Raw genomic sequence first — 64,604 nt, forward strand, 5'->3', positions numbered from 1 at the left:
GTAAAGAAGGAGCTGAGCCAAGAGGCGAAGCTCTCGATTTACCGGTCAATCTACGTTCCTACCCTCACCTATGGTCATGAGCTTTGGGTCATGACCGAAAGGACAAGATCCCGGATACAAGCGGTCGAAATGAGTTTCCTCCGCAGGGTGGCTGGGCGCACCCTTAGGGATAGGGTGAGGAGCTCAGTCACCAGGGAGGAGCTCGGAGTAGAACCGCTGCTCCTCCGCGTCGAGAGGGGCCAGTCGAGGTGGCTCGGGCATCTGTTTCGGATGCCTCCTGGACGCCTCCCTGGGAAGGTGTTCCGGGCATGTCCCACCGGGAGGAGACCTCGGGGAAGACCCAGGATACGTTGGAGAGACTATGTCTCTGGGCTGGCCTGGGAATGCCTCGGGGTCCCCCCGGAAGAGCCGGAGGAGGTGTCTGGGGAGAGGGAAGTCTGGCCATCCATGCTTAGACTGTTGCCCCCGCGACCCGGCCCCGGATAAGTGGAAGAAAATGGATGGATGGATTAATGACAGGGGGAAGTAACATATGAGAAAGCACCTACATGAATAAATGTTAAGTTTAACTATGTGTGAATAAAGTCTGAAACCCATTATTTACATTCAGGTTTTTTTTTTTTTTTTGGTTTTGTCAGAGTTTATCCTACAAGCATGAACTCAATCAAAATAACACTATTTTTATTTTCATGTGCTGCATCAGCTGATAGTTTACATTATTGCTCTGTTAGCTTAGCTCTGTGTTTAGACGGAAAACAGCCACAGTAAAACCACCAATCACATCCATTTTCTGTGCAGTTTGTGTTGTTAATAAAGATCAGTTTGGAATCATAGTTTAAAGGGGTCATATTTTGCTAAACCCTCTTTTATTAGTCTATGGTACATTTATTTGTGTATTTGGACCCTAATACATCCAAAAGTTTGAATTTGAACCCTCCAGGTGCTGCAAAACTATTTTCGTATTAATTTTGGCAAAAATCAAGTGGATTTCTACAACCTGTTTGAATTCCTGCTTAATTTGGTACATTTTATAACTAGTTATGACACAACATTTGCACATATTAGATCAAGACTTCCAACAAACATTTCTCAGAGTACGCCATAATTGTTTATAGGCAGCAGCAGTTGTAGTCCATACTGAAAATATGTCCAAATTTTGAGCCAATTGCCTAAAATGTTCAGTTGTTGGTTGAACGGGACAGAGCCAAAAACCTGGAGGGGGTGGGGCATGAAGTGGCTCATGTGTATTTAAAGGGCCAGCACTCAAAACGACCCTTCAGGTGTCATTACTCAGAAATAGGGTTGAAGATGGACCTGTGGAGTTGAATTAATGAAGAATTCTGATCCATTTACAGTTTATGTAGACCACAGGGAAATGTTTTAAAATGCATAATTCCATTTAAAAAAAAAAACAAAATATCACCACATATTAACAAAGGATGAACTTAGCTCTAGACCTTCTTAAACTTTGTAATCAAACTCAGTGATGTAGAAGAAACACTGTAATTTCAGTATCAAACTCCTTTGTTTTACTTTAAACCTGTCTTCATTGAAAACAAGGTAATACTTCTGTTTTTTTTTACCACCGTCATCGACTGAAAGTTATTTCTTACTGGTTGTCATTCACTGGCAGAGTGAATCACTACTCCCTCTAGTGGACAAACACCTTAACAACGACATGTTGGCCCATGGTGGTGAATAAATTCAGTTCATATCTCTGCAATCCAGAAGAGAGACATCTTTGACGTAACACCAGAAAAAGAAGTAGCACTCAAAGAAAAAAAGAGAACAAACCAAAAAAATCATCCACTATAAGAAAAAATAAGACAACAACTCAAAACATTATCCACTATATATTTTTAAAATAACTTTATTTTTAGTGCGCCAACCTCCACTTCCGGTTGGTTACTTCCTTAGCATTAGCCACATTAGCTCCAGGCCTTAAAAAATTTCAGCCTATGCTTTTATTTTTTGTGGTGTCTTTAATTTTAAAGCAAGAGAACTTTTGGGTAAACAGTGCCCCCGTAACTGAAAAGGTGGATGATGTTTTTTTTTCTTACAGTGGATAATTTTTTTGGGCTGTTGCACCTCTGAGCCACCGCAGTTTTAGAACCATTCAGACATTTTTATACTGTATTTGCATTTGTACGTGGTAGAGCACTGTTTGTTCCAAATTCCCATCATGCAATTCTTCACCTGACCTGAAAAGAACATAAATGATAGAACTAAAGCATCAGAGTTGAACTAAATGATGCATTGATTTACTTTATGCAGACGTCATGGATTAAAGTTATCATCCATCATTTTAGGTTTCACACCATTGTCAGAGTCTGGATAGCTCAGTTAGTAGAGCATCACACTTTTAATCTGAGGGTCCAGGGTTTAAGTCCTTGTTCAGGCAATGGAAACTTAAAGCTATTTCAGGAAGAAGAGACTTTAATTTCTAGAGGTTTCATCAGATCGATAATCTTCTATTGAATCTAACGTTATTAAGAAGAAATACAATCACCACTATTACCAAAATAACAGGATTTTAAGCAGTTTAGTTCAGCCTGTGTTAACTCCATAAAACATCCACACTTAACATATGACAAACACCAGACTGTACATGCTGTAATATCCTCTTTAATTGTGTCTTCCGCATGAATAAGAACACCAAACTTTTTCAGTGAACTGTTCCTTGACACTGTTAATGTTATTGGATGTTACTGACCAGCTGTTGGTGGACAGGTGCATCTCTGAATCATAAAGACAGTAGACGTTTACTTGGCTGACGATTGAGCGGAACAAAAAAAAATAAAGTAATAAAGAAAATAAAACACCTGGTGGAGACTGTCTTGAGTTAAGCATCTGTCTTTTTCTGTAACTACCCATATTAATCCACGGTAATTATGCGTGTCTTTCAGTCCCTTCATAAATAGGAAAAATGGGCTGTTTTGGACTAGCTCTCACTTATTGTCTGTCATCGCTGGGCTGGAGACAAAGAACACGGAGCGGAGTCCAAAACTATTACATGTCTTTTGGATGGAAAGATATAGTAATATTACATGTGGTTTAAACCAGTTTAGCAGATTTTTGTGACTGGTAACAGCTTATATGGAGACAGAGGATGCTCTAAAGTTACCACACCATCTCTTTTCTCTGGAAGCAAGAAGACGAGGGATAAATGTACTAAGGTACGTGAAGAAGGGAATTGCTGGTGAGATTTCCGAGAAGAGGTGTCAGTAGGAGTCAGATCCTGTCTCTGTGCAGGCCTGGTTGATTTTTGCACAACGTGTTCATCCCTCCCTTCCACTGGAATCTGATGACAAACTAAGCTTAACCTCCCTGTTATGAGGACGTGGGTTCAGCTTCTTATTGCTCCATATGGAGGAGGCACTCATTTGATGAATTCTACTGGTAGGTTATGATTCAGGACAGATGTTCCCTCCAGGACAGTGTGATTTGAGTCACCTTTAGGGACAGATTTATGGTGCTGCATTTGAAAATGTGGTCACAGTGAAGAAACAACGTGATTTCAGGATTCTCATGCTGTTATGACCGACAATGACTGCATTTATGAGACTGAAACAAAAGAGTAAAACTGCAGGTTGTAAAACAAAAGCAATAAAGGTTTGGGGAACTATACAGTCACTGTTAATATTATATGTGGCCATTTGGTCCATAGTCGATATGAAAATATACACAAAGGAAAACAATTGGTCACTTTTATCAATACAGTTGCAAGATTTGGATGTTAATTACACACAAATTGGACTGAAAGGTGATCAAACAAGCAGGATTTGTAATTAAACAATAATAATGGTCAAATACAATGGAGTCAAAATATAAATAGTTCATAATTTTATATATTTTTTAATCATTTTGAATAAACATGTCCTTCTTTCCTGTGAGATGCATATGTCTATGTTTGTCCAGATAATAGATCAGCCTATTAAAGCTGCAATGCTTGACAGTTTTTTTGCGTCACTGGGCAAATACTCTACTATTACCTTGTTGTCGGTGAGGAAAAGAGAGGACATCAACTCTTTGAATATTTTTGGAGTTGTAGAAGATCTACCCCCTGACGCCTCGATTTTGGATAATTAAGTGTTTTTGAGAAGGGAAGGGGAAGTTAAATATGTGATTAATTGTTGTAATTACTAATCCCTGATCAGATTCTACTGTTTTACCTGATGTTTCAACACAGGAGTACAGAAAAATGGTGTTACATTTCCATAACAGCCTTAAATCATGTCAGGTCACTGATATATCCAGTATACTTGATATTAACTGAGAGGAGACAGGCTGGTCTTTCTGTGGTGTTAATGTACTCTGATAGTGACATTTTCCATAAAATGGTGTACGGTCAAGAATAAGTCGCCAGATTTAACCCACAAAAACCCAAACATCCATGGTCTACCAAAACCGTCTACTGTTTAATACCTGTTGATCTACTAATCTTATCAATTCATGTAAATAATTGGTGTAAAATACAGTTTGTCATCTTTTCATGGTCTTCAGATATGACCCATTTGAACGTTCAGAGGCTCCGTAGTAAACATGGAAACACCGCCATCTTCTACAACATTGATTCACCAGTAAAACCTGTGGATTTTAATAAATGACAGTGGATGGAGACACTTGGTTTATGTTCAGTTAATGATATATTTTGCTGAAAATGTCATTTTTCCTCAAATTTTTTTCTTTTTTTTTTTTTGATATAATAAGTATAATAAGCCTCAACTTTATTCTGAGCTTTTATGAACATCTACATGATCAATAAATTGTAGGAAATGTAGGAAAATACCTGATTTTCACTGGAAAAAAAAACACAAAATACAGAGGATAAAATTAAAATAAATGATGATAAATCACTTACGGAGAAAAATTCCTTTGGGAACTGATACAAAAGTAATACTGGGTCCTTAAACTTGGGCATTATTTGAAACATGATTTAATGTAAGAATAAAAGTCAACTAAATATATAAATTGTTGCCAATGAAGGGGGAATAAAATATTTTTACCTCCTCTCATGTGATTGTGAGCAATGTTATTTATTCTTGATAGATAAAGTGCAACTGGGTAATCATTGCACCTGGTCAAAGGTGAGTATAAATAGGAATAAAATCTTTATTGCCAAAAGTGTAGTATAAGCCTAGCTGTTTTTAGTTATTTTAATGTGTAAATGTTTCATATTATACCTTTAATGCTATTAAACCTTTAACTGCTGGTAGTACTATACAGTGCTGCTTACAGTGCGGTGTATTTTTGTAAAAACCTCTTGCTTGTTGGTGAGATCTCAGTGAGTCTGGCCAGTGTGCATGGTTTAAATATAGTCTTTAGAGGAGATAAAATGTGGTGAAAGTGTAATTATCTGTACTTCAAAGCGGCCAAATTGTCAATACCTCCCCCTGGCATTTCAAGTTGTTCCAGTTCTTTCATCTCTGCCCGTGGTCCTTGAGGACCAGGCACTTAGATGGAGTCAGGAAGTCATTGGTACCGCTTGGCATTCTGGGATCAGAGAGGGCTATGCCACCACTGTATAGAATATAGAAACAGAATTTTTCTAAGAGCAATTATTTAGACAAACCTTTATTTTGTACCTTATAATGTTACTTAATTTATTTTAAAATGTCCTTGTATCTGAACAGCAGAATTTTTTCACCTACACAGTAAAAAATGCAGTGTTAATATTTCAGAGTCCAGCTATTTTAACCTTGATAGAGTTTTTATAGCTCTATGGTGAGTAACCCAGCTCTAACAGTAGAGTTAAAAGTAAGTGTAAAGTTCTGCACAGATGCAGTGTAAACTTCAACTCTATAGAGGGATGATTACTGCCAGTGTGCTGCATAGCATTGTGGGTACTGGACATTCTACTCGTGTTTTATTTTATATGCAGGGGTTCAAGGGGGATTTACGTTAATGTTTATTTAGGTTAATATGTCTGTTTTACAATGTTTATTGGCCTTTTTATGTTTATTTTTTTAATTATTGTAACACCATTTGTCAAACTTGTGGGCAGAACAATCCCTTACCTGATTGTCTCTGTAAGGCCAGTACTGAATTTCAGTTGAGGAAGGCATAGTCTTCTCAAAGAAAATAACTTGTTAGGGTCATTGAAATATGTAAAGCAATCTTATGCCCTTCATGATCCCCACTCTGGGAACTCCAGCAACTCCACATTGTTCCAACATTAGCAAGGAGTACAAATTTATGAAGAAAATAACACTGCAGAGAAATAAATGACGAAATTTTATAGAGTCAGTTTTAAACTAAATTTGGAGTAAAATTAGCTTTATAAAGAGTGATCATATTATTCTTAACAGTGTAAAAACTCCACAGTGTTAAATATTTTTACACATTTCATTGTTAATTTTGACTCTGAATTGAGTAGAATTAACTCTGAAAATCTGACACTGGCCATAGAGTAAATTTTACTCTAATTTTGAGTGGGACCAAATGTTATCTGAAACAGAGTTAAATTCAACTTTCTAAGACTTAAATTCACACTGTTTTTTTTTTTTTTTTTTTTTACCTGTGTGATTGCTATAAAATAATATGAATTATTTGATAATATATGAAGGAGATCTGGGTGAAACAGACACTCATTGTATTCGGTCAAAAGTGATCACTGATGTGTATAAATGAAAACATAGAGGTGAATGTGTCTGAAAACAAAACTATTCCATCTGTATGGGCAACAGTGTATAATATCACAGTATGTACATATTCCAGTCAGTCAGGATACTGTTTTGACACTTATTCAGTTTTAATTACTGCAGATAATGCATTCAGAAAATGATCACTCAGGTCTGTGTTTCCTGTTTTCAGGCCATGCCACTCCATTTCACTATACTTGTTTTTTGGATGTTACACTCAGTAGACCTCATTTGCATAAAATTATACATAAAATTCCAATAAGCAGAACTGCGGCTGGACTCTCTTGACCAGTGAAGTGGTGCTGGTGGTCCAGTTGGTCTGTGATGGATCAGTTTTGACCCAGAAGGCTGGTGGACATGGAGCAGCACAAAAGGTTAAAGGTTCGATATGTATGGAAGATTTGTGCATGCTTGGATGCTTCCATGATCTATGTATTAGAGCCTCTGTTATTCTGCTGATGTTATTTTACTACTGAACCATTTCCAAGTTAATATGAGCTAGTGCTGTACACTGTTGCAGCTGTAGAGAAGCACTGAAGAACTCAGGAAAGAACCTAAAGGGAGTTCTTTGCACAAAAATCAGCATGCAGGGTGTCATTATAGTTGTCTAACAGTAACTTATAAATGGAGAAAACAAACCACTGGCTCCCAGCAAAAACCTTAATGTAAGCCCATGAGCACACACACAAATCCTACATTTTACAGCTTTAACGGTGTCTTTTTATCCCTAGTAGACTTCACTTCATTAATGACTAAGTGCATGAATTGTTATTACTGCAGTGCAACTCCTAACTCTGTGAAAACATAAACAGTTTTCTTTTATAGTCACTACCTGGTGCCGCCAGCTTCACTTTCACATGACAAACCATTCACGTTTCCAGCCTAGGTGTTTCCTCTGAAGTCATTTAATGCACAAAAGAAACCGAAAAGTGCTGATGTAGCATGAAGGATGGTGTTTTCATAAGTGGTTTGGCGTCTCTGCCACACACCACTATCCATTATCTTTCTGTGGGACATAGGAAGTTAACTTGGGGACCTATTGTGTGCTGGAGTGTGCATGTTGCAGACATTTCTTTCTGTGCACACAGGAGGTGTCAGGGTGTCCAGAGCTCCAGTCTCAGATCCCAGAGGAAAGTCCTGGCTCCAGGGGGCCTGTGCTCCCCTCTGGCCCCTGCTGTGCTGGTGGGGAAGCCAGGCATGGAGACAGTAGGATGGGAAGGGGAGGGGAGGAGGGGGGTAAATGAGCAGAGGCGGTGCAGGGCCGGCTCTTGCCCTCTCTCTGACAGGATCTGGTCAATGTCCTGCCGCCGAGGGTCGCGGCCCAGCTTACGCACACAAACTTATCTCCAGTGCATCTGCCGGGCCGCCTGCGCAGTCAGGCTGTCTCCATTGCGGGCCACGAGCGTTTTCCTGCTGGGGGGTGAGAGGACGATGGTGGGAGGATAGAGGGAGGAAGGGAGAGGGTGGGGAGATGCAGGCGGGGAAAGAGGAGGGTGAGGGAGGAGGGGTGGAGGGGAGGGGGGGGCAGGGGGACCTCAATGTGAAACTGGCCCTGCAGAGGTCTGCCAAGTCGCTGAGCTATATGGAAAACACGAGCCGCCTCCAGGGTAACAGGACCACTTCTGAATTTCTACAAACAAAATAGCTCTGATGTCTGGCTACGACCTCTCTGTTCTCTGGCCCTCGTCGCTCTTTGCGTGTCTGTCACATGGAATTCCCACACGAAGACTCAGCTCATGTTCGAACCCAAACAGCCCAGAGTGCTTCATTTTACTGTTGAACAAAAAGAGAAAAAAAAAAATGCAATAATTGTGTGGAGTAGAGTCGGGTGTATTTATCATTCTTTCTCTCCTCTTCTGTGGATGGAGGTGACCTCTTGGTGACCAATTGTGTGGAACTCAATCGAGGTCCCTTTGGTGAGCCATTTCATCATTTAAACAGCATGGGCTCCAATTCTCATGACCTAATGCGTTGTAGAATGCCTGAAATCTGCTGCTCATGTTTTCTCTTCTCTCCCTCAACCCTTTCTCATCAGCAGCAGCAGGGATCCATAACAGGAAGAAGTGGTTGACAATTCAGAACTGTTGTGACAAGGTGGTGAACAAGCAGTTACATTTGTCAAAAAAGGACTGAATAAATCAAACACTCAGCTGCTGTCATCTGTAGAATATCTGTATCGTAAAGGATTATTGCAGTTTGTTTTAAATGTTGATCACTGGAAATCTGGCCTGTGCAGTCAGATACTTAGGTGAGGCAAGTCACATGATCTCAACCAGGGGTGTCAAACTCATGTTAGTTCAGGGGCCACATAGAGCCCAATATGACCTACAGCGGGCCGGTGATGATTAAAATAATAACACAATAATACATAAATAATATCAATTCCAAAATTTGTTTGTCTAATTTCTATGTTTTAGAGTGAAAAAAGTAAAATTACTGTATACTATCAAATTTTTTACACCTACAAACTATCCTTTTAAAAAATGTGGAAAAACATGAACAACCATGACCAAAATGAAATTTATTAAGAAAAAAAGTGCAATTTTTTTCACAATTTATGCCATTATTTGGCCTCAGCTTCTCATTTTCACATGTTCACTACAACTTACAGATCACAGTGGATCTACAAATATACAAAACATTTAATAACAGACAGAATATTGGTACAATTACACTTAATTATCTTAAGACATTTCAAATTGTTCATATTTGTTCAGGTTTTTCACATTTTTTATAAAAGGCTAGTCTGTAAATGTTAACATTTGTGTAATTTTACTTTTTTTTTTACACTAAAACAAAGAAAAAAAAATGTAGTTTTCATTATTTATAGTTTATTATTATTATTATTATTTAGTACAGTATTTTACTGGTCTGACCCACTTCAGATGAAATTGACCTAAAATTATTTTAACATCCTTTGATATTGTTAATATCTTCAGTGTAATTTTTGCATTTCACTAATTCATCCCACGGGCCAGATTGGAAACTTTGGCGGGCCGGTTTTGGCCCCCAGGCCACATGTTTGACACCCCTGATCTAAACCATAGTTTCCAGAGGGCGCAAAGATGTCCACAAAATCATTTTTCATGAATTAAAGACTGCAATGTGCTACAAGAGTACACACAGTTTGGAACTCTTTGTGTCAAAGGAACAAACATGTTGTGCCCATTCCTCCCACCCACATTAGCTTTGGCCCAATAGAAACTCTGATATGATTGTGAGACACAACATCAGTCTGTTAACGCTGTTACGATAACTTTTGTTTTCATTTCTTCACAGCTTTCTGCCATTTAATGCTGAAGCACTTACTGAGAGGATTTTAAGGCTATGCCAATATTATCACTGTTCACTTTCTTCAAGGATCAACTATTTACATGAATATGTCTTAGAATACAAATAGTTCACATCATATCTGAAAGTCAAACGTGTGATAACTATATGTTTATAGAGAATACAAAGATACAGAGAAATTTTTTATCAAGTTAATACACATTTGTACGATGTTTTTGAACTATGTCATCCAGTTTTTGTTTTTTTTTTAATTTTTTTTTATTGTTGGCCTCTGCATGTCCTCCATTATGCACATGGAATGTCTAATAGGGTTTGTGTGGATGCAGCCCCAGCAGAAGCCCAAGGAAAAATGTCATTGTGAGACAATACAGTGAATCTGTAATCCTTTGCTTAATCAATGCTACAGTTATGAAGGAGTCCCTGGGACATTTTTGCTCCTGCAATGGATCCCTGGTTCCAAAAACCAGCCTGAATCACTTTATATAGAAGTAAAAAAAAGATAAATGAATAAAAGGGCATTCGCCTAAAATATTAATAATGGTTAAATTGGAAAATCATTATACTACATTATGACTCAACCATTTCAAGGGATGATCTTGCAGATGGCCTTTTTTCTCTTCCTAGTAAATTTGACTAATCTGCAGGATTATTTAAAACTAACCCCTGTCACCAGAGTCCTACACCGGATGAATCAGTACAGTCCTGTACAGTGAATGCACTCAAAACTGACCTTTTGAGGATTTCTTGACTATACATTTTTTCTTGGCCTGTGGTTCAGTTACCTTTAAGGGTAATGTTACACATTTTGGCTATAAAACACAGAGTTTTATACCTCTTATACTAATCCAGAAGTCCCAGGACCTGCAATACATCCTCTAAGTCCTACATGACAGCACACCTGACACTGACACATGCACACCTATAAACCTTACGAGCACAACTCCCCTCATCTGCTACGCATTGGGTCCACTGTTAAAACAGGACCTTTAACACAAAGGTAAAACCCTGCGATGGGTGTTTACAAGGCAAAGTTTATCCATGTGACCTCCAACGCTAAAGCTGTTTGAAAGTGATTGAAGGAGGAAAGGGAGCAGCTGGGCGAGGGCTTGGTTATGGTGTAGCGCTCTTCAACCTTTAAACGCTTTTGATGTCAGGAAAGAAACATAAGAGTAGAGCTGAAGCTATGTGACTTCAGCATCACACACTTAAGCAAACAGGAAATAACATAAATGAGGAAGTGCTGAATTTAACCTTCAGTTGTGTATCTATAGAGACTTTTTTTTTTTTCCCAACTTTGCCGTTTTGTTAGCAAAGACGAAATGAAGAGGAGACGAGGGGAGGAGAGACGACCTCCTTAATGTACATTCTGTTCTGCTTTGGCTGTGATTCCCAAGGTTGCCTGTGCATGTGTGTGTGTGTGTGTGTGTGTGTGTGTGTGTGGTTGTGTGTGTGTGTCGGTGCCAGGCACAGTGTCTCTTCTGGCTCACTCACTGTTGACCCTGCCCTGTACTCTCCTCCTACTATGGGCGAGGCTTGGGTGTGCAGCACGTAGCAGCGCTGTGCTAATACTGTTATGTGCATACACAGATAGGCGTGGACACTCACAAGCCAACACACAGACAGAAACACACGCCTACACACACTCACTCAGAATAATCCCTGTCATATTTACTCATTACATATTTCAGTTTTGGGAATTTGAAGAGATTTTTCTTTTATGATCCTCACTACCTGTTTCTGCAACTTCACAGCAAAACACTTTTAAGTAGACAAATAAAATGCCCGTGTGTATTTTTATTAATTAATTCTAGCAGCTCTGAGATATTTCCTGACCTATTGTTACGTGTTGTGCAAAATATGACAAATGGATCATGCAGTTTAAAGGAATCATCATGCATTACCTTCATATGACCTTAACATATTTGATATAAAAAGAAAGAAATTCAAACTGGATTAAAAAAAAAAAAAAAGATTCAGTCTGAAAAAATGCATTTAGATGCTTTTGATCTCCATGTGACATCAAATGACTTCTTCTATATTACATTAGGAGACATATTTTTACTCTAGAGGCCGAGAAATACACTTACTAAACGGTAAAATAAAGTCAATTCAGCAATAATAAAGTGTGTCATTATGAAATCTTTCATTAGAAGCTGTAATTCATCTTTTTTATTCCGCTATGCTATAGTTTATTTTTTTGGAAAATCTGTGCTTTGATATCACTAAATACATTTCCACGCTAGCGATTCATCAGCAAGTTTCTGCTCCATACACATTGAAGTGACCTTCAACTGCTGAGAATCCAACCGTTCAGACACAATCTAAAGTTTGCCTCACTCATAAATGTTTTTTTTTTAAAAATGGAATGTTTTCTAAGATAAGCTACTCCAAACTAGTCTCTGATGCCCTCTCCATTCTAATATGGATCTTTCTGCGTGTTTGGGCCTCTAATCCACACTTAAACTGCATTTGAGGTCACAAAAATGGAAATTTTTTAATTTGCTTCCAAAGTAACGTTTTTTTTATTTTTTTATTCCAGTTTGTGTGTATCCATATGGACAAGCAAACAGACAAATTAGAATAGAATGATGCCAAACTGCATTTTGCAAGTCTATTATTTCTTTGCATAATAAACATACACCTGAAACATCAAATCCAGGAGTAGAAATCAGTGTATGACCTCCAGTAGATCGAGTTCAGCATGAAAACTGTTGGGAGATGGACCTGGACTGGTGTCATGGACAAATCCACATCGTGTAAAGAAGACACTTTGACAGCCTGAACTAAAAAAAATGTGGCGTAAGTTTCAAACTTACTTGTCGTTCCTGCTCATCTTCATGATATGATGATTAAAGCATTAATACATTCAGTCCAAATTAAACATTTGTTTGTCTGAGCATTTGTATTTGTAGTATATTTTTGCATTGTCAAAATGACTACTTTGGGGCAGAAATACCGGTTCAGAAAAGCCTGTGTTAGTGTGAACTGGGAATAAAGCACGGGATTCCTAAATATTATCAACTCGAGACTTAAAGCAGACATTTATAGTCTCTTTATAACAATATGAACTTCTATAACATCTATGTTGTTTACTGACTCTTACACTGTCAAAACTATGTTGAATAAATGCGCTTGTCTGGGATGATGTCTATTACAGGAAGCAAGAAAACAAAAGCAATGCATATAATCGAGAGTGAATGAAAAACAGAAGTCACATTAACCCATAAAGGCCCAGTGTTATTTTTGTGGCAGTTCCCAAAAGATTTTTCCTCTCTTTTCAACCTATCTTTGAGCGATTTATCACCATTTATCATAATATCACACTCTGTACTTTACCTTTTTTCAGTGAAAGTCATGTATTTTCCTATATCTAATTCATTAATCATATCGATGTTCATAAAAGCTCAGATTAAAGTAGAGGGTTATTATAAAAAAAAAACCCAGAAAACTGAAGAAAGAGTGACTTTTTCATCAAAATATAACATAAAACAAATGTGTCCATCCACTGTCATTTATCAAACTCCATGGGTTTTACTGGTGAATCGGTGTTGTAGAAGATGACGGTGTTCCCACATTCACTGCGGAGCCTCTGAACGTCCAAATGGGTCATATCTGATAACCATGAAAAGATGACAAACTGCATTTTACGCCAATTATTTATACTTATTAATAGATTTAGTGGCTCAGAAGTCATCAAACAGTTTAGCTCAGTAGATGCTTTTGGTTACCAGTGGCTGTCTGGGTTTTTATGGGTTAAGCATAGAAAATAAATTTACATATCATGGGATTATGATGTATTTTATGACAACAAATGGTGACAAAATAACCCATTTTAGATCCTGACTCTAAGTTAGGAAGAGGTCACAGTAGAGTCTGTCCTCATACATAAGGCTGTCTATAAACTGGCTAAAAGTGGCCATATTAATAGGTATAAAGGTCAGCAGAGGTTACATTTCTCTTCTCCTTTCTAGTAATTATGAATTGTCTGCTTTAACAGCGCAGACAAATTCAAAAGTAGTCTTTTCTTCCCCTTCATCTCACTCCTCCATTAACATCAGCCAACACTCTCAACCACAGATTTTATAAGTGAGACAAATATTCCCATGTGAAATGTATTACAAAGTATGTGACGGTACATTCCTGCAAATGTTTTACAGTGATTTAAAGCTCTCTTGTCCAAGGCTGTGTCGTTTAAAAACCTCTACGTTCATGTGTGAGAGCCCACGTCTTCCCATTTAGCTCGTTACAGCACCCGATCGTATCTTGCCACCAATCCACTTTATGTCTCTCACCCACTCAATTCCAAATGAATATAAATGAGTGTTTTCTTTGCGAGACAGAACGAAAACAGCAAAGTATGGTACCATAAACACTGGCTAATACTCTTAAAGGGAGCAAACTCGTCAAAAAGAAAAACAAAAGTAGGAAATTCTTGAAAAAAAAAAAGTTGCAGCCAAATTGTTTTTCATGTCTGCATTTGGCTATAGTGCAAATAAATCTGAGGACTTCCAACAGCAAAAGAAACACGGGGAAGAACATTTTGAGTAAAACGACACACAAAATTAATGATAAATTTTTTTGCAGGAAAGATGAAATTCTATACATTTGGCATATTTTTGTTGGCATTTAGCTGGTAAGTATCAGAAGAAACTGAAAACAAATGAAATACTGAAACGAGCCTACATTCCTAGACTAAAACATTGCCAAATGACTAATAGGAATGAGTGCAAAGGTCAAAGCAACAGGAACACGTCTGTGGATGTGACTTGAATTTGCACAAAAGCAGTTCAGACTTTCACTTACATGATTAACTATAGATCCCAGCTTACTATTTAAAAGGAAATATGAAACATAACAGAGCTAACGTTTCTCAAAAACTGATTGTGTCATTTCTGTGGAATCCTAAAAGATGCCAGGAACATGTCAGATATATAAAGGAGGTTTTGAGTAGCTTCTACCCTGCTTGCATCACAGTCTGTTACGGCTTTTGATGAACATCTGACATATAAATAATCTACTATGAAATCATTTTTATGGATAATTGGTGCGATGGTAGACGGTTGTGGATTTATTTGCTCTCTGCTTACAGTCACAGAGCCTGAACTGTCTTCTCTGGGGTCTTCTTACTCTCTGAAGGTTGCCTCTGTGTAAATCTCTCAGGTCCAGGACCTGTGCTGACCCTCAGAGTTAGCCTTTGTTTGGCAGACGCCTTGGCCCCCTTTAATCTTGTGAAGAGATAAATCCTTTGATGGACCTGGTCTGACTCAGTTGAAAGTGCTGCCCGGCCATCTCCATAGATCAACATAATACGGCATGTTTGATGTCGGGGGGGCTGTGGCACGCGGGTGGGCTCGTTCTCTCTCTCGGTCTGTAACAGAGTCATCAATCCCAATCCACAACCGCAGATCTTTTCCACGCCTCCTCCTCTTCTTCCTCCTCCTCCTCTTCCTCACCTCCTGTCCGTGTAGCTGACCACAACCGGCCCTGCCCTCTTGACCGCAGAGGACCAACGCTGAACCAGGATCAGCACATCTGTCTGTCAGGCACAAATACCAGACACACAGACGACAAGCATTCCACACAAAAACACACACATATAATCTACAACTCTAAAACTATCCAATATTTTTTGTTTTTGATGAACCTATAAATCTGCTATATTAGATCAACCAATTTATTATTTTGTCGTCATGTCTTTTGTTAGTGTGTATAAAATAAAATACAGACTGATGGATTTATGGTCTAATCTACAGAATGGGCGATATGGCCAAAATCTACCACATCTACAGGGTGTCCCATAAGTCTCCATACATAGGAAAAATAAAAGTTTCTTGACATAAACCATTATTATTTATATAATATGCTCTATATGACTGCCATTTTGTCTGGAACACATTTCAATGCTTGTCCTCCACTGCTGAAGAACTATAAAGAAGAAATGTAAAGAAATACAAGTTAGAACCATATATGTATGGAATGTATTATGTCTCCTATGTATGGAGACTTATGGGACACCCTGTACACATACATACACATATACATATACACAAACATATACATATACATATACACATACACATACATATACATATACACATATATATATATACATATACACACACACACACACACACACACACACACACACACACACACACACATATATATATATATATATATATATATATATATATATATATATATATATATATATATATATATATATATATATATATATACACACACATACATATACATATGCATATACACATACATATACACATACACATACACATACATATACATATACACATACATATACACATACTCATACACATACATAATCATATACATATACACATATATATACATATACACATATATATATATATATACACATACATATACATATGCATATACACATACACATACATATACACATACACATACACATACACATACATATACATATACACATACATATGCATATACATATACACATACATATACACATACTCATACACATACATAATCATATACATATACACATACATATGCATATACATATACACATACATGTACACGTACACATACATATACGTATACACATACACACACTTACATATACACATACATATACATATACACATACACATACATAAACATATACACATACACACACATATATATACACATACATACACACATATAGATATACACACATACTCACACATATAAATATACATACACACATAAACATACGCATTTATTGTATTTAACTTTTATTTTTTCTGTCTGAAATCATCATATTCACTGTCACATTCACCCTCATCCCAGTTTCTTTCTTTCCATGATATTGTTCTTATATGGACCAAATTATTACCACATAGTAAATTCAGGTGTTTCATTGCTAACGGGGGGGGGGGGCCGAGCTGCAAAACCATAATAACAAATGTAACAATATAATTTCATATTATGATTAACATCATTGCAATGAACATTTTTATTTCATCTCTATGGTTCATTGTGTTTACATTTTCATCTAAAACACTTACAAAATGCTTGTTTCTTTTTCCCTTTATTTAATTAATGCTAATTTGTTTCCTAATCATTATAATTGTTTTAAATGTTCTGTGCCTAGATTTCTCAAATATTTGCCATGTTCTGACCATAAATTGTTTTAAACCACTAGAAACTGTCTGGTTTCTCCAACTGTCACCCAAGTAGAAAGATAAACCTTCAAACTAAAAAGAAACATTGATTTGGCGTTATCGTTATAACTTATTGATCGCAAAAGAAATGTAAATTTTTATTATAATGGTCATATTTCAAATCAGTGGGAATGGGAAGTCCTACAAGCTGTACATGTGATGTGTCTTATTATTTTAGTCTTTAGTCTTTATGACAAATAATTTGTCATAAATACAGCAATTTGAGTGACGGTATAAACTACTGAACCAAGAAAACAATGAGAACAATAGATATTTTTTCTCTCCCCACAAGATATGCAATCATGTACTACAACTTTAAACTGTTTACAAAATTAGTTTAATTTTCCCATGAGTCCTATTCAGAAAATGATTCAGTTTATTATCATGTACAGCGAGAAAAACATCAAATTATCACATTTAAACAGACATTTAATTGTCCATTAGTTTGCTTTTATTTACTGATTAATTACAACTACCTCAGTAATAGTATCTGCACTTTTAACCATCAGTGCAGATATCTGTTCCTACTGCATCACTGCATGACTACACAAAAATATCATTATTTCTTTATCTACATGTCAGGGAATTTCAGTCATGTGAAAGTGAACGTTTTCCGCCCATGCGTACATCACTGGGCTATATATGTGTCATCTAAAAGCCTGCGATTAAACTGAGGTGAACTTCAGGGAGCTCTTTAGATTCCTTTAAGATAACCCCCGGTCCCATTAAGTGTCGAGCCGTCCCTGTGCGAGAGCTCAGCACTGGCCTCACGCGCCCGCTCTTATCTAAATACTTCATCAACACACACCTAATCTGACCTAATCTGCTGATGTTGATAGATTTAATTCTTCTTGGGGGAATAGAGAAAAACTTAGATCAGAAGTCAAATACTTAACTGTTATGATCCCAGTTTAGATATGATTAAATGGTCCAGAATTAGATGTATTTCCTACTGTAATTATAGAGTAATGTTTCTGGCTTGGGAGCAGAGGTGATGCTGTCCTGGAAGTGTGAGTCTGTGACGTATCATATGCATGTAAAGAGAGTGTCCCAGCACGACCAACTAAGGCAAGCAGAGACATTAGCGCCACTGAAATAGCATGGCAGGCATTTTAATTGCTTTATCCTGCAATGGTTCAAAATACTATAAAGGGTGAAACCTTTCCCAGGCGTAGGATTACCAAAACACTTATCATATGTCACTGACAGGGAGTTTCTCTGAGTGAGAGCTAAATTCCATGATTAGAATTGAACAATAAATACCTGGATGACTAACTTTTATTTCCCTGCCGCTGTCTCTGATCTTTGCCCTGTTGCTTCCATATTCTGTCCTCTCACCTTAATCTCATTTGTCTTTCAAACCTTTCCTTCCATTATCAGGGCCATTATTCCCCAACTACTGCACAATACTAATATCCATTAAGAGACTACCGTATTATGCTTTACCTCAACACGGCAGTAAGGGAAAAAATTTATGACGCTAGCTTGTTTGTCTTTAATCATTGGGAAAGTAATAGCAGAGTCATGTGTAGCAGCCTTACAATGAGGTGCTGAAGTACTTCATGAGTAGGAAACTTCACACAAACACAGGAAGCTGAGTGTTTCTTACTGAGGCCAGGAGTCTCTGCTGCGGCACTGCAGGGACTGATGGACTGCTCAGATTAAGTGCAGCCAACAGAACCTACAGTTCCTACACTTTATTGTTATCCAGGCTGTCTACAGAAAAGCAGCAGAGCATAGCAACCCTAAGTAAAAGCAGATAATAGTGTATATAGATTTACAGACCTGAATGACGGCAACATGTATTTTGTTAAGACCTTTTGCAGAGCGGTGATAAATATAAAAACAATACATATACATATAATTACAATAAAAAAAAGGGTCTCACAGACAAATTATGCATGTTAAATGATAATTATTCCATGAACTGTGCTGCCTGAAGAATGCTATTCATCAAGTTATTAACCCTTTCATGCATGAATTATGAGAACCTTAATCAAGATTTTTTTTTTCTTGAGTGATTTTATTCCTCTTTAGGCGTTAAAAAAATGGGACTGAAATTTTTTTATAAAGCTTTTTTTCATGGAGTTGCAAAAATGAAGAAAAAAAAAGCTGGACAGCATGCATTTAATTTTTGAAGCAAAGAAACATGTATTTACAGACCTACTGTGTGAAAACGATGAAATAAAAACATTTTAATGCTCCTAACCTGATGTTTTGCCACATTTTAACATACTCTAATACTAGTTATTACTCACTTTATGGAGATAATATGCAAACAACAACAACAACAACAACAACAACAACAACAACACATTTTTGTTGTTAATTACAGTCTAGTAACAATAACAAGCAATTGATTTACACTCAAACATGTTAGATCAGGTTTATCTAGAACAGCAAAGTTACAGTAATGTTGTCAGTTGCAGTGTATGGGATGATGCATGAGTGTCCACTGTGTTGGCTGATATGGAACTAAAACAACAAAATGCATGAATATATAAGAGAACAGCTGTAGAATAAATGTCCACTGTAATGACCACTATGCATGAAAGGGTTAAGCATTGCCTTGAAAATTAGGTATTGCATATTTTTTCATAAATGTTTCTTAAATAAAACCAAACCAGGAGTTGAGATAAAGGTTGAAACATCTGATAAAATCATTGATATTAGCATCTCAAACATTCTCAGGTAATGCTATTTCAGTGTTTATACATTTCATTGCAGACATTATGGGTTTAATCCCTCCTTTGCCTTATGGGCTATTTCAGTACATGCCTTTTGTGTGATGCAGGATGCTGCAACATGCAGCCCATGCGGATTTAAGGTCCAACAGAGACCTCTAGTGGTGGATACAGCCTATAGGTTTGACGCTCTGCAAATCCAATACATGTGGCATGAGTACAAAATGTATTAAAAGAATGTAGATATTCTGTAGTTAGACCATTTCTGCAAACAGGGACAGGAATAACCTCATCAGAGGATACTTGTGTAATGACATGTATGTGGTATCTATAAAATGTGCATTTTGGCTGAAAATGTCTTATTAGAAGTAGTTTAACATTTACTATTCAATTAGGGTGATGATAGAAAAATAGAGGTGGTATAGAAAAAATGTTTATGGACAGATTTTAGTGTTTATACTGTGCATAAAACACTATCTTGTTTGACTTTAGATATATACTGTACACAATCAAACATGGCAAAAGTGAAGATTATTCGACTAATTGTCTGTAAAATCATCAAATATTCAACATCTGAACTAAAACATCTGTTGTCACTTTTTCTTTTCCATCTCATTTGAATGTAATGACAGTTACACAGTGTGCAAAAAAGCAGAGGGAGCACAGCTGTAAATTGCTGGGGAAAAAACCCTCTGGGCCTTTACATACATATTTACAACAATAAATCAAGACCATGTTATTTTTTCCACAAGACAATCTGTTAAAGTCAGACACATGCACTACAGTATCCAATACTGTTGACTCCATTCACTTAATTATAACAGTCCTTGGTCATGTTGTCAGTCAGTGTAGTGTTGTTTGTGGACATTCTAGTTGTTGATGGTGTGTGTCTCATATACAGGATGTACTTATCTTGACCTTGAAAGCAGCATGTTAGATCAGAGCGGAGAGGCAGTGGTCCAGCAGAGTACACACAAAAATGTTCCAGGTATACAATATAGATGTGTTTGATATGAACTCAGTTTATGACCTGAGACAACAGAATATACTAAAGCAGAATCATGAGCATCAATATCATCAATAACATTAAATCACATATATGCATATTAACCCTTTCATCCATGAATTATGAGAACCTTAGTCAATATTTTTTTCTTGAGTGATTTTATTCCTCTTTAGGCATGAAAAAAAAACCAACAACAACAATGCAATTGAATTTTTATTATTTTTTTTGTAATGAAGGTTTTTTTCATGGACTTACAAAAACATCCACTCAGCTGGACATCATGCATTTAATTTTGAAGGAAAGGAATATGTATTTAAAACCCATCATCAGAAAGATAAGATAAGATAAGATAAGATAAGATAAGATAAGATAAGATAAGATAAGATAAGATAAGATAAGATAAGATATACTTTATTGATCCACCAAGGGCGAAATTGAAGTGTGTACAGCAGTGCAAGACAGTATGCGTCAATACAATAGAAAAATAAAGAGATAAAAATATAAACAACATAAACAAGTTTGTTAAAGTGGCTAAAGTGACAAAGAATAGCAATAATAACAATAATAAAGTTATATACTGTGTGAAAACTATGATATAAGACATTTTTAATGCCGCTAATTTGATGTTTTCTCACATTTTAACATACTCTAATACTAGTTATTACTCACTTCATGGAGATAATATGCAAAAAAAAAAAAAAGACTGATTTTTAATTGATTTACACTAAAACATGTTAGTGCAGATCAGGTTTATCAAGAGCAGCAAATTTACAGTAATGGTATGAATGTCAGTGTTTGAGATGATGCATAAGCGTCCACTGTGTTGGCTGATATAGTACTAAAACAACAAAACCCATGAATATACAAGAGAACAGCTGTAGAATAACTGTCCACTGGAGTGACCACTATGTGTTTATGTTTATGCATTTGGCACACGCTTTTTTCCAAAGTGACTTACAGGGGAAAACCAATCAAATCACTCAATCAATCAAATTTATTTATATAGCGCCAGATCACAACAAAAAAGTTATCTCATGACACTTTATATATAGAGTTGGTCAAAACCAGACTCTAAACCAATTTACAGAAACCCACTGTAAGCCCGGAATTTGTATTTACTAAAATGCTTTAATTACAATGCACTTAAATGATTTAAGCTTTATGATGTTACTATAAAATGTTAAGTATATTCTACTAATTTGTAGACATAGTTGAAAGTACGAAAAAGTTTAAGGTGAATGGAATTAAATCACTAAGCTTCAGTCATGACCACACCTTTTTATCTTCGCATTGCATTGTGGGTATTGGGCATGTTATTGAAAGTGTGTTATTTTTATGTGCAGGGGTTCAGCGGGGTTGTGGTGTTAGTGTTAATTTGGATTTAATGTGTGTATGGCAGTGTTTATTGGCCTTTTTGTGTTTGTTTATGTATTTTTGTAGAGCTGCACCATGAGTCAGAGCCATAGGAAGAACAAAGGCTTTCCTGTTCATCTAGACTAAATTTATAATACAGCATTTTACTATCTTGTGAATTTTAAAGAATTTTTATCACTATGAAATAACAAAGAGCTATCTTCCAATCATGCTATGATGTATTAAAATAAATAATTACATACCTATTACCATCTGGAAGAAGATCTTGAGTTTGAATAGCTTAAAGAAAGTGGTTTAATTGATGATAAAATACTTTGACTGCAATTGAGAAAATTAGTCAGTATAACCTAAAATGCTGAGTTGAATGGTTAGATAGTAGGGTTGATTTTACAACAGATTTAAAGTACAAATAACTTGTCTTTTACTGTTTTCTACTTAATAGTTTAAGTTCAATACTTTTAGCATTAAAGTTGAACCTACTTAAACCAATTGATTAGTTGATCATTACTCAAATCATTTAAGTGCAATCACTTGCCTCAAATTTTTTTGAGTAAACTCTACTTATCCGGGCTTACAGTGGAATCCTCCAGGAGCATGAAAGGGTTAATAAGCTGACTGAATGACCACAGCCTGACCATGTGTTAGTCTCTCCTGTGTGGTAGCCATAAGGAAAACCTTCTGCACAGGCCTTTATTCACTGAACCTTTCAATATGAAATGGATGTCATCCAAAAAAAGCCCCACTAGATGGCATATTTAATAGAGTTATGGCCAAAAACAGCTCACGCAATGTATGCCAAGCAGACAGATGGCGCAATTGCTGCAGAAATGCTGACTTGTACAGTTCATAAAATGATCTATTTTCTCCAAACAAACGGAGCCAGGCCCCATTCTGTCAGCGCACATTGATCATTGTGCAGACGACTGCGACTTTGTGCAGACTGAGGAAACGGATAGCAGCTCTGTCACCATGCGTCTGTACATGCACACAGCTGCCATCAGAGTTGTATGTGCATGCATGTTTAAGGAATAACAATTAAAGTTAGGATCACAGACTCAGACTATGCAGACTACACTGACATACCACAGTTTATGTAATTTCGGCATACCATGTCAGAGTGAGTGGAGCCCTCGGCAGTCAGGAAAAGGTACAAAAAAAAAAAACCTCATGTATTCCTGACCGCCCATTGGTCCAAATTTTCCCTGTGCTGCCACAATACTGCACACACGTGACCTGCCTGTTTTCACACAGTTCTACGCATGTACTTAAAAGACAGGCCACTACCATTCACCAACACAAGCACGATTAACACAACATTCATGTCAGCGAGGGAAGAGCTCAGCTGAGGGGACTCGGATCCGTGTGGACGTGGGACCATGGCGGCTGCCACGAGCAGCAGCACATCTACAGCCACGCTTCAGATCAAACACTCCAGTATCGAGCAGACGCGGAAACGCATAGACCCGAGGAGGAGGCAAGCGGCGCTGTCCTTTCTCAGCAACATTTCTTTAGATGGAAGACCCGTGCAAGACGAAGCGGACAATCAGGACGACGAGGATGAAGCTCGGACTAGACAGAGCCTGGTTTCCCCGGAGCGCCCAGCCCCGGCGGCGACCACCAACCCCAGTACCACCAGTACCACCAGTACCAGTGCCGCCGCCACGGCCGCGCAGGCGCTCGCGTTTGCAAACCAGGCTCTTCTCGCCAGTAATCGGGCCAGTTTTGGGACGGGTCCCGCAGCTGTCCCGACGGGTACAGAAGCGGAGGGAGACGCTTTTATACCCTCCACTTTCAGCTCGCCCTTCTCCGCGGTTCCCACCTCGGCTCGGGGGAGGCTGCAGACCTACACTCAGGGAATCCTACCTGCGCCTTACTCCAGGCAGTCCTCCCAGAACTACTGCCTGGAGGGAGGGGGACAGATAGCCAACTCTGCGATAGAGCTGCAGAGGTCAAGGTAACAGTCTGCTGTGCAAGTGTCTGCTGTTAGGGAGCATGCATGGAACCCACAGGCAAAGTATGTTAGAGGTCTGAAGTGGGTCTGCTGCAGGATCTGGATCTGGATCAGGTCACTAAACTGTGCACTCATCTGATCCTGCAAACAAACAAAAACTATGCCCCAATCTCCAAAAATTCAACCCCTAAATTACAGGAAAGCCTTTATACTTCCAAATCCTGCAAGAGAGGTCAATTTAATTCACTCAGCAGAGTCTGTTTGTATATTATAACACTACCCAGATAGCAAAATCATTATGGTTTAAATCTGGCCCAAAACTGGCATGCCATTTTGGCAAAGTTCAATGTGCCAAAATCAAATCAAAAGGAAGCCAAAATTCACCCAAAACTAATGGCAGACTTCCAAAATATAGGTATAATTGTCCCAGAAAAGCCCCAAATCCCCATAATCCAGCCAAAAAGTAGCCAAAACTGACCCAAAAGGAGGCCAAAATTCACCCAAAATTTGTGTTGATCATGCTTTTAAAATGAGGTTTTCTTCTGGGTAGAAATTCCCGCTCTTTGCGCAGTGTTTTGGTTAACCACACATATGCCATAACTCAGCCAGATATTGGTGGTGCATCCATATCTATGATGGATAACCTTAGTCATACCACAGTTAAGCCTAAAGGTTTTCATAATGTCAAAAGAAAGCCAAAAATGCCAAATGTATGCCATAATTCTGCCCAAATATTTGCTATCTGAGATGTTAGAGGTCTGAAGTGTGTCTGCTGCAGGATCTGGATCTGGATCAGGTCACTAAACTGTGCACTCATCTGATCCTGCAAAACAAACAAAAACTATGCCCCAATCTCCAAAAATTCAACCCCTAAATTACAGGAAAGCCTTTATACTTCCAAATCCTGCAAGAGAGGTCAATTTAATTCACTCAGCAGAGTCTGTTTGTATATTATAACACTACCCAGATAGCAAAATCATTATGGTTTAAATCTGGCCCAAAACTGGCATGCCATTTTGGCAAAGTTCAATGTGCCAAAATCAAATCAAAAGGAAGCCAAAATTCACCCAAAACTAATTGCAGACTTCCAAAATATAGGTATAATTGTCCCAGAAAAGCCCCAAATCCCCATAATCCAGCCAAAAAGTAGCCAAAACTGACCCAAAAGGAGGCCAAAATTCACCCAAAATTTGTGTTGATCATGCTTTTAAAATGAGGTTTTCTTCTGGGTAGAAATTCCCGCTCTTTGCGCAGTGTTTTGGTTAACCACACATATGCCATAACTCAGCCAGATATTGGTGGTGCATCCATATTTATGATGGATAACCTTAGTCATACCACAGTTAAGCCTAAAGGTTTTCATAATGTCAAAAGAAAGCCAAAAATGCCAAATGTATGCCATAATTCTGCCCAAATCTTTGCTCTCTGAGATGTTAGAGGTCTGAAGTGTGTCTGCTGCAGGATCAGGATCAGGATCAGGTCACTAAACTGTGCACTCATCTGATCCTGCAAAACAAACAAAAACTATGCCCCAATCTCCAAAAATTCAACCCCTAAATTACAGGAAAGCCTTTATACTTCCAAATCCTGCAAGAGAGGTCAATTTAATTCACTCAGCAGAGTCTGTTTGTATATTATAACACTACCCAGATAGCAAAATCATTATGGTTTAAATCTGGCCCAAAACTGGCATGCCATTTTGGCAAAGTTCAATGTGCCAAAATCAAATCAAAAGGAAGCCAAAATTCACCCAAAACTAATGGCAGACTTCCAAAATATAGGTATAATTGTCCCAGAAAAGCCCCAAATCCCCATAATCCAGCCAAAAAGTAGCCAAAACTGACCCAAAAGGAGGCCAAAATTCACCCAAAATTTGTGTTGATCATGCTTTTAAAATGAGGTTTTCTTCTGGGTAGAAATTCCCGCTCTTTGCGCAGTGTTTTGGTTAACCACACATATGCCATAACTCAGCCAGATATTGGTGGTGCATCCATATCTATGATGGATAACCTTAGTCATACCACAGTTAAGCCTAAAGGTTTTCATAATGTCAAAAGAAAGCCAAAAATGCCAAATGTATGCCATAATTCTGCCCAAATATTTGCTATCTGAGATGTTAGAGGTCTGAAGTGTGTCTGCTGCAGGATCTGGATCTGGATCAGGTCACTAAACTGTACACTCATCTGATCCTGCAAAACAAACAAAAACTATGCCCCAATCTCCAAAAATCCAACCCCTAAATTACAGGAAAGTCTTTATACTTCCAAATCCTGCAAGAGAGGTCAATTTAATTCACTCAGCAGAGTCTGTTTGTATATTATAACACTACCCAGATAGCAAAATCATTATGGTTTAAATCTGGCCCAAAACTGGCATGCCATTTTGGCAAAGTTCAATGTGCCAAAATCAAATCAAAAGGAAGCCAAAATTCACCCAAAACTAATTGCAGACTTCCAAAATATAGGTATAATTGTCCCAGAAAAGCCCCAAATCCCCATAATCCAGCCAAAAAGTAGCCAAAACTGACCCAAAAGGAGGCCAAAATTCACCCAAAATTTGTGTTGATCATGCTTTTAAAATGAGGTTTTCTTCTGGGTAGAAATTCCCGCTCTTTGCGCAGTGTTTTGGTTAACCACACATATGCCATAACTCAGCCAGATATTGGTGGTGCATCCATATCTATGATGGATAACCTTAGTCATACCACAGTTAAGCCTAAAGGTTTTCATAATGTCAAAAGAAAGCCAAAAATGCCAAATGTATGCCATAATTCTGCCCAAATATTTGCTATCTGAGATGTTAGAGGTCTGAAGTGTGTCTGCTGCAGGATCTGGATCTGGATCAGGTCACTAAACTGTACACTCATCTGATCCTGCAAAACAAACAAAAACTATGCCCCAATCTCCAAAAATCCAACCCCTAAATTACAGGAAAGTCTTTATACTTCCAAATCCTGCAAGAGAGGTCAATTTAATTCACTCAGCAGAGTCTGTTTGTATATTATAACACTACCCAGATAGCAAAATCATTATGGTTCAAATCTGGCCCAAAACTGGCATGCCATTTTGGCAAAGTTCAATGTGCCAAAATCAAATCAAAAGGAAGCCAAAATTCACCCAAAACTAATTGCAGACTTCCAAAATATAGGTATAATTGTCCCAGAAAAGCCCCAAATCCCCATAATCCAGCCAAAAAGTAGCCAAAACTGACCCAAAAGGAGGCCAAAATTCACCCAAAATTTGTGTTGATCATGCTTTTAAAATGAGGTTTTCTTCTGGGTAGAAATTCCCGCTCTTTGCGCAGTGTTTTGGTGAACCACACATATGCCATAACTCAGCCAGATATTGGTGGTGCATCCATATCTATGATGGATAACCTTAGTCATACCACAGTTAAGCCTAAAGGTTTTCATAATGTCAAAAGAAAGCCAAAAATGCCAAATGTATGCCATAATTCTGCCCAAATATTTGCTATCTGAGATGTTAGAGGTCTGAAGTGTGTCTGCTGCAGGATCTGGATCTGGATCAGGTCACTAAACTGTGCACTCATCTGATCCTGCAAAACAAACAAAAACTATGCCCCAATCTCCAAAATTCAACCCCTAAATTACAGGAAAGCCTTTATACTTCCAAATCCTGCAAGAGAGGTCAATTTAATTCACTCAGCAGAGTCTGTTTGTATATTATAACACTACCCAGATAGCAAAATCATTATGGTTTAAATCTGGCCCAAAACTGGCATGCCATTTTGGCAAAGTTCAATGTGCCAAAATCAAATCAAAAGAAAGCCAAAATTCACCCAAAACTAATTGCAGACTTCCAAAATATAGGTATAATTGTCCCAGAAAAGCCCCAAATCCCCATAATCCAGCCAAAAAGTAGCCAAAACTGACCCAAAAGGAGGCCAAAATTCACCCAAAATTTGTGTTGATCATGCTTTTAAAATGAGGTTTTCTTCTGGGTAGAAATTCCCGCTCTTTGCGCAGTGTTTTGGTTAACCACACATATGCCATAACTCAGCCAGATATTGGTGGTGCATCCATATTTATGATGGATAACCTTAGTCATACCACAGTTAAGCCTAAAGGTTTTCATAATGTCAAAAGAAAGCCAAAAATGCCAAATGTATGCCATAATTCTGCCCAAATCTTTGCTCTCTGAGATGTTAGAGGTCTGAAGTGTGTCTGCTGCAGGATCTGGATCTGGATCAGGTCACTAAACTGTGCACTCATCTGATTCTGCAAAACAAACAAAAACTATGCCCCAATCTCCAAAAATTCAACCCCTAAATTACAGGAAAGCCTTTATACTTCCAAATCCTGCAAGAGAGGTCAATTTAATTCACTCAGCAGAGTCTGTTTTTATATTATAACACTACCCAGATAGCAAAATCATTATGGCTTAAATCTGGCCTGAAACTGGCATGCCATTTTGGCAAAGTTCGGGATGCCAAAATAGGCAAGCTAAAATCAAACCAGAAGGAAGCCAAAATTCACCCTAAATTGCGAACTTCCAAAATATAGCCATAATTGTCCCAGGAAAGCCCCAAATCCCCATAATCCAGCCAAAAATTAGCCAAAACTGACCCAAAAGGAGGCCAAAAATTTGTGTTGATCATGCTTTTAAAATGAAGTTTTCTTCTGGGTAGAAATTCCCGCTCTTTGCACAGTGTTTTGGCTTTACAGAAATATGCCAAAACACATCCATATATGGAATAAAATGTTGCTGCTCTTTAGTCAGTCTTCTGGCTTGCCATAAACATGCCATACTATTCCTATAGTAGATCCTGCTCTTCACCCAGTGTTTTGGTTAACCACACATATGCCATAACTCAGCCAGATATTGGTGGTGCATCCATATCTATGATGGATAACCTTAGTCATACCACAGTTAAGCCTAAGGGTTTTCATAATGCCAAAAGAAAGCCAAAAACACCAAATGTACGCCATAATACTGCCAAAATATTTGCTATCTGGGATGTTAGAGGTCTGAAGTGTGTCTGCTGCAGGATCAGGATCAGGTCACTAAACTGTGCACTCATCTGATCCTGCAAGACAAACAAAAACAATGCCCCAATCTCCAAAAATTCAACCCCTAAATTACAGGAAAGCCTTTATACTTCCAAATCCTGCAAGAGAGGTCAATTTAATTCACTCAGCAGAGTCAGGCTGTTTTTATATTATAACACCACAGTTTGACACATGCTCCAGGTATTAACCCATAAAGACCCAACACTACGTATGTGGCAGTTCCCATATGATTTTTTTCCTCTAAATCAGGGGTGTCAAACTCATTTTAGTTCAGGGGCCACATTCAGTTAAATTTGATCTGAAGTGGGCTGAACTAGTAAAATAATAACATAATAATATATAAATAATGTCAACTCCAAAGTTTTTCTCTATGTTTAAGAGCGAAAAAAATAAATCTACATTATGAAAAGTTTTACATCTACAAACTATCCTTTCAAAAGATGTGAATAACATGAACAAACTGAAAAAATAAGTGTAATTTTAACAATATTCTGCCTCAGTTTATCATTTGCACTTGTGCATTATAACGTACAGATCACAGTGGATCTACAAATACACAAAACATTTAATAACAGGCAGAATATTGGTAAAAATTATAGTTAATTCTCTAAAGACATTTCAATTTGTTCATATTTGTTCAGGTTATTCACATTTTTTGCAAAATTATACTTTGTTTTAGTGTAAATACATGAAAATATTTACATTTACAAAGAGAAACATTTGGAGTTGTCATTATTTATATGTTATTATGATAGTATTTTACTGGTCGGACCCACTTGAGATTGAATTGTTCTGAATGTGGAACCTGAACTAAAAGGATTGTTAATATCTTTGTGTAATTTTTGCATTTCACAAATTCATCCCAAGGGCCGGACTGGACCCTTTGGTGGACCGGATTTGGCCCCTGGGCTGCATGTTTGACACCTGTGCTCTAAATGTATCTTTTCTGAAGTGATTTATCACCATTTATTATAATATCATCCTCTGTGTTTTGCATTGTTTCAATGAAAATCATGTATTTTGTTATAGGGTCAAAACACAGTAATGTCCCATCAGAGAGTGAACTTCAACTGATTGTCATTCCAACATTTATTTCAATATAAAGTAGCTCCTTGTTTTGGATAATCCCTTATGGTCCAAGTAAAGCAAAAATGAATTTAAAAGTAATAAAAATGTGGGTCATTTAGCAACACTAATCTGTCAAATTGTTTCTAAAATGTCCCGTCAGAGAGATTTCAAATACTGTATTTTGACCCTATATTTAATTTACTGATCATGTAGATGTTCATTAAAGCTCAGATTAAAGCTGAGGGTTATTATATCAGAAACAGAAGAAACTGAAGAAAAAAGTTTCTTTTTCAGTCAAACCTCTCATTAACTGAACTTAAACCGTGTCTCCATCCGCTGTTATTTCTCAAACTCCATGGGTTTTACTGGTGAATCAGTCTACGGAGCCTCTGAACGTCCAAATGGGTCATATCTGATGACCATGAAAAGATGACAAACTGTATTTTACACCAATTATTTACATGGATTGATAAGATTAGTGGATCAACAGGTATTAAACAGTTTAGATGAGTAGATGATTTTGGACGCTGGTGGATGTTTGGGTCTTTATGGGTTAAACAAGTAGAAATGTTTGAATTAATAACTTGTTCTAACTTCTAGTCGATATTTGTGGATGTTGATAGTTGTTATTTTGTTCTCTCACCATCACATCAACAGGAGCCCTGAATGAATGAACTGTAAAAAGAGCTTTTCTTGCAGCTTTTTCTTTTTCTTTTTTTTTTTACACTCAGCTGTTTGGGGGGAAAAAAGTGCCTGTGGTTCTAAGCAGCACAGCCTGCCCAGATACAACAGTGCACAGCAGGGAAAAAAGTTGAGCTGTTATGTTTATTTACTCTGTGTGTGCAGATGTAACCTTGTCGCTGCTGGTCTGTGCAGGGACTGGTGCACATGATGCCAGGTCCAACAGCTGTGGAGCCCTAACCTAGTTTCCCTGGAGGGAGAACTACGCACACCTCATCAGTTTCTTTATTTGGTTCCATTTTTCTCTGTCTCGCTACAGTCTCTCGTGCTCTTTTGTCATATTTATTAGACTTTAAATTATTTTGAGTGAGCGTCATTCTAAAATGTGACACACACACCTGTTGTCTCTGTGTGTCATGTAAACAATGTGTAACTCTACACGCCTGTTGGACCGCATACAGCCAGACCGCGCTGCTTCTTAAGGTGGACGTCTTTTATCTGCCCACCTTGTCCACTTTATTTTCACCCTTGAAGCGTGAGCAGTGCTTTGAGGGTCTCACCTCACAGCAGGACAGCTGTCAGTAACAGTTGTTTCATGGCGCTCTCACTGTCAGAAGCTGCTGTCAAATCCCCTCTGCTCTGCTTTTCATTCACAGCCTTTCTTTTACTTTAATCCGCTTCTCCCTTGGGTGTCTTTGCCAGACTTCTCAGGAAACTACTTCATGGTGAAACACTCTGTAAGCATTTGGGTCCCATTCCTGACCTCATGGAGTTCACACTTTTGAAACTTCTATCGTAATTTGTGTCATTATTGTCACTATTTAGAGTTAATAGTACCGGGAAATGGACAAAATAACCAGCACCATCATATGAAGGTGAATGTTTTTGTTGAAATCAGTGTATAGAGGCTGGCAACATCAGTTTTTTTTTAATGTTGTGGACAGTTTATTATTTGAATCAACTATTCTCTGCTTGAAAACATGATGTCAAACGCTCTTTATTCTTTTTTTTCTATTTCTGTATGCTTTATACAACCGTAGAATGACCTTTACAGTTATGGTATTACAAGATGCAAATAGGTTTCATTTTCAGAGCAAGAAAGCTCTGTAGAAGAAAAATTTGGATTGTGTAATTTGCACATTTTTCACCATTTTCAGAAAGCGAAACCTAAATTAATCAAATTAATCCAATATATTACCAGCTGTATAAGAGTACTGACAAAAAATAATCATCATGAAGTAGCTGTTTGTTATTTTAAGGATTAAATGTCTTGCTTTGCCTAAAACTACACTAAAGGATTCTTCTCTGTAACTAAATTTGTATTCAAATTAGAGACCTTTTGTTTTTTCAATGTTGTGGACAGTTTATTATTGGAATCAGTTGCTTTCTGGATACTTGAACTGAAGAGAAAACACTGCTGAAAAACCTTCTTTATTAGTACTGTATGGCATATACAACTGTAGAATCACATACAATTAATGTTACTAGATGCAAATAGGCTGCATTTTCATTGTTGAGCAAAAAAGCTCTCTAAAAGAATAATCTGGGTTTTGTTATTTACTAATTCTTCTCCATTTTCAGAAAGCAAAACCTAAATTAATCAAATTAATCCAATATATCACCAGCTGTACAAGAGTATTGACAAAATTATTCATCATGAAGTAGCTGTTGTTTGTTAGTGTAAGGATTTAATGTTCAGCTTTACCTAAAACTACACGAAAGGATTGTTCTCTGTAACCAAATTTATATTCAAATCAGAAATCAGATCTTTCTGGATACTTGAACTGAAGAGAGAAAACAGCTGAAACATTCTGTGTATTAATACTGTATGCAATACCTATACAACTGTAGAATCACATTTACAATTAATGTATTACAAGATGCAAATAGGCTGCATTTTTCATTGTTGTTGAGCATGAAAGCTCTCTAGAAGAATCATCTGGATTTTGCTATGTACCAGTTTTTCAGAAAGCAAAACCTAAATTAATCCAATATATTACCGCCTGTGTAAGAGCATTTACAAAAAATACCCATCATGAAGTAACTGTTTGTTATTTTAGGGATTTAATGTCCAACTTTGCTTAAAAGTGACACTTAAGGATTCTTCTCCTTAACCGAATTTGCATTCAAATCAAACCACTTTTACCTGGCAGGTATTTAACACCAGCTTTTGCTACTTGATAGTTAAATTCCCAGCCTCATTGTCAGAGTTGCATATTTTTGCATCTCAGTGCAGCTGTTCTGTGGTAAAGTTTACTGTAAAGGATGTCGTTGCTAAACCGTGACTGCGCTGCTTTTGGAATGTGCTTGGAAAGCGTCCACACAAAATGAATAATAATGCTGAGATGTAAGCAACCTGTTGATGGAGCGCGGCCATATTCCACCGGCGCACAGACAGACCAGCACTCCGCACAGTGCCTGGTTTGTTTTCAGAGGGCAGCTGGTGGAAACGTGTCCAGAGGTCCCTGGCTGAGAAAGGCAGGATGCCCAGGCTTTCTGAGAAGCTGACTGGCTCTCCACTCTGTATTTTCTGTCCTCCACTTCCTCTCCCAGGGGCATCAAAAACACACTCTCCCCTCAGACTTTTGGCCTTCAGTCCTGCTCCCATTCAGGAAGTCACAGCGCCTCTGATGTGCCGCCAGAATAGACTTTCTGAAGCCAGGGCTGCTTCGGACCGTATCCTCGTCAGAATCTCATGCATAAAAATGATGAGTGAAGGGTGATTTCATATTCAGCTTTTTTTTTTTTTCCATTCCTCATTCATTCATCATGAATCAGCACCCAGGAGCTGTGCTTTAAATATAGCATAGCAGTTCCATCTGGGCTTGAATGCTTAAGGTGTTCTGCTATTTTTATTTCATGCTCTTCCCCAAAAACACGCACAGACTTCCTCACATCCTGTTTTATTTAAGTTCCCATCAGTAACAGGCGGTGGAAAAGCATGTACGGGGTTTTAATAAGGATTTTTTTTTTTTTTTTTTTGTAGCATGAGGCAGCAGAAGCCGTGGCTGGAAAACGAGCAGCTCTGGCCATTATAACATCCTTTCTGGAGTTTTTGTGTGATTGGGTCACATACTTCTGGTTATGAGGTTGATTGTTGTGCGCTGAAGTCATGGTTGGCATAATCACAGGATTATATAAGAATGCTTTATTTTCCTTCACAGTCTGTCCATGCCTGAGCTGTCAACAAATGCAATGAAAACCACATATGGATTTGATGGAAAGGAGCAAAGACAAGGGTCAGCATGTGCTTCTCTTCATAGGACCCCAGAGTTAAATGAGCACATTATGACTTGTTTTGCTTCTCACCCTGAACAGCTCACAGTAGAGTGGGCTGTTGTTACTATGAGTTACTCCGAAAACAAGCCTTCCTTTTGATATATTGTTTTTTTCAGTCTATACAAATTTGTAGTCTCACTGCGATGGAGAACAAAAGAAGTCGAACTTGCCAGGCTGGATTATTTTTATCAGAATAATCACATTTCCCTTTCCCTGGGCTGCATGTGTGTGTACAGACTCAGAATATTACATTTATTTCCACTCGGTGACTTTCTAGCAAAAACAGAAGACTATGTCCCGGTGGCCGGCTGCCAACAGGGCGTACGTGTGAAACTGTTTAATCTCCACATCTAAACAGTCCACTTGAGTTTTATAGCTTCATTGCATGGCGCTGCTGGGTAGGATTATCAGTCTCTTTCTGAAATACTGTCATTGCTTTGGATGGTTTTGTGTTTGTTCAGAAACACTTAATGCGGAATGGATCACATTTATTAAACATGTCTGGACGACAATAGCAGGAATTGTTTCAGAGACACAGAGGAAAGCTCGCTGTTGATTCTCCACCGCTAATTTATACAGAGGCTTCTGACCTGGCGTGGTTAATGTCAGACTGGACAGAAACACACTGTTCTAACCCCAGTTGGTTGCATTTAGTCTGAAGTGAATGAGTGGCCTGCTTTGTGTTATTGTTTCCAGGAGTTGTACTAGCCTGGGAAACATCTTTAACATTAAAAACACGTCCCTGCTACTGCTTATCTACTCAGAAGTACAGTTCACATGTGTCTTCATGAACCTGAAACATGCTTTTGCATGGACAGGTTGATTTTGGATGGTTTACTTGACACGGAAAATTGGCAAATTGTTAAACAGAGCTGAGGTAGGAACCGACATAACAGCTTAGACTTTAACTGTCGCTGTAGATTAAATATTAAATATATTTACAATTCAAGAACAGGGATAAAATGTAGACATATGTTCCATAGTTTCAAAGCACTTTGGTCTATATCCTCTTGAGACCCAGCAGTGCATTTTTTTCCTCTGTAGGGATAAGAGTTTCACAGCTTTACTTTAAAATATGCTGTCCACTGCAAAGGACGTTGCATAAAAAATGTATCTGAAAACACGGTTACATCATGGTGTTTCCAATCAAGACAAATATTTAATATAAAAAAGCCCAAATGTTTACTTTTCTGGGTCTCAGGGGTATATATTAAAGCATAAAGTACATGTTTATGTATTTAAGTAGACTTGAAAAACTACCAGTTACAGTGAATTTTACTAAAGCTGCATTAATTGCACAGTAAGACACAATAAGAACATTAACATTTTCACATATTAACATATTATGTCAGTGTTAGAATGTTTGCAAACAATGCAGAGAAACCTTATCATTCATTTGTTGTATCTCTGGCTGTTTAGAGGACACTAATCCAAAGTTCACTCTGCTTCTACGCCTGTTTCGCCTGCTCCTGTGTTTGGATCGCAAAAAACCAAAATAACACACCGAAGACACTAAAAGCTTCATAGAAATAAGTGAATAATCTGCAGATATGAACGGCACGTTTCATATGGCACAGTTCCTTTTGACCTATTGTTCATATGAACACGATAAGTGCATAAAGTAATATCACTTTTGGGATTAAAGGCAAAGATTATGTTATTTTTTTAGTTCATCGTAGTGGTACATTTGGTCTGTAATTTCAATATGGAAGTGCTGCAGCTTTGAAATATTTTTACCATGATCTAAAATTGGGCTTAAAGGCATATGCAGAAAGCTGTGAAGTAATGCATTATACAAGAAAACTGGAGAATGCCTGTCTTTATGGACGGACTCTACTTGCAGATGCTTATCCAGCCAATCCATCTCACTTTGGGGGGATGATGTAAGACTGACCATAAATCACATGATGCCCTTCAGGCAGAGGGCAGACCCTACCATGACCCTCTCGACTCACTCTAGAAGGACACATTGTTGGTTTCATCTGCCTGCCATCTCAAGCTGGAGCCCAGAATTGAACTGTTCCTGACCTTTATTGTAGCTTGATGTTCTTTTTACGATCATTAGGGTTGTAATATACGGTGCGGAAGGTTAGCCCTCGGTGCCTTTGTCTGCTCCAGCGGTCCTGACTCCTCATGTAAACACTCATCTCACACCATCTCATCATACGCTGTTGCACCGAGCTCATGTTGGTTTAAACCCTGGGAGATCCTCGAGGACGGAGTCATCTTTTGTTAATCTGTCCTCATGCTCTGTAGTTTATTAACCAGCCACTCTGTTACGCTTTGCTGGCTCTCCCCTCTCACCGAGGAGGGGGGGGAGGGGTCAGTTTGAGTGTCATCATCGCTTACAGCATTACAACATATTTAACATTGTCAGAAGAGACAGTTTGTTCAGTTTGATGTGATACACAGTTGGTTTTTGTGCATGTTTATTTGACGTTTATCTGCTGCAGATTCCTGTTTGTGCTGTCGTGTTAATAACAGACCTCAGGGGTTTGTGTTATTTGACCAGTGTGTTCATTTCCACTATATGAGAGGTGACTACTACTGGCCTGGATTATGTCATTATTATGCTGCTAAACATGCAATTACAACCTAACTTTGGAGACGTTCAGCCATACTTAGCTATCACATGTGGGTTTGTTTCTAAAATTGGCAGCCGATCATGTAAAAGTGGTCCAACAGAATTAGCCTGTTGAGTCGTGCAACTAAAGTGTGAAATAAAGGCCATCTGTGACAAAATGTGTTACGCAAAGTGCTTGCAGAGCCAGCTCGTTATCCTCTTAGCAGCTCTGATCCTGGAAAATTCTCTGTGATCCGTGTGAGATTGAGGAGTTATCACTGCCCACGCAGTCGTCGCGGTGGTGTTGTTGATTGATGGCGGTCATAATGCAACCGTCCAGGCCCGGTTTGCGTAAATGAGCCACAGAACATGCAAAGACAAATGATAATTTAACACAGTCGTTTGATCTTTGTCCGAAGACCACACACACACTCACGTGTACTTTTCACCAGGGTGGGGTATCAAATGTCAGTCAGATTCTTGTGGTTATTCTCATTCTTTGATCGGATAATTCTAAACCTGAACACTTAAATTCAGTCATATTTTGTTAAATTTAAGAGTGATTTGTCATGGGTTCCAAATCTCTGATATCACAGTATCAAATATCAGCATGTGTTTGTTTATCTGTGGAAAATGAACGATGGGTATCTTTGTCTTTGTGCAGTTTCTTAGCAGAAAAGGGAAAAGAAAAGATAGACAAACCCTGTATTAAGAGCATAGTCAATTTATTGACCCACTTTTTTGCACTAATTGAAAATTTGAGAATAAATTCTCTCCTTTTTTTTGTGAATGAATAGACATTCCTTCATTTAGATCTAAACCTGACCTGACTTTGCCATCTGTTGTCACTGAAGCCACTTCTTTGTGCTGTACCTTGTGTGTGTTTGCTTTGGAAAAAGAGTAGAGTATTATTATTTTCTGTCAGGGTTAGTTCCTCTAAATGCTGTTTTGCACAGTGACAGTTTTTCCTGTTAAGTTTTGGTAATGTTGAACTTCCCCTCTGTCTGTCTTCTCAGACGTAGACTCATCTCTCAGCGCTCATCACTTGAAACACTAGAGGACATTGAGGAGAATGCTCCTTTACGCAGGTTGGAAACCATTCACACACACATTGTCTGCTCCTACATGTCTGTGCATGAAAAGAAACATTGAACTCACTGAAATGTATACCTGTGGCACAGTTTCTTTCTTTTTTTTTCTTGCACTACTGATGTTTTTGTGTTTGTTTTACTTTTTAGATGTCGAACCCTATCGGGTTCACCCCGACCAAAGAGCTTCAAGAAGGTCCACTTCATAAAGAACATGAGGCAACATGATATGCGCAATGGAAGGTATGAAGGCAAACAACGCCATCCCTTAGTCAATACAAGTCTTCAGTGGATAATGGCACAGTGCCCCAGTCAATGAACTACAGGTTGGATGTTTCTCATGTTACAGGCCACAGCGTAGGAGAGCAGGCCCAGTCCAGACACAGCATGACGCTCTAACTTATAGATTAAACATAACTGATTAGGAATCTTGACCTTTTTTCATGCACACTATGTTTGATTTCAGCTTTACATGATCACTGCTGCCTGAATTCACCCTGTCTACTGCAACTAAGACTAAATCACAGTTCATCTGAGTTGACTCAATCATGCACACTTTATAAAAACCCCCTCACAGAGCACAAAGTGACCATGGATGGTATCCTGTAACTGCAGGCTAGGAGAACAGGCTAGGCCAGGGGTCTGCAACCTGTGGCTCTGAGGCCACATATGGCTCTGTAGCCTCTCTCTATGGTTCCTCTGGTTAAAAAACATAAGGAACATTTTGAAATGAACTGAATAAGTCATTACTTTTTAACATTGTTGTAGTCCTTAATCTACTCTAACTTTGTCCATCTGCAAAAATGTGCAGGATTTACACGGAATCAAATAATTTTTTTGACAGCATTGAAACCAAAATGGATTATTCTCTTGCCAAATTCAATACAAGATGCTCAATTTGCATTTGTTTCTGGTTTGTAAGTAAGCCACTATACATGAAAGTGGCACTTCATTTCTCCATTACATAACGTAATTAAGTTTTGGAAATAGTATCCGTCTTTAAAAATTTGTACAAATCTTGAATGTTTTCTTTCTTGTAGTTGTATAATTTCATAAATGCACCAGACATTGCATTATTGTAATGGAAATACAAAGTTAAATAGTAAATAGACTCCAGCTGAGCAGCCACCTAATGGTAAAATGCAGATGGGTTTAAATATTCTTTTCATGGCTCCAGTCAGATTTCTTTCTTTACATTGTAATCCTTGCTGACCCCTGGTCTAGGCCATTTTCACATTATTATTGTCACTTTATCTGACCTTGAAATGTTAAATGAGTTGGTCTTTCCTTTGGTTGTTGTGTGATGCAGAGTGCCGTTTGGCTTATTATGGTTACAAAATTAATTTTCCAGTTGAATGTTTACTAGGCCATTCATTTCTACTTTTCAGCAATGAAAGGGATAAACAGATCCTATGTGTGTGTGAAATAGCCCAGTATCCCTAAGTGAACTCTGGGGCATTGTGTTGGTATAGTCAGCATCTGTTTTTCTAGGTTCCACTTATTAAACAAAGTCATCTGATAGGTAAAGTTTGCTTCTGATGTGTTTCTGTCTAATATGGAATAACACTGAGCTGCATTTACCAGCTCAGTGTTTTTTTTTTGTTTGTTTTTCTCACCACTGCTGATTAATTGAAGCTCCAGAAATTGGCTTTTTATGAGTCAGAATGTGTTCATATCCTGATGTTTATTTCTTTTGAGAAGAAAACATTTGGTGTTTTAGTGTTACTGACAGTCGGAGCCGTCCTGCCCTCTGTGCTGTTGACATCTGGTCACTGGGAATTTGATAGCACTTATACAACGCCAAGACAATTGAGTTTATACACTGAGTTATTAAAAACATGACCTTGTAATAAAAATGCATCATTGTTGCCCCCAAACCACTTACTACTTACTTTGCTCCAAAGTAACATACACTCAGACTGATGTTCCACTTCATTCTCTTCATTCTGATTTTTGACTACACTCTGTCCAACTGAACCTGTGGATCTTGTCGGATAGATATTGATTAGCTTGTTTATCATTTTTGTTTTCATAGGATAGTCCTTATCAGTGGCAGAAGATCCTTCTATAGTGTATTTTCTGTCCTGCCCTATCGAGATTGTAGCCAAGCAGGGTATGTATTCTACAGCATGCCGAACTCCGTAACATCCTCCAGCCTGTGCTCCCTCTTTCCCTTTGTTTTCTCATCCCTGTATTTTTTTTTTTTTTCCTGTGGATGTACTCTCTTTTTCGGTGCCCACATTGCTATGGGTTGGTTTTGGCGGATGCATTTTTACCTTCAAGTTAAATGAAATAATTAAACTGATGTGGGCTTCACTTAGTAAACTGGTAGAGTTCTAGCCTAATTCTCATTGCTTGTGTCGCTCTTTCCATAATGGCTCTGGTGGCTTCTGGGCGCTCATCCTTTTTGTTCACATCAACCCATTTTTGTTTGTTGTAACTGTCTCTGGCTTCGCTGTGTAGCATTGAAAATGCACCTTTCCCTACAATCTTGCTCCAAAACATCTGCAAAAGTGTCACGGTTTTGGTCTGATTTAGGTTTTTTTTTTTTCCCCCCATGATGCTCGCTATCATGTTGTCATTAATCATTTTTGTTTATTCTTTGCTTGGGTTTACAGTTTACATTTCCAGGACAGAAAGCATCTCTGGCTTATTAGTAGAACATACTCGTGTCTGTTTTTGAGGCACCACGAGGCTGTTTATTGGTCAGTCAGACCGTCTCTCAGATACTCCCACCTGGCTTTGCACAGGGGACGGCTCTGGTATGGCCTCGGTCCTGACGCCGTCTAGTCACATGAAACCCTGTGTTTTGGAGGAAGTGAAAGAGAAAGGGGACAGATAAACACCGGACAGTACAATGCACGGAGAGAAAAGCTGCACACCCGAGCTTAGTAAAGACCATAAAGGATCAATCCAGTCGTGGAATTTCCTAAGCCAGCCAATCAGTACAAGGTCAAGGGTTAATAAGCCCCAGGGCGGCCCAGTATAGACACTGGACTGCTCATTTCTGCTAATTGGCATTTTACAGTCAGTTGGCTGGCTTAGTCTACTGCAAAACATTCAGTGCATTTTGTATTTGGTTGACTTCTTCTTCTTTCCTCTTTTTCTCTTAATGCAACTACTGTTCCGTGAACGAGAATGGACGTCAGTTAGTCCCAAAGCATGGCGAATAAATAAGCAAACTTAAAGAATATCATAACTAAAACGGCATTGAATGGGACATTTGTTTATAGCAGGGGTGTCAAACTAATTTAGTTCAGGGGCCACAGTTCAACCCAATTTGATCTCCAGTGGGCCGGACCAGTAAAATAATAACAGTGAAAAAAGTAAGATTCTATTATAATCAGGTTTACATTTGCCAAGTTACCTTAAAAATCTGAATAACATGAACAACTTGAATTATGTTAAGAAAAACAAGTGTAATTTTAACAATATTATTCCTCCGTTTATCAGTTTATCATTTACACATGTGCGTTACAATCGCACAAAACATTTAGTAACCGGCAGAATATTGGTAAAATTGCATTTACTTTTCTTAAGAGATTTCCATTTGTTCATATTTGTGCAGATTATTCACATTTTTTGTAAAAGTATAGTTTGGTAATGTAAACATTTTCATGTAATTTTACTTTTTTACATGAAAGAAACAAAGAGAAAATATGGGGTTGTCATTATTTATAGGTTATTATGATCATATTTTGCTGGTTCTGACCCACTTGAAATCTAATTGGACTTTATGTGTCTGTATGTGGAACCTGAATTAAAATGATTTTGACACCATTGATTAATATTTTTAGTGTAATTTTTGCATTTCACAAATTCATCCCGTGGGCCGGATTGGACCCTTTGGAGGGCTGGATTTGGCCCCCAGGCCGCATGTTTGACACCTGTGGTTTATAAGGTACCACCGTTACCTCACACAGGTACTAGCATCACCGATAAAGCTCGGGGAATATTTTTGCAATCCAGTCAACTGCTGCATTGACTAATCTGTTTAAGTGAGCCGTGAAGCATCTAGAAGTATAGTAGCCAACGGGGATTAAAAATATATTCAAGTTGATATGAAAGGAAAGTAAACATATGGTAGCTTGTTCACCTGATATTAAAATATTGCAGGGCTTTTAAGCACTTTGCATAGATTATAACATGACTAACATCCAGATGTTTGAAGCCGGTGATTCCCCCCTCCTGCATGATACTAAGCATATTCAGCTTTCCTTATGATTGCCTCTGCTTTCATTTCTTTACTTTATTCTCAGCAGACTCAAGCGTAGCCTTTTAATTTTTTTTCTGTGCTTGAAAGAAAAGCTTTTTTTTTCCCTAGAAAGCTTTCCATCTCATGTTTCCCCTTTTCTGTTGAATCTCCACTGTTCTGTGAGATGTCTGCTGCCTGGGGATCTCCATGTCTATGATGCATCTGTCAACATTGTGTCCTGACGTGCGTGTCTGCCAGATAAAGCTGTTTTTATTATAACAGATCTGCCCCACACTGTCACCAAAACACACTGACAGAGTCATGTGATAGAAGAACCTCTGGCTACATCTTCTTCTATTTATCTGGACACCATTTTAAAGAGAAAGTTGAGGAAAGATGAGGGAGGAGAAGGAAAACCAGAGTGTAGTTTTCGTTACAAATATTCAGCTGATTCTGATTGGATGGTAAAGTGTTGTTTTTTTTTGTTCTTTGCAAATCTACAGGGTGGGGAAGCAAAATTTACAATGAACATTTGGTTGTTTTTTCTCAGCAGGCACTACGTCAATTGTTTTGAAACCAAACATATATTGATGTCATAATCATACCTAACACTATTATCCATACCTTTTCAGAAACTTTTGCCCATATGAGTAATCAGGAAAGCAAACGTCAAAGAGTGTGTGATTTGCTGAATGCACTCGTCACACCAAAGGAGATTTCAAAAATAGTTGGAGTGTCCATAAAGACTGTTTATAATGGAAAGAAGAGAATGACTATGAGCAAAACTATTACGAGAAAGTCTGGAAGATACTATTAAAGAAGAATGGGAGAAGTTGTCACCCGAATATTTGAGGAACACTTGCGCAAGTTTCAGGAAGCGTGTGAAGGCAGTTATTGAGAAAGAAGGAGGACACATAGAATAAAAACATTTTCTATTATGTACATTTTCTTGTGGCAAATAAATTCTCATGACTTTCAATAAACTAATTGGTCATACACTGTCTTTCAATCCCTGCCTCAAAATATTGTAAATTTTGCTTCCCTACCCTGTATATTGCTGGAGGGAAAATGAGTTTTGAATTTCTATCTTTGTTATCACATATTTAGCGTTATAGAAAGTGAAGGAATTTGCCTGCAGGCATGTAATTGTGTCTGTTTGTACTCACAGTCTGCATTAGCCTTTAATGACAGTGACCTAAAACCATAAAGTGAACAAGAACATCCAAATATTTTCAGTGTGTTTTTAGTATTTGGATTACGACTGGAATTGATGTTTAGGTAAATAAAGTTGTTTTTTTTTGTTTACTCCATGTAGAATCCACCCTTTAAAAGTTCTCATCAGCAGATGTTAAATGCTGAAATTTTCGGCCTGTCGAGGGCACTCCACCGTTTGCTCCACTGACACACTTTACTCTGCAGCCGTCTGTTTTTGATTCAGCGGAGCATTTGACCTCCTGCAAATCTCCCACAGCACAGCGGCATTTCAGGCCTTGGCGAGACAGCAGCTGTGATGACGGCCTGCTAGAGCAAAACCTAGCACTCTCCTCCAGCCTTCCTCCTCCTCTTCTTCCTTTTCCTCATGGGGCCACTTTATTTCAGCTTGCCCTGAAATGCACCCAAAGACACAGGCAATTACAGAAACTAGGCCAGCTGATGAGTGCAGATCGATAGAGGGGCTGTCTGCCAGGTAGAGATGTGGATGTGAGCTATAACAGGCCTCAGCGAGAAGGTTAGGGGGAGGGAGGGAGGTGAAGATGAAAGAAGATTGTTCTCAGGGAGAAAGCTAAAGATTATCATACCTGTCATCAGGGACGTGAAACTGGAAGGAGGGCGACAGCGGCACCCATCAGGAGGCGTCAGCGCCAAGGAGATGGTGATTGGGTTGGAGGGAGTGGAATTAGGAGCAGACGGAAAGGTGAGGAAACTGTTAGAAGAGCATTGAGAATGTGTTTACCTTTAATATGTTCCAGGGGTGTCAAACTCATTTTAGTTCAGGGGCCACATTAAGCCAAATTTGATCTGGAGTCGGCCAGACCAGTAAAATGATAACATAATAATATATAAATAATGTCATCTCCAAACTTTCCTCTGTTTTAGAGCTAAAAAAGTAAATTATGCGATGAAAATGTTTACATCTGCCAGCTATCCTTTAAAGCAGGGGTGTCAAACTCATTTTAGTTCAGGGGCCACATTCAGCTAAATTTGATCTGCAGTGGGCCGAACCAGTAAAATAATAACATAATAATATATAAATAATGTCAATTCCAAACTTTTCTCTATGTTTTAGAGCGAAAAAAGTAAATTTACATTATGAAAAGGTTTACATCTACAAACTATCCTTTCAAAAGATGTGAATAACATGAACAAACTGAAAAAATAAGTGTAATTTTAACAATATTCTGCCTCAGTTTATCATTTACACATGTACATTATTACTTACAGATCACAGTGGATCAACAAATATACAAAACATTGAGTAACAGGCAGAATATTGTTAAAATTGTACTTGTCTTAAGACATCTCAGGTTATTCACATTTTTTGCAAAATTATACTTTGTTTTAGTGTAAATACATGAAAATATTTACATTTACAAAGAGAAACATTTGAAGTTGTCATTATTTCTATGTTATTATGATAGTATTTTACTGGTCTGACCCACTTGAGATTGAATTGGTCTGAATGTGGAACCTGAACTAAAGGGATTGTTAATATTTTAGTGTAATTTTTGCATTTCACACAGTCATCCCAAGGGCCAGATTGGACCCTTTGGCGGGCCAGATTTGGCCCCCAGGCCGCATGTTTGACACCTGTGCTTTAAAACAATGTGAATAACAGGAACAAACTGAAATTTCTTAAGAAAACTAAGTGCAATTTTAACAATATAATGTCTCAGTTTTTCAATTAAACATGTAAATTACAACTTACAGATCACAGTGGATCAACAAATACACAAAAGATTTAATAACAGGCAGAATATTGTTAAAATTACACTTCAGACATTTTAAAATGTTCATCTTTGTTGAGGTTATTCGTGTTTTTGTGAGACGTTAGTTTGTGTTTGTGTAAATACAGTAAAATGACATGAAAATGTTTACATTTACAAGGACAAAAATTTGGAGTTGTGATCATTTATAGGTGATTATGATAGTATTTTACCGATCCGACCCACTGCAGATTAAATTGGTCTGTATATGGAACCTGAACTAAAATGATTAATGTCTTCAGTGTAATTTTTGCATTTCACAAATTCATTCCAGGGGCCAGACTGGGCCCTTTGGTGGGCCGGATTTGGCCCCTGGGCCACATGTTTGACACCTGTGATATATTCAGTTCAAATGGATCTGTCTTATAGTGTTCTGCAGGATCATTTCCACACAGTTAGTTCACCTGTTAGATAACGTGGCTTTTCATAGAAGGAAACGCTTTGGTGTAATTAATGACATTTTAACACACTGAGCCTTTTCCATTTACATGAACGGTCCTGAAGTTCTAATCTGCATCCTTTTTAGTAGAGATCCACCAACTGCAACATTCTGGGCTGATACTGACCATTTGGCCCATAGGGGATGTTATTTTCTGTTTTTGCTAATTTAGCTTTTGTTGTTATGTATGCGAGATATGCCCAAATTCAATCCTATAAATTTAGGGAAAAAACTTACTTCAGTGCATCAGATTGGCCACGGGAAGTCAGTGAGAGATGATACTAGTACTTACTGATATCTGTAACTATGAGCCAATATTCTGATGCATTTGTATGTTTTTAATTAGGATTTTTTTTCTGTTAAGTCCTCTGACATAAATTTTCTTGTTAGGAAATAGACTGTCATCTGCAGCATCATCAGCTGCTTATTTTTGTCTGGATTGGGTTGAAGGAAGTGGAACGAACCAATGTGGAAGTATCGGAAAGTTGTTGTATCATTGACTGTCACCGGGAATGGCTCCAATTGGCTCCAAAAAGCCTTGGCTCCCATAGACGTATACTCAACTTTCCTCTAAAAATAGCATTTTTTCCAGGGTTCATTTTATTTAGACCTTCTATTAAGTGATCTGCTGGTCCATCTGTAAACATCTGATCTCCGGTCCGGTACAAGCTTCTATATCTGCCATGTCAGACTTTGATTGACAGGTCTAAGCTTTTTTAATAAAACACATTTTTTCCTAACAGCTCAACTGTAGCTGTGTTTTGCAGGTTATATGAACTAAACTGTAAAATAACTTAATTACACAGTGCTTGATGAAGTTAACTCCTTTACTGAGTCACCTGTGACCCCCTCAGGCTCCTGTAGTTCCACCCCTTTTATCCAACTATGGTCACATCTGGCCCCAAACCGCTGACATGGCAACAGTCAGATCACAAATCACTGGCTTCAAAACTGCAGTTCAGAAACATAGGTGTGTTAAGTGCACTACTCATATACAGTCTATGAGCTGACGTTTGTCCTGTAACATCCATGAACATATTCATCTATGAACTTGTAGCTGAAATAAAATGAACTAGAAGCACTCGGAGAGCGCAGACCTCCGCCAAGGCTGATCAGTGCCCCCCCCGTGGGCCCCCCCCACGCCAAGGAGGTTATGTTTTTGCCAGGGTTTGTTTGTTTGTTTGTCTGTCTGTCTGTTTGTCTGTCCGTTAGTGTGCAACATAACTCAAAAAGTTATGGACAGATTTTGATGAAATTTTCAGGGTTTGTTGGAAATGGGCCCCCCCACCCCCGATCACCACCAAAATTTAATCATTTCTTCCTTATCCCATTTCCAACAAACCCTGAAAATTTCATCAAAATCTGTCCATAACTTTTTGAGTTATGTTGCACAGTAACGGACAGACAAACAAACAGACAAACAAACAAACAAACAAACCCTGGCAAAAACATAACCTCTTTGGCGGAGGTAATAAACATAAGTAATTTGTTACCTCTCTACTAGTTTCTGCTTTTTTCCATGTAGTTATAATATTAGTATTGTTACATCAGGATGTTATTTAATTCTGAATAAATGAATGAAAAAAAAAAAAAAATCAGCTTCAGAGCTTAAAATCCTAATGATTGAATGAATGAATGAATACATTTATTTTTGGTTTTACATCAGTCATTGTACTCAGTACATCAATTGTAATAAACATAAAAACCAAAAAAGGAATAGGCTAGAAGCAAAAGCTTATTTTTTTGCCTATCTTTTCAACTAATACACTGCTTACGTCAACTTAAATGTGTACAGCATTGAGCATTTACACCATAATAATAACAAATAAAAAAAAAAAAAAAAGTCAACAACAAAAACACATCTGTCATCTCAATTCAATATTTCTGAATAATTTAAACTTAAAGTACTTTTTTTTTTTTAAACTTCACCAAAGGAGGGAATAACTTAAATGCATCATAAGGGCCATTCCATAATTTCACACCCACAATCCCAATTCATCTAGACTTCACAACTGCCCTTACTCTAATCCACTCACACATATCAAAATCTCTGAAATTCAAATTACTCTCTCTTAATTCCAAGAAACCACACCTGAACTTTGCAACAATACTATTTTCATCCTTCGTGTTCCCTATACCTATTTAGAAACAATTCTTTATACCTCTTTTTAAATACATTTATATTTATACTTTCCTTTACCTCCTGTTCTAGATTGTTCCACAAAGTCACTCCACAGCTTGTTATGCACATACTTTTCATTGTTGTTCTTACTTTATGCTTTTTAAAATTTAGCTCCCCCCTTAGATTGTTTACATTTCCTTTAAATATTTAACCCCATTCAGTGAAAAATGAGCCACTGTGGAGCCTCACACACACTAATGTCGATACAATAATGATGAAATTGAGCTCTGAGGGTTAAACTTAATAAATTCAGTTTTTCCATAGACCTTAGCAGAGGTTTTCATTTGGGAGTAAAATCCATGACTTGAACTGGGAGGATGTAGGTGAGTTGGCACTGAATAACCCATAAAGCAGTTCCAGGCTCTTTGTTTGTGTTGCCCTGGCTCTGGTTTGATTAACTGTGACAGTTAATGGCACTGAGCCACTGGTGTTTATTAGTAATGCCTGTGCCTTTCCTGATCAGACCAGTCAAACTCTGTCCTGTGGAAAAGATAAAAAAAAAACAGTGTAATTCATGAGTCAAACATGAAACCTACTCTGGTCTTTGTGAATTTCATGTTATACTTGTGTTTTCAGACCGTGTCCTATACCCAGTTCCTGTATCCCACTAATGTACTGGGTGGTCGAAGGAACACCATCGACTCCACCTCGTCCTTCTCTCAGTCCCGGAACGCCAGCCACCGCAGCCTCAGTTTGGGCCGAGCCAACAGCAACCAGAGCAGCCTAGACACCGGTCAGTCAGCTGACCCTGGATCAGCGTCATGTTTCAGGGTTCCCACAGGTTCTTAAACAGTCTTAAAATTTACAATTCTGCATTTAATACCTTAAAAAAACTTTAAAAGGTATTCAGTTTAATATGATAGGTCTTAAGTTGTGTTGCCATAAACTTGTTCACTGTATTGTGCACAACCTACAAAGAAATTAACGTTAGTCGACTCAGTTCCACCCGTTCCAACCTGATATTGAAACTAGAAAAGCACTTGGAGAGCGTAGACCTCCACCAAGATACCACCACCACCACCAGATAAGTCGTGCCCCCCCCCCATCACACCACCAAAATTTAATCATTTGTTCTTTGTGCCAGTATCAACATTTTTCTGAAAATTTCATCCAAATCTGTCCCCCACCCACACCCCATCCCCGATCACCACCAAAATTTAATCATTTGTTCGTTGTGCCAGTATCAACATTTCCCGAAAATTTCATCCAAATCCCCAACCCCCACCCCCCCGATCACCACCAAAATTTAATCATTATTTCCTTGTGCCAGAATCAACTTTTCCTGAAAATTTCATCCAAATCCGTCCATAACTTTTTGAGTTATCTTGGTAATAGACAGATGAACAAATAAAAAAAATCCCCCCCGATCACCACCAAAATTTAATCATTTGTTCCTTGTGCCAATATCAACTTTTCCTGAAAATTTCCACAAAATCCGTCCATAACTTTTTGAGTTATCTTGCTAACAGACCAACAGACAGACAAACCCTGATGAAAACATAACTTCCGCCGTTACCTTTGGCAGAGGTAATCAGAAACCAATTATTGCTAACTTTGCAGCCCCCTGGTGAGAAATAATCACAGAACATTTATCAATCAAGGAATCACAGCATACAAAGTCTTAAATGTAACTTGTAGAAACCTGTAGGAACCCTGGATTTACAAATGTTGTGTTGCCCTCTGCTGTTTTTTACCATTATCCACAATACTGATACAGAATCATTTTTAGTGCAAATGTTAACTCTTGGCTCGGCATTTGTTGTGTGTGTGTGTTTATGACAGGGAATGATTTGGTGGATTTTCGTGAATACGACCCCAATCTGCTGGATGACCCCCAATGGCCTTGTGGAAAACACAAGAGAGTTCTCATCTTCCCCTCCTACATGGTGAGAAAGTACACTTGCTGTTGCTGTTGAACACACGAGCAACAACAACAACAACAGCGACTGCAGCCTCGTCCTCATGAGAGCAGAATGGAAAGCTTGTTTTTGTCCAGAATATAGTTCAGCGAAATAGCTCTGCCTTTGTTTTGACATGTTTTTTTATTGAAACATCCCAGCATATCTCACTGGTTATGTTTTTCTCAGTGGTGGTTTTTGTCAGTACGGACCTTTTTGTCCTTAGATTTCCCACAACCACTGAGCTCAACAACAACACAGGAAAGATTTGTCTGTTGCAACTGTTTCTTTTATTAAAAACAAAAACTCTTCCTGAGTTTTATCAAATGTTTTCAAAAAGGAGTCAGAGGATGTTTCAGACAGGTTTAATCTACAAGGTCATTGTACAGACATTTTTGGGGCTGAATGAATGCGCATACCTTTGCCCTGTGTGTGTGTTGTGGGTCGTTGCTTTTTAACAGCCTCTCTTTGGCACCGTAGAGCGTCATGTTTGTGTCTCATGACTTATCACTCTCAAGCTTTTCTGGAAAAAAGAGCGGATGTTTTATTGTGGTTGGAGAGAGAGAAAGAGAGAAAAAAAAATCCTGACTATAGCCTCCCAGTTCATTTTTTCTGGGCTCTGTTTTTGTTACAGAGACTGGCAGAATACACAACAAGCTCTGACATAGTTGAAATACTCAGTCAAGGCCAGGCTATATGTGTGTGTGTGTGTGTGTTTTTCCCTCTTCCTCCAATTACAAACCCTGGCGTCTCACAACAATGGCTATTGTGTTTACTACAGGAACGGGACCAGTAAATTCTTTACATTTTAGGGGTTGAAAACATGAAACAACTCAACTTTTTAGCTCAAGCTGTGTAGTTGGTTTGGATGTGATGAAGGAAACCAGCCCTGAAATAGAAACAATGAAAACAAAACTTCATCAATAATATCAATCAATGTGTCAATAATGAAACTTGGTTAGCACTTAAAATGAGTGTGTGTGTGTGTGTGTGTGTGTATATGTGAAGCCTGCAACACCAAACCCATATATACTGAGAGGTATCCTTATATTTTTATGATAAAAAGCTTATTTTCCTCTATTTAGTAACAGATGAAGTCATATTACTGAGAGGAAGGATGAGTAAAATATGCAGCAAAGATGAATTTTGCATGTTGAAAAGCTTAAATTGAAGATGTGAATCGACCAAGTGTTGAAAACGCAATTAGATTTACTGGAATCAAAGAAAATGTGATTGCATCTCCCAGCTGTGACTCTCCAAACCGTCCTGATACAATATGGTCCTAATGTGACTCACCCATCTGCTGCTCACATGTCACAACAAGTACTGAGGACGGTTTGATTCTACTCAGATGCAGGTCCATGAAAGTCACTTTAACTGGCAATCAGGTCCGTTTTGTTTCCGCCGTTTGTTTTTTTTTCCCTAAGTTCCACAGGTGCCACAGGCGTTCAGTAAAGCCTCATTGAGAGACGCTGGAATCCAACACCAGTGTGTGAGGATGGCGTCTGGATCAGTGCTGAAAGTGTGGTCACTGAGACACCACCTCTGGTTTTTCTTTTCAGACGACAGTCATTGAATACGTCAAACCTTCTGACCTCAAGAAGGACATGAACGAAACGTTCAAGGAGAAGTTTCCCCACATACGGCTCACGCTCAGCAAGATTAGGAGGTAAAACACAGTGGAAATCAAGACACAGAGTTCCCCTGTTAATCATGACCTTACACATTTGTACAAATAAGATAAATCATGTTATGGTTTCAGTTTTTAATCATATCCTCTTTCTGTTATAACCATGTGTTTTTACTTCCTCGTTCTCATGCCCCTTCCCCTCTGTTCAGCTTGAAAAGGGAGATTAAAAAACTGGCCCAGGATGAATGCGGTTACGAGGAGCCGACGGTGGCCATGGCTTTTGTCTATTTTGAAAAACTCGTTCTTCAAGGCAAACTAAACAAACAGAATCGGAAACTCTGCGCTGGAGCTTGTGTTCTTCTGGCAGCCAAGATCGGTGGTGATCTCAAGAAACATGAAGTCAAACTCTTAATAGACGTAAGTTTAACCACAAACACAAACAGAGAAATTGGTCTAGACCACAGTCTGTTATCGAGGAACTAGGACGTAAACTATTCCCTTTTTTACAGATGGTTGTTTAGACTTTCCCTGTTAGAATGAAAAAATATGATTATTGCAATTTGACTGAAGTGACCTTGCAGGTTTACTTAAAAAAAAAAAAAAGAAATGGAATGTTGTTTTATTAAATGTGTGTTTATTTACATGTAGTGTAAAAATAAAAACACTTAAAAAAAAAGTTTAACATTTTACTGGAGAAATAAATGTGTTTATGAGCATGTGTCCCCAGTATGCATGTCAATAACAATATAATAGACTGAGATATTTTAGAATAAACAGTACAAAATTCATAGAAAAATGGTCAAATTTATACAGAACTTAGACCAGTGTAATAAGAGCTAAAAGTCAACATTTCCGAATCTGTCAGGGTTTTCCATGCAGAAGTAAAAAAAAAAATCTACCAAAACATCAAAGATGAAATGTTTGCTTTACAAAGTCAATGAAGAAATAAACTGTATATAAATTAATGGCAATAAAAATCCCATGTTGTAAAACAATCTAGAAACAATTAATATTAAAAGAACTGAACATTAGAAACTAAACTGCCTGGCCAAAAAAACAAAAAAAAAGTCACCCATACAGTATTTGACTGAACCACCTTTGGTTTTAATTACAAGAGACATTCACTGTCACATCATTTTTTCCCCATAATGCTTATGTAGTGTAACAATAAGGTTCATAATATTTTCTCCATCCATTCATTTCTGATTTTTTTTAAATTTATTTATTAGTGATAGTTAACAAGACAATGTGGACAGAAAAACAACAACAACAACACATAAACAAAGGGAAACTCAAACAAATAAACAAACCAAAAACAACAACAATGACAGAGTATTGACAAACAACAACAACAACATCATATTACAAAGAAAAAGATCATAAATAAAAATAGCAACTAAACCATATAGCTTGGTTAGGGGTGATAGGGAAAAGGGGAAGAGGGGTGTGTAAATGAAAGTGAGAAAGAGAGAGGGGGGAGTGAGGGGCAAGATAATAATTGTTGTAATAATACAAAAATATTTAATAATACCAGTAGCCTAATTTGCTAGAATTATTATGGCAGCGGTAGCGGCGGAGGCAGTCACAATACTACCAGTTAAATAATTTAATATTTGTAACAATGTATTTGTATCAGTTACTATCTGTTTTGAGTTTATATGAATCAATTTAAATTAATATGGCTATGGGGGGGGGGGGGGGGGGGGGGGTTCATTTCTGATTTTTGATGATGGAGAATCAGACCGCTGCATCAAGTCTTCATCACATCCCATATTAGAGTCTGGACTTTTTGGTGACGTATCCATGTGTGAACCATTCTGTCACATGGTCCAACCTTTTTGACATTAGAGACATGAGAGGACACTTACTACATCAGTTAGAGTTAAATAAACAGCCTGAACAAAAAAAAAAGTAACTGCCATGATTTAACTAAGCAAATACAGGGTGGGGAAGCAAAATTTACAATGAACATTTAGTTGTTTTTTCTCAGCAGGCATTACGTCAATTGTTTTGAAACCAAACATATATTGATGTCATAATCATACCTAACACTATTATCCATACCTTTTCAGAAACTTTTGCCCATATGAGTAATCAGGAAAGCAAACGTCAAAGAGTGTGTGATTTACTGAATGCACTCATCGCACCAAAGGAGATTTCAAAAATAGTTGGAGTGTCCATAAAGACTGTTTATAATGTAAAGAAGAGAATGACTATGAGCAAAACTATTACCAGAAAGTCTGGAAGATACTATTAAAGAAGAATGGGAGAAGTTGTCACCCGAATATTTGAGGAACACTTGCGCAAGTTTCAGGAAGCGTGTGAAGGCAGTTATTGAGAAAGAAGGAGGACACATACAGGGGTTGGACAAAATAATGGAAACACCTTCACCTCAAGATGATAATGCCCCAATCCATACAGCTAGAATTGTTAAAGAATGGCATGAGGAACATTCTAATGAAGTTGAGCATCTCGTATGGCCGGCACAGTCCCCAGACCTCAACATTATTGAGCATTTATGGTCAGTTTTAGAGATTCAAGTAAGACGTCGATTTCCACCGCCATCGTCTCTAAAAGAGTTGGAGGGTATTCTAACTGAAGAATGGCTTAAAATTCCTTTGGAAACAATTCACAAGTTGTATGAATCAATACCTCGGAGAATTGAGGCTGTAATTGCTGCAAAAGGCGGACCTACACCATATTAAATTATATTTTGTTGATTTTTTAAGGTGTTTCCATTATTTGGTCCAACCCCTGTAGAATAAAAACATTTTCTATTATGTAAATTTTCTTGTGGCAAGTAAATTCTAATGACTTTCAATAAACTAATTGGTCATACACTGTCTTTCAATCCCTGCCTCAAAATATTGTAAATTTTGCTTCCCCACCCTGTAGTTCCGATCCTTCCATGGGTAAGTACTGCAGTGGTTAATGATGTTTCAGCTGGAACAGGTTATTTAACTCTAACTGATGCAGTACGTGTCCTCTTATGTCATTAATGTCAGAAAGATTGGACAATACCAGGACTGATCAGGATCATCAGGCTTGTGACAGAACGGTTCAAATATGGATTAGCCTCCATAAAGTCCAGACTCTAATATTGGATGTGATGAAGACTTAATGTAGCGGTCTGATTCTCCATCAAAAATTAATGCAACTATGAATGGAAAGAAATATTATGAACCTTATTGTGACACTACATAAGCATTATGTGGCAAAAAAGATGTGACAGTGAATGTCTCCTGTAATCCAAACCAAAGGTGGTGCAGTCAAATATTGTATGTGTTTTTGTTTTTTTTTATTTTTTTTCTTTGTCTGGGCTGTGTATTATAATATTTTCATGTAGAAAATCAGAAAACTGTGATTATTTCAAATGGTAAATGTTAAATGGACTGCACTTATATAGCGCTTTTCCACACCATCATGGTGCTTTACAAAGCCTCACATTCACCCATTCACGCACACACTCATACACCAGTGTTCAGCTAGGTTCAAAGCTGTAGATGATGTCACCAACTGAAATGCATTACAGTGAAATATATGTAGTTCTATAAATCCTTTCTTTTTTTTTTTTTTTGTTTGAATAAAGATAACACAGATTCTTAAAGACTGTTGGTGTTTAAGTGAATATTCTTTAACCTCTACATTCCATTCACCATTTTATATTAACCCGTTCATGCACAAATTATGAGAACCTTAATCAAAATATTTTCCTGAGTGTTTTTATTCCTCTAGGCATGAAAAAAACAATGCGATTGAAAAATTTCCTCTGAAAAATAAATTAAAAAATAAATAAAATAAAATAAAATAAAAATAATTTAAAAAATTCAAAAACACATTTAAAAAAATGATAATGAAAAAAAAATCTTATGAACTTATTTTTCATTAAGTTGCAAAAATGTCCAATCAGCTGGACACCACACATTTAATTTTTGATGCACAGAAACATGTATTTACTGATAAACTATGTGAAAACTATGGGGAGGGCTTGTGACTGGGTTTATGCTCAGGAGAGATCTACATAATGTCACCAATTCATGTCAGAGAAGATATGTAGTGTCTTAAAACTTTAATAAAGATATGTGTGAAAAAAAAAAAAAAAAAACAACGAAAAGAACAACAAAATCCATGAATATACAAGAGAACAGCTGTAGAATGGCTGTCCACTGCAGTGACCAGTATGCATGAAAGGGTTAAATACAATCAAATTTCTACAAAAACATTTGTCAATATAGGTGCTCTACCTTGTTATAAAGCTTAGACTCTGCAGTTTAGTGGCTAAGTTTATTTTACAATATTCTTAAGCAGCAAAACACATGAAGGAATAATGATCAAAGCTAATGGGACTAGTGTGTGTAGTTCAGGTTTTTATTTGAACCACACACTAAAAAAGACATTTTCTGAAAGTAGAGGTTATTATCTTTCAAATGATGCATTGTTAATTAATTTTGGTCTTTCTTTAGTTTTAAGCTTTGGAACTTTGTTTGGTAAATTGGTGAAAATGAACAGAAATTCTGTGGAAGATCAGTCTTTAGTGTTTGTCTTTGATTTAATTTGGAGGAGACTGGACACGCTGCTGCTAAAATGAACTAGACACTGTACTGCAGTCAGAGTGTACACATAACCTTTAAATCTCACTGTCTCATGAATCAGACGAGTATTTACCTAAAAACAGGTCATGATGCTGGCAGTTGAGTAGAATCCATTAGTGTATTTTTTTTTATGGATTCATTCAATTTGCTGTTCATTTATCTGTGACATACTTGAACTAATACCAAAATCATTCCTAAAGACACGGTGTTATTAGAAAAATTGACCTCTGACAATAATTATGCAAATGCAGTTTTGGGACATTGAGATCGGAACATTTCACTTTATGCTTCCACTGCAACTTTTCTGGTCCAGAGCTACAGTGATAATGGTGTAACGCCGGGCCAGCATTTATAAACCGACCTATTGGGAGTAGTTTACAGCCTTATATTCAAAGATTCAAAGATTTATTTATTTATTTATTATTTTAATTGTCAATTCACTAAATGCACAGGACATACAGAGAATTGAGATTAGGTTTGTGTCTCACTTTGTTATTAAAAAGTCATGCAATTTGTTTAAAAAATAGGTGAAAATAGAAAAAGAATAAATAGGAGGTATAAAGAATAATATGATGTGTATACATAAATCTATTTACAATAGCAGCAGTAGTGCAATCAGTAACAGTTATGAGGTGAATTATGGAACAAAACAGCAGCAGTTTTCACAGGAAAATCACTATATACCAGTAGTAACAGTCTATGTATTATGTAACCGTTTAACCCCTGACGTGTCTGTGGTGATAGTTCTGTATGTGTGCTTTAATTAAAATATTCATAAGAATTCAACCGTTTGGACAATAGGACAATATTCAGAATGTGTTGATAGACTGGACCTTGTCCTTACCATAGACATCCTTAGGTGTACTGAGCATGCTTAGTGCACCCCCCACCATCTGTGTAGTGGGGGACAAAACACAGCAGTTAGTGAGACCGACTCACTATAAAATAGACGGTTTGGGGTTTTTGTCACCGTTTTCCTTGGGGTTTTTTTGTTTGTTTTTTTTTGTTCAATGGTCCGATGGACTATTGGTATCAGTTGTCATCCATCTGTAAACAATTTTTCAAGAAACTTCTTCTCCAACACTGTCGACCAGAATTAACTGAAATTCATAGCAGAGGTTCCTTGGAGCAAGGTCTACCAAGTTAGAACAAAGAATTGAGAAATGTTGATTTTTAAATTTTGTATGAATTTTTGAAATTTTACAAATCCCCTTTGGTTTATAATGGGACACATTTCAAAGTGCTATAACTTCAAAACAGTTGAAGATATTGATAAAATTACTATTGGCAATAGATAGGAAGTCACACATGGGCTTTCATTTGGTGCCATGTCCTTTGACCTTGAATGACCTTGAAAGGTCAACCTAATGTCACTTAATGTCTTTAAATATGCCGTTGGACTTCAGGACCCTTTGTCCTATTTTTTCTGTGTTTTTACCAAGTTTTGATCGTGTAACTGATTTTTGGAGTTCAACCAGATGTCAAAAAGCAGCTGGACTGATTTAGAAAAAAAAAAAAAGAGCCCAAAACAAAAACTACTGAGAAAAACTTCAAATACTTGTTGTTCAGTGAGTTCCAGTTCACATGTTCATGTTTAACGTCCTAAATTTCTTATTGATGTACATCCTGAGTGCTTTATTTAGTAAAAATTCCTCTCTTGTTCCACTATGTTTTGACCCTAAAACACACATACACAAAGCAAAACCAGTGAAGAAAAGGAACACAAACACATACTCAATGCAGCTTTTATGACACTGAAACAGACACAAACTCACAGCAGCACATTTACCTGGAATAATGTCTCAGGGGTTAAAGGGTGATATTATTATTATTATTATTATTATTATTATTATTATTATTATTATTATTATTATTATTACTACTACTACTACTACTACTACTACTACTACTACTACTATTATTATTATTATTATTTATACAAAATAATAATTGCTATATAATGATCATAAGGAATAGAAATTGGGGGTAGGAGTACATAAGTTTTTACTTCTTCCTACTCCTTTTCGAGCATGTATAATTTCATTTCATTTGTTTTATTATAATTTTTATTTATTTATTTATTTGCTATTACTATTATTCTTTATTTATTTATTTTGTTTTGTGTTTGCTTATCAGTCATTTATGTACCAGTACTTATATTTTGTTGGTTGATTTTTGTTTTCATTTCACTGTCTACATGTTTGAAATAAACATTTCATTCATTCATTCATTAATCTAGATTGTGTTTTTTTTTTCCTCTAAGAAACTGGAAGAGAGGTTCAGAGTGAACCGCAGGGAACTGATCGCCTTCGAATTCCCCGTTCTGGTGGCGCTGGAGTTCAACTTGCACCTCCCGGAGCACGAGATCATGCCCCACTACAGACGCCTCCTGCAGACCTCCTAGCATTAGTGACCCATCAGGAGGACCAGCTCAGTCTTCTCCTCCTGATCCCCTGGTTCCCGCCGTGTCCATCCTCTCCCGCCACACCTCTCTCTCTCCGACAGCCCACAGGTACCGCTGGCGGCTGTCGCGTTCATCCACCTCCTTCCTCTCAGACGCCAAAGTGACACTCGCCTCTCAACCAACCCTCATCACTACACGGAGGTCTGAACGAAGGGGTCTGCAAACGAGTTTTGCATGTTTCACTTCATCTCCTCATCTTTATTTTGTATATTTCGAACCTCTCTTGTTGATTAAGAGAGCTGTCCTAAAGGCTTATTTTGATTGAATCTGAGGGTGAACTATTTTCCTCATTCAGAACAAACCAATGATTGTAATGTTTTTATCATCTCTTTCCATTAATCTCCTCTTTGTAAACTTCGGTTGCCTCCCAACCTGCATAAAACTTCAAGCCAGTTGAGTGGCCGGACTGTTATTCCTCAGAGTGACTCATCGTTTTGCAAGTCATCGTCTTTATAAGTGCACTTTTTCAATATTACGAGACATGGAGGCAGGGGAACACTTTTTTTTTTTTTTCTCAGACGTTTAATGAGCTTTGGAACTAACCGTGAAAAATAAGCTGTGTTCACTAGGACCACATTGCAAGTCATTCAAATGGGACCTCTGGTTTGTTTTTTTTGTTTTTTTCTTTACTGGTTTTCTAACAGCTAATCCTGCATGAAACAACATGATTGTACACAGGTACCTGCAGACGAGACGGGACTATTTTCATTATCGCTGAAAGTATTCCGCTCATTTTCTACCAGTTGGATGCTTGCTACGGACTTAGAGACACCAGACCCACTCTTATCAGTGTCGAATTTCCTGTGCTCTATGTTAGAGTGTATTGCTAGCACATTTTATTGTGCTGAATTTGGGTCAGGAAGGTGAAGAGTTGCTCATGAGTGCAAAAATGCCATTAACCAGTGATCAGTGATTATATCTATATATAAATAAAGCAGCGGAAACAGAAAGTATCCACCCCGCTGAAGTGTCCCTGCTAAACTGCACCTAATGGTAATAATGACCTCTGACCTCTCTAAAGCAGAGAAACAGGGATCGTTAATATTCACAAATTTATCTACATCTCGAATTAGCAATTTGTTGATTGAAATCTAAACTTCTCAAAGTGACCAATAATAATAAAAATAAATAAATATATATATCCAAACTTGATTTTCTTCTTATATTACATTGAAACGTTCTCAAACTGCACTGCATTATGAGTATTTAAGGTCGCCAAAGCAGGAGCTACTTGAAAAATGGTATTAATGCTGCTTCAAGTATTGATGGTTTTTCAGTGAAATGATCGCTGGAAGTTGCACCAAATTCTAACGGGGAAAAAAAAAAAAATCAAGAATTATGCTGGGTTTATTTTTTTTTGTTTGTTTTTTTGATAAGTGTAAAGATAAAGAGCTTGTTTCTGTTTGCAAGTCCAAAGATTTTGCTGTACGATGCACACTAAATACTCCGTGTGGGGGAAAGAAAAAGGAAAAATACAACTCATGGGCCACATTACCTGTGTATGTTTGTAAATAAATTGCTCTGCTTGTTCAATCAAAAACACGTGTCTGTTTGGACTTGATCTGAATCTACTCTGTATGTATTTCCAGGATGTCTGCAGGTCTAGATCATCTTATATTTATTTCTTTTTGTCAACGTGAGTCAGGCTTTTATGCATGAAATTCAACATTACTGATGTTACAAAGATTTTACATCAGACCCCATGCTGTTTTTTTTTTCTTTTTACTTATTTTTTACATTTATTTTACATATTTAGACACATTTTAGCAGCTGCAAGGTGTATATTCTTATTCCTTCATTAAATCTACCTCTACACTGGACTGTATATTACTGTATATATACTACATATCGTCGCTGTCGGGTGGAAACCTCATAAGTCTGTTTTTGATGTTTGGTCCGATCAAGCGAAAGTGAACATCAACATGAAAAGGTGAATTTGCACACATCATTGAACAGGTGGGCTCATCTTTTAGCTAAAAGTCTCTATTTTATGGAACTGTTATCCTTTTTGAAATACCACATGTAGAAAAAAAGTTCCAACCAGTTTTATTAACTTATTAACTAACTTAGACTTAAAAATATAGCTTGAATTTGACACTAAAAATTATATCTAAAAAATTTGAACATTTATTCAATCTGTCACATTTAAAAAAAATAGTAGAGTCGTCCATGTGTCACTATGGCAGCCTGTACACGTGTCACTGTTTGATCGGACCCTCTTGTTTTTTTGGGTTTTTTTTTTTTGTCGTAACACGATTCTATTGGTCAGTCTTCACTTTGGTCTGACAGCTTTAGAAACTTTCAACCAATGAAAAATGCTGAAAATGGCTTGTGACTACATCTCTTAACTCCATTCATTTACTTTGAACATCCATTGTTTTTTCGATTTTCCTGAAAAATAGCTGTTTTAGACATAAGAGGTTTCCGCCCGACAGCGACAACATTTACCAGCAAATTTTTGATATGGAAAAAATATGTGTTCAAAATTTTAGCTTGAATTTGGTTAAACCTATAAAATGATTAAATATCCAACCCCAAACTCTAAAAAAAATCAGGATGTTGTGTAAAGTAAATAAAAACAGAATGTAATGATTTGTGAATCTCATAAACCCAGGGACGACATGTGGCATTTGTGGATCACATGTGGCTTCTTCTTTACATGAAAGAGCTTTAACCTGCATTTGTTGATGGTGCATTGAGCTGTGTTAAGAGAAAATGATTTTGTAAAGTGTTCCTGAGCCCATTCAGTGAGTTCCATTTTAGCTGATTTAATGCAGTGCAGCCTGAGGGCCTGAAGATCATAGACAGACGACGCTGATTTTGACTGATATTTCTCTAGATTCTTAGAATATTTTTGAATGAATGAATGAATAAATGAATGAAATCTTTATTTCAAACATGTAAACAGTGAAATAAAAGCAAAAATCAACCAGCAAAATATAAGTACTGGTACATAAATGACGGATAAGCAAACAAACCACAAAAATAATAAATAAATAATAATCGTAATAATAATAATAATAATAATAATACAAATGAAATAGAATTATACATGCTTGAAAAGGAGTAGGAAGAAGTAAAAACTTATGTACTCCTACAACCCAATATTATATAATAATATCAATATGCTATAATATATAGATGATGAGATTTTTAAGTCTTCACAATTTAAGGTTGAGAAACACTGTCTTAACCTCCTGAGACCCAGGGATCTAAGTGAAAAGTTTTTGCTTTTTTATATTAAATAAAAAACATCACAATGCAAATGTTTTTTTAGATACATTTTTTTAAATTATCATATTTTGTTTTATTGTCTAGTTTTGTTTAGTTTTTAAAATTTTGTTTGTTGTATTTTTTAAATAAAGTTGTGAAACTTTTGTCTCCTACAGAGGACAAATGCTGAATCTTAAGAGTTGAAATTATTCTATACTTTGTATAGGTGCTTTTTCTCAGATTAGTGAACCTCTGCCCATTTTTACTTCAGGGACATTCTGCTTCTCTTATAACTTCTTTTTACGCCCAGTTAACCTGTCACCCTAATTCAGGGGTGGCAAACTCATTTTAGTTCAGGGGCCACATTCAGCCTGATATGATCTCAAGTGGGCTGGACCAGTAAAATAATAACAGTGAAAAAAGTAAAATTAAATTATGATAATGTTAATATCTACCTAAATCTGAATAGCATGAACAACTGGAAACGTCTTAAGAAAAACAAGTACAATTTTAATATTATACCTCAGATTATCAGTTTATCCTTTACACATGTGCATTACAACTTACATTATGATTACAAATGCACTTAACATTTAATAGCAGGCAGAATATTGGTACAATTGCATTTACTTATCTGAAGACATTTCAGGTTTTTCACATTTTTTGTAAAATAACAGCTTTTTAATAAAACATTTTCACATAATTTTACTTTTTTACACTGAAACAAAGATAAAATTGGCTGTTTTCATTATTTATAGGTTTAATATGATAGTATTTTACTGGTTCTGACCCACTTGAGATCTAATTGGTCTGTATGTGGAATCTGAATTAAAATGATTTTGACATCCTTGATTGTTAATATCTTAAGTGTAATTTTTGTATGTCACAAATCCATCCTACAGGCCAGATTGGATCCTTTGGCAGGCCAGATTTGGCCCCCGGGGCCGCATGTTTGACACCTGTGCTCTAATTAGTTGTAAAATGTTCTTCCTGCCGTTAATTTTTTTTTTTTATAAAACTTGACCCCTGTCCCAAATTTTGGAGGTGTATAGCTGCCATCATATTCAAAACTACTTTATTTTATCTTAAAATGCTGCATTTTCTCAGTTTCTTTGTTCTATTGTGAATAAAATATGCGTTTGTGAGATTTGCAAAGTCATTGAAATCTCAACATCCTTCTTTTTTTTTTTTAATTGGAGCTATAATTATGTGTCAGAATGATTTCAGAAGCTCATTCCACTGTTAAATCCCGAAAATGAAGACAGCCTGGCGTGCAAATGCATAACTCTGATTATTTCAGTAAAATAAATCAGGCGTGACTGCGTGGGCCTTTACTGGAAACGGACTGCACCTGTGGCTCTGATGCAATCTGAGAGGTCCGTTTCACATCGAGTGGGAACTCTCCTCTGCCTCTGACACATATCCAACGTAAACAAGGGCCACAGTCACGCCAGTCTCGTGCTGCCATCAAAACAAACAGGTCCGGCCTGAGTGTGGACACATGGCATATGTGGCTTAGTCCCCTCCATTGACGGCCTAATTCCCCCCTCACTGCTTCATAAAGGGCTCTATTGACAGCCCTTCCTGAGCCCTGCTCACACATAAGTGACCCTCATTGTAAAAATATGTGTACCATCGTTTGGGGCAAGCTGCGGTCTATTGCCCTTCCCTTTAAAATAACATTTGGCTGAAACTGCATTTTACCCCTTTCCTGTCATCATACTGTGACTCAGGGCTTTTCCGCTATTTACAGTAGTTTGTCAACAAGGAAGTCTGGAACACTGGTGAATGAACCGCTGAAATGAATGACTCTGAAGCCTTTCTCTTTTCTTAATCCTGGATTCTGACCAGGACCATTATTATCCCATAAAGACCCACAGCTCATTTTCTGGCAGCTCCCAAATGATTTTTTTTTCTATTTTAACCTTTCTAATGTAATTTATCACCATTTATTACAATATTATCTGCTGTATTTTGCGTTTTTTGCAGTTAAAATCATGTATTTTCCTGTATTTAATTTACTGATCATGTACATGTTTGTTAAAGCTCAGATTAAAGTTGAGGGTTATTATATGAAAAACAGACAAAACTGAAGAAAAAATGACTTTTTCAGCAAAATATATTATTAACTGAACATAAACCAAGTGTCTCCATCTGCTGTCATTGATCCAACTCCATGGGTTTTAGTGGTGAATCAATGTTGTAGAAGATGACGGTGTTTCCACGTTCACTACGGAGCCTCTGAACGTCCAACTGGGTCATATCTGATGACCATGAAAAGATGACAAACTGCATTTTACACCAATTAGTTACAACACTTATTTATTTATTTATTTATTTATTTATTTAATTAGTAAATGTTATTTGTCACCAGTGGATGTTTGGGTCTTTATGAGTTAGATACTCCATCTATGTCACAGGTGTCAAACATGCGGCCCAGGGGCCAACTCCGGCCCACCAAAGGGTCCAGTCCGGCCCTTGGGATGAATTTGTGAAATGCAAAAATTACACTAAGATATTAACAATCCTTTTAGTTCAGGTTCCACATTCAGAACAATTCAATTTCAAGTGGGCAGGACCAGTAAAATACTATCATAATAACATATAAATAATGACAACTCCAAATTTTTCTCTTTGTAAATGTAAGTATTTGCATGTATTTACACCAAAACAAAGTATAATTTCGCAAAAAATGTGAATAACCTGAATAAATATGAACAATCTGAAATGTCTTAAGAGTTTTTTTTGGGTTTTTTTTAACAAGATCCTGCCTGTTATTAAATGTTTTGTGTGTTTGTAGATCCACTGTGATCTGTAAGTTATAATGTACATGTGTAAATGATAAACTGAGGCAGAATATTGTTAAAATTATACTTATTTTTTCAGTTTGTTTCATGTTATTCACATCTTTTGAAAGGATAGTTTGTAGATGTAAACCTTTTCATGATGTAAATTTACTTTTTTCGCTAGTGAAAAGTTTAGAGTTGACATTATTTATATATTATTATGTTATTATTTAACTGGTTTGGCCCACTGCAGATCAAATTTAACTGAATGTGACCCCTGAACTCAAATGAGTTTGACACCCCCACTCTATGTATTTTCTACAAAGAACAGGCAAGTTTCTACCAGTGTGGTGTT

The 64,604-nt window shown here is 37.3% G+C and overlaps 1 protein-coding gene across 2 annotated transcripts; it reads left to right on the top strand.

Moving 5' to 3' along the window:
* The first annotated feature begins 23,469 nt into the window (after positions 1–23,469).
* cables1 (Cdk5 and Abl enzyme substrate 1) lies at positions 23,470–59,710 on the top strand. 2 transcript variants are annotated; one of them, XM_030161040.1, is made up of 10 exons: positions 23,470–24,161; positions 37,795–37,866; positions 38,017–38,109; positions 39,902–39,979; positions 43,871–43,976; positions 48,243–48,399; positions 49,449–49,552; positions 51,127–51,233; positions 51,404–51,611; positions 58,050–59,710. In XM_030161040.1, the coding sequence occupies exons 1-10, from the start codon at positions 23,584–23,586 to the stop codon at positions 58,188–58,190; spliced, it is 1,644 nt and encodes a 547-aa protein (XP_030016900.1). In that variant the 5' UTR covers positions 23,470–23,583; the 3' UTR covers positions 58,191–59,710. The 2 variants fall into 2 exon arrangements, with proteins under 2 accessions (XP_030016900.1, XP_030016901.1); XM_030161041.1 differs by lacking the exon at positions 39,902–39,979.
* The last annotated feature ends 4,894 nt before the right edge of the window (positions 59,711–64,604 follow it).

The sequence above is a fragment of the Sphaeramia orbicularis genome, chromosome 17 (assembly GCF_902148855.1).
Source record: "Sphaeramia orbicularis chromosome 17, fSphaOr1.1, whole genome shotgun sequence".
Taxonomy (NCBI): Eukaryota; Metazoa; Chordata; class Actinopteri; order Kurtiformes; family Apogonidae; genus Sphaeramia; species Sphaeramia orbicularis.

Excerpts from the sequence above, each read along its gene's own strand:
- cables1 (XM_030161040.1), top strand. The coding sequence starts at position 23,584 with ATGGCGGCTGCCACGAGCAGCAGCACATCTACAGCCACGCTTCAGATC. Across the intron at positions 37,867-38,016 it reads GAGAATGCTCCTTTACGCAG|ATGTCGAACCCTATCGGGTT; the intron begins GTTGGAAACCAT and ends TTTACTTTTTAG. Across the intron at positions 39,980-43,870 it reads CGAGATTGTAGCCAAGCAGG|GGACGTGAAACTGGAAGGAG; the intron begins GTATGTATTCTA and ends ACCTGTCATCAG.